Below are 72,089 nucleotides of genomic sequence, written 5' to 3' on the forward strand. Positions count from 1 at the left end.
CAATGGAGTTTACGGCCGTAAACTCCACATGGGCCATAAACTCCACCTTATATGATGAAAGGTTGGCCATTTGTTCATTCCTTTCTTTCCCTTGGCTGATTTCCTCCCAAATCCTCTCAGCTATCATCCCGATCTTCATTCTTGATCTTCAAAACTCATAAGTTGCTTGTCCTAACTAGTTGATATCTTACTTGATCTAGGTATCATACATGATTTCATCCGTGAAATCATTCCATTTATGTAGATCTTCAAGTTTCACCAAGAACACCAAGAACACATACTAGTGTTCTTGGCCAAAACCAACCATTCAAGCTCCTAGATTGTAAGTACTCTTGTTCTAACTTGTTATGTACTAGGTTTAACATGTTTAGGCCTAAGAAACATCAAGAATCAAAGGATGAATGAGAGTTTACGGCCAAGGATCTCCCAAGGCCGTAAACTCCCTATAAGGGTGTAATGATGCCCTCTCTTCCTCCCTTATGCCCAGAACTTAGTCTAGAACCAACCACCATTGAACTAGGGACTTCAAACATCGAAATGGTACTTCGTACCATGAGTTTACGGCCGTAAAATCATGGGGAAGTGGTCCCCAGGCCGTAAACTCAAGTTGAGGTCAATTCTTGGACTTCAAACTCACCTAGCCTCTTGTTTATCCTTGGAACACTTAACCACTTAAGACATCATAGCTTTAAGCCTCAAATGGAGACCCTTTAGAGAGTTTACGGCCAGGAGTAAACTCCCCTGCGCCGTAAACTCCATTAAGTACGGTCCATGGGCCATAAACTCAATAACAATGCCTTGCACTCCTTTATTGCAACCCAATGGCCTCCTAACACTTTGACCAAAGTGTTTTCCACACATTAGGGTGTTTATACTTGTCTAATTAGTGTTATAATCACTAATTGTATACATACATATGTCTTTAGATGTTATTAGGATCATTGTGTGTGTTCAAGTCTTCACTTGACACCTAGCACTTGTCCGACACTTCCATACGATCCACTCACTACAGGTGAGTTCATACCCCTTAATTAACCTTTTAAATGTTTATAAATGCTTTTATAAGGGGGATACAAGTTGAATCATGCTAGTTGTTATATCAATCACATGTGATTAATAACTAGCATACAAATGGATTTACTACACTTTTAGCTATTTTACCAAACATATTACTTCAAATGACTTTCTCAAACGTTTTTACATGTTAAAACTCTTTATCAAACTGTCTTACATACTGTATGTTTCCTTTCAAACTCTGTTACAATTGTATTTCGAACAAAGGTTTTCTTATACTTAAAATTGTTCTTATCAAACAAACTGCTTTTAAATCATTTTATAAACTGACAAAACTTCTTTTATACTTTTATATTGTCAAATGCATGCCTATATATGTATAGTTATATAAGTAATGTTTAAAGGACTTAGGACTGCTAGCTCGCTTTAATTCCTTTTCCTTATTTGGATGTGGCCTTAGGGTATCGGTTATTTGTCCAAATGTCGTCTAAATATTAGTTATATATTATGTATACATATATAGACATAAAAGTTCCATCAGTCAGTTTAGTACCTTTGGGTAGCAAAGGTATACCTTCGATTATACGCATACATTACTAGTAACTATAATAGGTATAGTTAGGAGATACTACTTACTATTCCAAGTTCAAGGAATCACACAAGAGTCAGTTCATTCATGAGTCTATACTAATACATTACATACTATATGAAGAGATACAATTACAGAAATACTAATACATTACATACTATATGAAGAGATACTATTACATACAATTACAAGACATACAATTACAAAAGAGATAATTACAGAGATACGATTACATAGATACTATTACATAGATACTATTTCATAGATACTATTACATAGATACGTCTACATGCTCATGGACTGACCATCCTACACTTGGTAGCTCGCAACAGAAGGTGTGTTCATCTACAGATGTTTCTCGGTTGTACTTTTCGGCGAGTTCCACGTCGTTTTTATCCTAGTGCAAAAGGATACGATTTTAAATAATTATAATATTTTCCTTATTACCTTTACTTTGTGGCACATTCACATAAACGATGAGGTAGATTATATTTGATATAAATATATTATTTTCCTTATTACCTTTATTTTGTGACTCATTCACATAAACGATGAGGTAGATTATATATGATATAAATATACTATTTTCCTTATTACCTTTACTTTGTGACACATTCACATAAATGATGAGGTAAAATATATTTGATATAGATATACTATTTTCCTTATTACCTTTATTTTGTGACACATGCACATAAACGATGAGGTAGACTATACTTTTATAATAATAGTTATACAGGGAAAAATCGTCACATTTACAGTGATGCATACTTTCAAAACAGTTGGGTCTTGGTAGAAGACTACTTTTTATACTAGTAGAAAATATGAGATTTTCTAGGGTTTTCAAATGTTTACAATTACTTACAAACATTTTCAATTGATACAAACTTTTCTTCAAACATTTACAAGTCCTTTCTTTACAATTTTACAAATCAAAGACACCTAAATACTTGTGAATTCACCGGCTTTATTGCTGATACTCGCTTTCAAAATAACTTGTATTCTCAGGTCACAAATAGACAGGTATGACGACCAAATTTTGTGAAGACGGAGCAGTCAAGACTCGTCTTTTATTTTGATTATTCATTATGTTGTTTTATACTATGAAAGAAGACACTTGTATTTAAAATTATACTATTAATGCAATGGATGATGTTGTTGCTTGTTTACTACTTTGCATTGTTGTGATACTTTACATGACGTCCTCATCCCCAGAACGTTTCCACCGTCTTCGGTTTTGGGGTGTGACAGATAGCTTTTACAGCTAGTGGTAGAGATAGCCTCCAAGGCTAATGGTAGAGATAACCTTCAGGGCTAGTGGTAGAGATAGATTTCAAGGCTAATGGTAGAGATAGTATGTATGGATAAAGGTATAGATAGCCTTTGTGTCTAACGGTAGAGATAACTTTATAGCTAATTGATATGTGCCATGTAGTTGAGGTAACTTTATAGCTAATTGATATGCATTATGTGGTGGAGGTAGCTTTACAGCTATTTGGTATGTGTTATGTGATAGAGTTAGCTTTTATAGATAACATGTTATGCGGATTGTGTATGGGGTATGCTCTGGGGAAACTCACTAAGTTTCGTGCTTACAGGTTTGTTTATTGGTTTTAGGTACTTCAGATCCCAGGGAAAGGGCAAGGCATGATGGCGCGGCGTGCACTCTCTCGCAGACATTTTCGGGACACTTTGATGTTTGGAATAAAAGTTGTATTTGACTTATGTTTTGAAAACAATTATAACTGGGTTTCTTAATGTATGACATTATGTGTGCTTATCTAAAAATGAAAATTTTACTTTGAAAATTGGGTCATTACGAGTTGGTATCAGAGCCTTGGTTTGAGGAATCTGGGCATACCATCGGGTGTGTTAGGACTCAAACTAAGGAAATGGTAAAATTGTTTTAAAAAATAACATAAAAAACTTTTGAAAGAAAGGAAAAGATGAGAGTGCAACGCACATGATCAGACGAGCCAAGTAAGTAATTCCCTAATGTGCTAGCCATGTTATTCTGATATTTGAGCTTTGATGATCATATGGAACTTGCTATGTGTATGCTTTTAAATTTATATACGGTTAGGAGCTTATAGCCTTAGAAGGATTGATTTGGCCTTATTTCATGTTCCTTGTATGGTTGTGGTCTTAGGGTAGAATCTTTTATTTGAAAGTCTATTTGATCCTTTTTTGTGTATAATCTGCATGCATAAAGGCAACCTGTTATGATTGGTCTGATTGATATGAGTAGACAAATCTTAGGACAACCTGAGATTGACGTATGTGGTAGTTTGTGGAATATGGTTTGATTTTGGGACGAATTGGGGTTATCAGATAGAGCATTAGGGAAAGGTACATGTAGGTGTGGAAGGTAGTATTAGGCCCGTATTACTGAAAGCACAGGACCTGTACCTGAACCAATGTTAGATCTGACGACTTCAAGGAGGACCGGTGTGGGGAGATCCCTTTTATGGAAATACTGATAGTTATAATTCATGACGTTTTAGTTCAGCATGGTGATAACACGATTTGGAGCAAGGGATCATGATTGGGATCTGGATCTAGGGCAGGATCAGGCGACACTATCGATGTGATTGGTGAGAGGCTGCGTGAACTTATTGCAGCAGAGGTTACCATAGGCATCCTTGACGCTACCCCAGTCATTTTTGGGACGGTCAAGGAGGGCATACTGGAGATCATGGAATAGAGATTAAGGGCATTCAGGGATGAGATTGTTGCGGGTCAGGTTGGGGATCGAACTCCCTCGTTCCGGGAGTTCAAGGCATGTGGGGCGCCAGAGTTTTTCGGGGCCAGGGACCCCATTGTTAGCCGATGCTGGGTAGCAGATATCGAGAACGCCCAACGTATGAGTTCTTGCATGGATGCGGCAAAGGTGGGATTTGCTTCTTGTATGTTGAGAGACAGGCTCGAGATTGGTGGGGCGAGGTTACGAGTCAGGTGGGAGCAGCCGATGTGGCTGAGATAACCTGGGTTGAGTTTGTTCGGCGATTCGACTTGGAGTTTGCACCAGCCATTGAGGTGCAACGACTTGTGAGGGAGTTTCATGACTTACAGCGGACCATCGAGACTGTGGCGGAGATCACCACTAAGTTTCGAGAGCGAGCGTTGTTGATTCCACAGTATGCCACCGATGAGGAGATACGGAGGACGAGGTATCATTCCATGCCGAGGGATGATATCCGGGAATTTGTGAGCTTTACAGGGTGCAAAACCCTGAATGAGACAGTAGAGAAGGCCAGGGAACGGGAGATGGAGTTGGACTTCCACACCAAGCGGAAACCGGAGCAGATGCAGGCAACAGGGGGTCATGCTAAGAAGCCTAAGACCTCAGATACTTCCAGCAAGGGTCAGCAAGGTCAGGGTCGGTATGCCAGGTGCAGTAGGGTGCATGGTGGAGCTTGTCGTATCACATGCACGAGATGCTATGCATGTGGCCAGCAGGGACTGCCCCACGAAGGGCTTGATTTGTTTCCACTGCAACCAGACCGGCTATAAGCGGTTCAATTGTCCAGGGTTGCAAGGAGGAAGGGGAGTGGTGGCGATGCCTGCACCCACCACGATGAGGATTACTGATGGCTACCCTACAAAGGCGGATACTCCAACGGTGAAGAGTCATGCATTTCAGTTGACCACTGAGGAGGCTAAGGCAGTGCCATACGTTGTGGCTGGTACGTGTCTATTATTCCCTGCTCTTTATTATTCATATGTATGATGTGCACGTTATGCTGGTATAAGGACCTTTTGGTCGAGGGTATGTCGGTGCATGTTTTGTTTGATTCGAGTGCTACCCAAATGTTCGTGTCTCTTGCGCTAAGCAAGAAGTTCTGGGATGCGTCGGGAACCTTGGTTTCCCACTCGAGGTAGAGATTGTAGATGACCGCACGATGAGTACCGCTAGAGTGGTTTCAGGTCGAGCAGCTAGAGTCATTGGCATTGTTGGGAGACGAGGATGAGTTTCACATCCCCATTAGGGGAGGGAAGGTGGTCTGAGGGGCTGAATGAATATATGATAGCGAGGGATGGGAGTTCGGGAAACTCCCCAACTTTTGGGCCGCATCTTCTTAACACCATATAGCAGGATTTGGATGAGGGGACCAGGTAGGGTCCAGTCAGTAATTGAGTTCAGCTGGGAGTGTTGTAAGTCTACGGGTGCATCTGTAGTATTCACGGATTTGTTCAGATGACTTAGACCAGGGTAGACTAGTTCGGAAGGGCATGAGGAATCTACAGCTTAGGCGGAATCAGGGTAAGTAATGATTATTCAATCGGATATCTGTGGGCGAGCTCGGATGTTTATGGGAATTCGGAGTGGAATTGGTAGAGATTGTTGAGGCAACGGTTTGAACCTTGAGTTGCAGGATCTTGTGGATAAGCGGTGCAGGACGCAAAAAGGCTACAGTTGGGTGGCCCTGATATTTGACCTCTTAGGAACCTGGTGGTTGGACCGGGTGCGAGGCTGGTATTCTCGGAATTCGGCTAAGGATGTCTAATTACCGGTCGGGTAAGGGTAATCGGATGTCATGACGCATAATGGATCTTGAGGGAGTGACAGAGTATCGAACCATTTTGGAGAGGAATCCAAATCGGGGTTCATGCGGATTCAGTTCAGGATTTTGTTTTTGTGAGATGGGATACAGGAGTGTAAGGATGCCAAGGGCATCACATGTAGTATACCATGGTAATGAATAGGTTTGGTTAGATGGTGGCGTAAGCCATAACAATGTACCTTGGGTGGTTCCATCAGTAATGGGACCACGACATGTTGAACCCAGGAAAACATGGATCAAAGGAGGACGGGTATGATGTAAGACTATAGTTGCTTTAGTAGCATTCATTATTGCGTCAGATTTAGTGGCGACGGATTGTCAGCTTGTCATGTTCGGATGGATCAAGGATTGAAGGAGTCAAGAGAGGAGGTATCGTCAAGATAGTTATTGTCAGACGGGGTGTCTTTCGGAGGTCATGAGGGACTGCTGAACGTGTGTCTTTGGCTTAGCAATCAGGAAGGTATATGATGTTTCAGATAGTTGGCAGGCAAGTTGGGGCCAAGAAGTTCACGACCATTCTTCAAGAAAGTAGCCCTATGACAGCAAGGGGAGTGGGAGTGGCTTCAGGGATGATTCGAGGTGGGCAGTCTGTTAGGGACACATACCACCTAGAGGCTTTGGGTTTCAAATGGAATAGACATGATCATGTAGCAAGGAAATCGGTCATCATAGGATTCTAGAACCTATGAGGGTTGGTTTTGATTTCCTAGGGAAGATTAGGGTATTTTCGGGTTTGTGGCAGTGGTGCTCAGACAGTCTGGTATGTCGGGGATGGTGATGCATGACTTCAAGGACGAAGTCTAGTTTAAGTGGGGGAGAGTTGTAACGCCATGTTTGAAATTACTCGGTTGGGGCCTCAGAAACCAAAGGGTAGGGACGATTCGGTCTTTTATGGGTCCCGGGTTTTATTCGAAAGGTTTTAGGCTTGGAGGTGTCGAGGGGAGCGTAGGGCTTCCTGCCACCTTTTTGTGGATATAAAGTTCGTCGGAAACGAACTTAGAATGAAGGAGTTATGGCACTTTGTATTTATTGTCGGTTTTAGCCCTTAATGGAAATTAGTGACAAGATGATCCCATGCATGCAAGGTGGCCAGCACAAGAGTACGCCCAATGTAGATGAAATAAATGGTCGCGGGTGATTGCAGACGTACGCCCAACGTACGAGGAGTACTCTCAGCGTACGCCCATAGTCACTAAACCTTAATTTTTAGGGTGTGACACTATATAAAGAACAATACACCCTCTAGGATCAGCCTCCTTCTCATCCATAAACCCCTATTCGAAACCCTAACCCAAATAGTGAGAGTGTGAGCTTGTAAGGCCATCTTGGTGTTCTTGAAGAGGAGTGATCATCTTGGAGTCTCATTGACCAGGGAAGTGCTTTAGGAACCAGGTTCTCCAGCTCATTTGCAATTCTCAGAAGGTATAAAGTTTCTACCTTGTTGTCTTATAGCTTGAGATCTAGATTAGGGCTTGTTTGTTTTTTCTTATAGGCTTTTGGACAATCTCTTGGGAGTTGAGCAACTCTAGAGCTTAGGAAGAGTAGATCCGAGGTCCTTCAGTCCATCTACTTCATAAAGATGCAATCTTGATGAGTATTCTAACCTCATGCATGGATCAAGACCCTTGGAAAAGTCTTAATGGGTTGTTGGGAGCATATGGAGCATGCAAAGGCATAAAGTTGCCAACTTTATGCCTTAAGACGTCTTAATGGACCTAGATCTGAAGTTTGATGTTGAAATCCCGAGTATTAAGCATTTGATGGAAAAGTAGCTTAACAGAGGAGTACGTTGGGCGTACATATAGGTACGCGCAACGTACACCACTTTCTGTCAGTACGCTTAGCGTACATAGGAGTACGCCTCGCGTACTCATCAGTTTTGGGGCTTGAAGTGTTTTGGGCCTTGGGTTGGGCCAAGCAATGGACTATGGGTCTTTGGGCTTCAGTGGGCCATCATGAGTCAGATGTTTTAGGCCAATAAGATGTTTAGGCTTAGGGTAAGGCCCATTAGAGGGATTGGGCCCAATTGAGCAAGTTGGGCCATTAGTGGACCACTAGTAGGCTTGGAAAGCCTACCTAGTGTTGGGTTTTTTTTTTTGAGGATTGGGCCTTAGTTTTGAATCATACTTGGCTAGGGGTAAAATGGTCATTTTACCCCCATGCATGGATTAATGATTATGGTATGGGACCCAGTTGCTATTTGGGTATATTGATCGGTGTTGATGGTTCAGGAAGTGGATGGGGCGGCAACTAAGGACTTCTTCAGGAAGCTTCTGCATTCGAGGTGAGTCTTCTCACCATACCAATGAGTCTAAGGCACCAAGGCCGGCCCATTTTATGATAATTGGTATACTTGATGTGTAGAGGCGTGTGACATTGTTATACATTGATATATGGTAGAGATAGCTTTTACAGCTAGTGGTAGAGATAGCCTCCAGGGCTAATGGTAGAGATAACCTTCAGGGCTAGTGGTAGAGATAGATTTCAAGGCTAATGGTAGAGATAGTCTCTATGGATAAGGGTAGAGATAGCCTTTGTGGCTAACGGTAGGGATAAATTTATAGCTAATTGATATGCGCCATGTAGTAGAGGTGGCTTTATAGCTAATTGATATGCATTATGTGGTGGAGGTAGCTTTACAACTATTTGGTATGTGTTATGTGGTAGAGGTAGCTTTTATAGTTAACATATTATGTGGATTGTGTGTAGGGTATGCTCTAGGGAAACTCACTTGTCACACCCCCGAACCAGACGGCGGAAACGTCCGAGGGCTCTTGTGACTTAATTGAATACCATCACAATGATTATACATGAATCATAACATCATTCATTACCATGCATTGAAATATTACAACTGATATTGTTTACATTCAATACATTGTTTTAAACGTTACAATTCCATAACATAAACCGTTTGATAATTAATCTAAGCAAAACACCATGAGATAACTTGATACATATTCTTCTGTTTACCTGTTACCTGAGAATACAAGTTATTTTGAAAATGGTCAACATATGAAATGTTGGTGAGTTCATAAGTAATGTTATGGAAAAATGATTTTTGTGAAGATTGCAAACCCAGAAAATCCGATATTTTCTGAAAAGAGTATTTGTAAAAAAAAAGTGTGAAGATCCGTAAATATGCTTGTCGATTTTGAAAACATGTATAACTGTTGGACTTTGTATACATCACATAAGTTAAAATGTTGAACTCCCCGGGAAAACCCGATGTTTTCCCAATACGTAAATTACATGACTTGTTTATTGTTATACCGATACGACGATTGTTTTTTATTACCCAGGTGACATTGGATTAGTTAAGGGTTGTGAGTTGTTACAATCATGCATTATTGAAAATGACTAGTTTATAACTACAAATTATGAACGATCCTTGAGGCGTCGTCCATACTACTCACATAATCCAACCACCCTGACTTCTCTTGTTTAACGTCACGAATCTGTTTATTCGGTTTCTCATAGCCCCACAACCGAGGAGAAAGGAAGGTACGAAGCCCCCTTTATTTCCATAAGTTATTCAAGGCTATCGGGAATGCGAAAGGCACTTGGCCCGACTCGCATTTGACTTCTCGACTTTGCTAGCAGTACTAATGGACCCTTGGGGCCCAACAGCACAATAGAGCTATTGAAAGTCCTTTTACGTGAAATTAGGTCATAGAAGGCCCATTAACATGTAAGCCCGTCCCCTTCGGGCCCAAAGATCATGCTATTGGGCTAGCAAGGCCCAACAAGCACGATTTGAAACTTTCAAGCCCAAAGATTGAATATTGACTCCTCGTAGTTATCGCGTGTTTATTGAAGTACTATAGTTTATCGATTTTTGTTTTGTTATTGATTCAAGACCGAATCAGTTCGTTTGGTAACAATATTGGTTGTTGAAAGTGTATTTGTTTTTACGTTTCGCCGGTAGTCGTGGATCTTGTATTTTGTCTTAAGGGATTTGTTTGTTTAAAAGTAAGATTTTTACCTTTTCACAACCCTTCTTTTATAAAGTTAACACTTTTAGTCCTTTATATAAAAGAATTTCCATTTTAGTCCTTAAACCATTTTTCTTGACACTTTAGTATCATAACTTGTTGAAAAGACATTTTTAGCCCAAATTTGCTTTGTAAACAACTTAAGTCCTTCCAGAATGAAGTTTTCTCGGTTACATGTTTGTTTATTGGTTTCAGGTACTTCAGATCCCAAGGGAAAGGGCAAGGCGGGATGACACGATGTGCACTCTCTCGCAGACATTTTCGGGACTCTATGATGTTTGGAATTAAAGTTGTATTTGACTTATGTTTTGAAAACGATTATAACTGGATTTCTTAATGTATGGCATTATGTGTGCTTATCTAAAAATGAAAATTTTACTTTGAAAATTAGGTCGTTACAGTTTGGGCACCACGTCGTGGTGTTTTATACCATGTCGTGGTAAATAAAATAATTTATTATGGGCAAAGTTTTCATAACAACTTCCACCCCACACCCATTCTATGCTTGTCCTCTTAACGAAATCCATAAAGAAATTTAGAGGAGTGAAAATCCAACAAGATAAAGCAAAATAAGCAAATAAACGAAAATAAAGCAAATAAAAGAAAAGGAAAGAAAAACACAAACTCTAAACCAAAGGTTGCCTACTACAAGTGCTTCTTTTTGGGGAGTCGTGAGCCGGACTCCTTCCCACTCTACTTTGATGCGTATACTGCAAATTTCATGGTTTCTCCTTCAATTTCCTCCATTAGCATCCCTTCCTCATAAGGCTTTACCCGATGTCCATTAACCTTGAAAGGGGTTCCATCCCTTGCGATTCACTTTATAGCCCCGTGTGGAAATACTTGTTTCACAATAAACGACCCGTCCCAACGTGTCTGTAATTTCCTAGGAAAAAGCTGCATTCTTGAGTTGAAAAGGAGAACTTTTTGCCCTTCTTGAAAATCTTTACATCTTCTCAACCTTGCATCATGCCATTTTTTTCTCTTTGTAGATCAAATAGCTTGTATATGCTTCATTTCTCAATTCCTCTAGGGCATTCAATTGCATTAGATGATTGGTTCGTAATTCGGCCAACTCAAAATTGTAAGTCTTTAAAGCCCAAAACGCCTTATGTTCAATTTCTACCGGTAAATGATAATTCTTTCCAAATACCAACCTATATGGTGTAGTACCAATAGGTGTTTTAAAGGCAGTTTGAAATGCCCATAATGCATCATCTAGCTTTTCTGACCACTCCTTTTTGTTGCTACCAGCCGACCATTCAAGGATTTAACGCTCGATTTATGACTTCGGTTTGCCTACTTTTTTGTGGATGGTAGAGTGTTGAAAATCTTTGTTATACACCTTATTTTTTGTAGCACTTTGGCTAGTTGTTCATTTGCAAAGTGAGTTCCTTGATTGCTTATTAAAGCCCTTGGTACACCAAAACAAGAAAACAACCTCTTAGAAATCTTACTACCACCCGAGCATCATTTTTGGTAAGGCTTGTGCTTCCCCCATTTTGAGACATAATCAACCGCCACTAGTATGTACTTATTCCCTTGAGAAACCGGAAATGGTCCCAAAAAATCATACCCCAAACATCAAATATTTCACAAACTTGGATGCTATTTTGGGGCATCTCGTTTCGGGAAGAAATGTTGCCCGATCGTTGGCATAAATCACATTCTTTGATAACTAATCCACCAATGTCCCCTCCCCCTCTTTCTATACCAACACTACATTCACCGATCTCACCGAAATTGTCTCCATCTACCGTAACTTGAGCCATATTTATTTATCGTTGCCTTTCTCCGAAATCCTCTTTCGTCATCTCCATAATAGTCGCTACCACCACAATTCGTCTCTCCTTCTATAACAAAAACTCCTCGGGTTGCCACTTCTCTCTTCTTCTACAACAGAACCGACTCTGGCTACCACTTCTTTTCTCTTCTTCTTCGACGAACAATCATTGTTAGCCGCCATTTCCAGAGCTCTCCACCGCTATTACTTTTGTCTTCATATATGATTTTATGTTTTGTTCCTTTTTTTTTTACAATTTAATCGTCTCTTTCCGATCAAACTGCATGAAGATGTTAATGACTAGGGTTAAGCTAATATCCATTAGGGTTTAGGCTAAGTCAATAACTTATTTTGTATTCTTATTTGTGAGGTTAAATCCTTATTATGATGGGGCAATATCAAATCATTTTATAATATAAAAATATCATTATCTTTCCTTTTAAGACTTATTTTTTGTTAGTATTTGTACCAAGTTTATTGTTTTGACGTATAACATCATGTTCTTTTTGTTATTTTTACAGTGCCTTTAATGGTTTTCAACATTAGACTCCGAATAAAATATTTTAATTGCTCGAAATAAAGAGGAAGACTAACGTATCCAATCTTTATTGTCAAAATGCGTATAAAAATTTATTTGCAGAATGCCCAAATATTATTATATCAGGTAAAAAACTATGGTCAAAATTAACTTGGTATCGTATATTGTTTTAAGAACCAAACATAAAAACAATTTCCAAACACTAATTTATGTTTACAATACTAGCCGTTTACCCGCGTAAAGCGGCGGGCGACAAATAGTTTGTTTCGACAATTAATTTTTTTTCGATGGAGAATGATTATTTTCAATTCAATCATTAGTTTGTTTTAGGAAACATGTCATATTAAAAATATGGAGAAATTCATGAAATAACCAAATTATAGGGTGTTGTGTATTTATTTGGATGAAAAAAGATCTGGTCAAAACCTTGGAAGAGAAGATTTATAGGAGTTTGTTTAAATTTTAATATTATTTTATTAGTGATTAGTTGTACAATTAGCTTAATGATTTGGACGTCTTAAAAAAATATTATTATTTTATTCAATCTATTTTTAGAAATAGTGTGATTTGTTTTATAAAATAGCAAAGATAAGTTTTCATGGTTTCCTTGTTAGAAATACCGTAAAAGTAGAGTAGACACATGATTTTTACTTGCTACAACCTTTGAACATTATGCAAATAGATTTTTATAATTTTGCTGATAATAATTAGAAACAACATCTGTCTCTTTGTTTTGAAAAGAAAATCAAATGTTTCCTTTAGAGTTTAACATTAAAAACTATGAAAAACATCATCTATTGAAGAAAATTTGGTTCAAAGGAAAAAAAATATGAGTGTTCTTTCGGGGCAAAAGATGTTGGAAGTTTTTGTTTTAAAAAAAGTTTGATGGTTATATATATATATATATATATATATATATATATATATATATATATATATATATATATATATATATATATATATATATATATATAAATTTTGAAAATTACCGGTTAATTTGATAGCCAAATAAAAAAAAGTACAATATGTTTTTAGGATAAAAATAAGGGAAATTGACTTATCAGGGTAATTATTTTTTTGTTTTGTTCATATTTAAGTAACTTTTTTCTAAACATCTAGGTAACGAACTTGTTGACAGTGTGCTCACATATATCCATTATGATCGACTGTAGCGAGTTACAACTGGTCATATGTAAATACTTCCAACAAGTTTGTAATCTAAATGTGTACGATAAATGTGAACAAAACAAATATGTAATTATCCTGATAAGTCAATTTCCCTTGTTTTTTTATTTTACTTTCTAATTTTGATTTGGTATAAAATTTAACCTAAATAGTAAATATTTTTAAACTACACCATTTTGATAAATATCTTTTTTAAAATACACTACTTTGGTAAAAAAAAAAAAAAAAAAAAAAAAAAAAAAAAAAAAACTTAAAATTTGACAGTGAAAAACATATCGTCATTTTATAGAATGTTATAGTTTAAAATATTAAACATAAAAATTAAAATTTACTATGTACACGTGCAAAAATTGAGAATACATGCTGACATATTAACTCGACAATAAATATGACAATCAACATCCATGTAACACTAACTGTTTAAATCGACAAACGTGTTAGTTGAAACAATTGAAACGTGAATGATAATTGTCATATTTATTGTCGAATTGGTATGCCAGCGTGTATTTTTGCCAACATGTATTCTTAATTTTTGCATGTGTATGTAGTAAATTTTAATTTTTATATTTAATATCTTACACAATAAAATTCTATAAGATGACAATATGTTTTTTTCTCTATCAAATTTGAAATGTTTTTTTTTAATACTAAAGTAGTGTATTTAAAAAAGATATTTACCAAAATGGTGTGACTTTAAAAATATTTATAATTTAGGTTAAATTTTATATCAAATCAAAATTAGAAGTTAAAATAAAAACAAGGGAAATTGACTTATCATGTTAATTGCTTTTTCGTTTCGTTTATATTTGAGTACTTTTTTTTTGTACACATGTAGGTGAAAACAGTGGCGAAAGTAGAAAAAAAGTTTAGGGGTAGCACAATGGTTTTCCGCAAAAGACCTAAAGGGCAAAATGGTATTTACATCATAAGGTTTATAAGGCAAGGCTGATTTGGAGCTTTGATGCAAAAAGGTTGGCAGAAGTGATTGGGAGGCAGTGAAATATATATATATATATATATATATATATATATATATATATATATATATATAAAGAGAGAGAGAGAGAGAGAGAGAGAGAAAGCAACTAAGTTTAAAAATTAATCCTTATATGTAGAATGAAATTGGTGTAATATTTACATGTAGAATGTTTCCATTGATGAATATGTTGATGCATGAATGGCCCATTGCCTATGATTATGTAGTTCAAGACCTTAAAATCTCTCTCGACTAGTTCTTTAATAGGGGTGTTCAAAAATATCCGTATCCGAAATTCCGATCCGAAATTCCGAAATTCCGAATCCAAATTATCCGAAATTTCGGATATCCAATTTTTCGGAATCGGAATTGGATAATGCTTTTCAGATTTTTCAGATAATTCGGATATCCGATATCCGAAAATTTTGGTTTTATTTTATACATTATTTGTTATTTTAGTCGCATATGTCTTATGATATGAATTTTAGTAACTAAAACATATTGATAACACCCTTAATTAAATACCTATATTACTTCATATGCCTTTCTAATTTAAAAATATGTATTTTTAACTTAAAAACTTCATATGTTTTTCAAATTTTAACAAAATTTCAATTTTTCGGATATCCGATTTGGTATCCGATTCCGTATCCGAAATTTCGGATATCCGAAATTCGGATATCCGAAATTTCGGATACGGAATCGGATACCAAAAATCAACTATCCGAAATTCGGATATCCGAATTTTCGGATATCCGGTTATGAACACCCCTATTCTTTAAGGCTTAAAGTGATACCAATGTATGTTTCTTCCTAAAATTACCTGATGCGCATGCATATTGTGATAAAAGCTTAAGGTGTTGTTATTAGTATCCATTCAAATGTTGTAAAGAAAACAATGTTTTCAATCTCAAGTGTTGTGGTTTTATTTCTTAGAAGAGCCTCTTGAGGCCGGATGAGTCTTCACTGAAGTTTCTTAACTCTACTGGGTTTAGAGCCACATCTCTTCCTTCTGTTTTGTCAAATTTCTTATAGATTTCTTGATCGTACGACACCCAACATGTCACTATACTAACCAAATTCCCTGTAGGATTTGCAGATGACATTATGTTTAGGGCCACAAACGTAATCACCAAATTTAGCTAAAGAACCATAACTAATACATTCACATCGATTTACCAAAATGGATTCAAAACATCGAACATGTCTAATTTAGTGTGACGACATCTCTCAATAATCTAATTTTGTAGCATGAATGAGTTAAACATGACCCAAATAACTTAAAAGACTTTAGAGATAAAAAAATATATGTAGAAAATGCACAAAGCTTATCAAAATAGAACTGGAATTAGTATATATAAGTTGGCTCATGTAAATGTATTCCATAAAATTAAACATGATTTAGTAGCATACCTGGATTATGGAAAACACAAATACATCTAGCATGACTCGATCCAAAAGAACAACCACAAATTGAGGATTTTGGAATGCGCTGCCTTAGAAATTTAAACTGATGTAAACCTCAGCATTAAAGTCGTAAGAAGCTATAAACCCCACCATTTGTCAATCAAATGGTTAAATGAGCTCTTTATATGAATTCTAGAGAAAAGGAAACCGAAAATTGGAGATGATGAATTGAGGAAGAACATGGCAGGACGAATCAATTGAACCCTAAACCAGGGGTTGCACATTTGTTTCTTCAAAGACTACACATGTACATAAAATAATCGGGATTTTACACTACTACACAAAAGTTGAGGGGTAGCCTGTTGTCACGGACCAAGTTTCTGGAAAATTCTACAATCGTCTAGAGAACTCCGGAACGATCAAGTATACTCGAGAAGTCTCCGAAAAGATCAGGAATGCTCTACGAGACCTTGGAAGATGCTAGAATATTGTAGATGTCCGTGGAACAAAGGAGAACAATCCGAAATAATCAAGAGGAAGCTAGACGAAGCTAGAACGACCCAGAAGACTTTGGAAGGATCTAGAACATGCTAGATCATACAAGAACGATTTGAACAATGTTGGGACGACTTAGAGATTTCTAGAGCATCGTATACAAGTCTATCATATTCTAGAGTCTTGTAAAATCTATGTATATAATAAGAAGAGTCTAGATTAGTCATGAATGATCGAGACCTAGAAACTTCTATTTGAGGAGGTGTAAGGTTCCTATAAATAGGGGATGACTCATTTGTCAAAACCATCAAGAAGTTGCCTTGTAAAGAAGTTGAGTTATATAATAGAAGCTTTCTTGAAGTGTCCCTTGTCGTAACTCTTGCTTCCTAAGTTTGTTAGGACATCTAGATCGTCGAAGTTAGCCTGACTTAGTCGGAGAAGCACTAAGTGACACACGGTGATTGTGTTGACCCGTGACACTGTGCTACCCCTGACTATTAGCTGAATCCGCCTTTAGATAGCAAACTTGTTAGAAACGTTTACATATAATCATTATGATCAGTTATAATAAGTTACAGCTGGTCATAATGATCATATGTAAACACTTCTAAAAAATTCGTTACTTAAATGTGTATACAAAAATTAACAAAATACATACAAAACAAAATTGCAATTACCTTGATAACTCAATTTTCCTAAAAATAAATTGAAGTTAAGTAAAGAAGAAAAAAACTCATAAAGAAGGTATTTTATGTATCAAGTATCAACCCTTTTTCAAAAGATATATTTTAGGTATTTTATGTATCAAGTATGGACCCTTTTTCAAAAGATATATTTTTGTGTGAAATGGGGTATATTTGTTGCTAAAAGAAACATAAAAAAAAACTAAATCACAATCACGTGTCGCCAAGTATCAGAGAGAATCCACAAAACCACAAGAGCCGCGTTCAACGCCCTCTCTTTCGTGCAGCACTGTCGTGTTGCCGAAAGCTAAAGCTAAAACTCCACCCAACACTACCCGGATCATCCCCTTTCTCTACCTATAGAAACGACGACGTACCGGTCAAACAACACGCACTTCTCACCTGCATTTCTGTCTCTGTGAAATGATACCCTGTAGGTCTGTACGATACAACAGCTACTCAAATTGGGAAACCTAGGGTTTGTTAATTTGTTTCCATAATTGGTCATCATGAACTGACTTATAAGTTTTGAGCTTAATTCGGTTGATTCGTTAACTCGATGGAAGTTCGAAATTCGGAAGCTGAGAGTCATAGCTCTGACCAGAGTCAACCGATTCAGGAAACGGAAGGCGATGATGGGTCGAAGATGGATGGAGGTCCGGTGGATGTTGTTGGTGCTGTCGAATGTGCCGATGAAGGTGGGGGAGTGGAGGTTGAGTTAGGTAATGGAAGCGGGGGAGCTGAATTGGTGAAGAAGAAGCGAGGCCGACCACCTAGGGCTCAGGCGAAATCGCCGCCTACTAAGATGAATAAAGAAGTGGACGAAGATGTTTGCTTTATCTGCTTCGATGGTGGGAGTCTCGTGCTCTGCGATCGCCGGTTTGTGTTAATTTTTTCTTCTTCTTAATTGTTGGATTTTGGTAATTGATGTGTGTTTGTTTGGATTTCAATTGAACTTCATGCGAATGTTACTTCCATTAAGTTCTTAATGCTAGATGTCGGATATAGTAAGAGCTATATTTCTGCACATCGATGAATTGGTGAATAACATGATTTCTTCTTTTTGTTTTTTGTTGTAGAGGATGCCCGAAGGCATACCATCCGGCTTGTGTCAAGCGTGATGAGGCATTTTTTCAATCCAAAGCTAGATGGAATTGTGGTATGTCTCTTTTCCTGATATACCTTTTTTTCCCCTTCTGAATTCATTTCTTGATTTGTAATTGTGGATGTTGTGCCTATAAATAAAATATATATTTTTATGTATCTTGCTGTAACCCCATAGAATTCTGATTATCTGATTGCTTAGTCATGTGAAACAAGGGTTTTTCTTTCAAAACAGATGTGTTAGAACTTAGCATATGGGGTTCTACTGAATAAAATCACTCACTATGGTCTGTATATTGTCTATTCAACTATATAATTGTGAAAAGAAGTTGAGTAAGTTGCAATGATGTTGAAATGAATTTCAGGTTGGCATATATGTAGTATATGCCAGAAGGCAGCCCATCATATGTGCTATACTTGTACATATTCATTGTGCAAAGGATGCATTAAAAGAGCTGATTATGTATGTGTCAGAGGTGATAAAGGCTTTTGCACAGTGTGCATGAAAACAATCATGCTGATTGAAAACAATGGACAAGAAAAGGATGAGAAGGTATGCACTATGCAGCATCATATCTCCATAATACTTGCTAAAATGGGTTAAATTCAAGAATTACAATTTTTTTTTTCAGGCTCAGGTGGATTTTGATGACAAAACTAGTTGGGAGTATCTTTTTAAGGTGTATTGGATATATTTAAAAGGGAAATTATCTTTGACTCTTGATGAGCTTACTCAAGCTACAAATCCATGGAAACGAGCTAATACAACAACCCCTTTAGTTAGCCAATCAACATGTGTACACAATGGGGACAATGATCTTAAAAGCCTTACACCTGAGATTTCCCCTCAAAATCTCGAGACAAGTGAATCTAAAAGACAAAAGACAGATGAACACATCCAAAAGGAAACTGTAATTACGAAAAAACCGGGTGCTAACGAAAGCAAAGAATGGGCAACTAAAGAGCTTTTAGATTTTGTTGCACATATGAAGAATGGTGATACATCATTGTTATCTCAGTTTGATGTTCAAGAACTCATGTTAGAGTACATAAAAAGAAATAATCTGCGGGACCCACGAAAGAAAAGTCAAATACTATGCGATTCAAGGCTAAAGATTCTTTTCGGGAAACCACGTGTTGGTCATTTTGAAATGTTAAAGCTTTTGGAGTTTCATTTTTTCATAAATGAAGATCTCCCAAAGAACACAATCAAGAATATTGGAAAACAAGTTGACCCTGATTGGAATCTTGAAAATATGGTGACATTGGGTAAAGATAAGAAAAGGAGAAATCACAAGAAGAGTGAAGACCGGGTCCCACAAAATAAATTGGATGACTATGCTGCCATTGATGTCCATAATATGAACTTAATATACCTTCGCCGGAAATTGATGGAGAATCTTATTGACAATAGTGAAGAGTTTCGTGTAAAAGTGATTGGATCAATTGTGAGAATAAGAATATCTGGTTGTGATCAGAAGTATGATATGTACAGACTTGTCCAAGTTGTAGGTATTGCATTTTACCACAATTTATTACAACTTTTAGGCCCATCATAAAGCTGTACTGTGTTTGGCATTCATCAATACTCTGGTATAGATACTATTTACAATAGTACCGGTATTCCTGATATTGTACCAGAATATCAGATAGATAGTAGATAGATAATACCGTTACTATTGTAAATAGTACCGGTACAATAGTACTTACCACAGTACTTGTAATATTGTACCAGATAGATAGTATTTACAATAGCACTACTGCTATTGTAAATAGTACCGGTACAGTAGTACTTACCACAGTACTTGTACCGGGTACAATAGCACTAGTGCTATTGCTATTGTACCAGATAGATAGATAGATAGTATTTACAATAGCACTACTGCTATTGTAAATAGTACCGGTACAATAGTACTTACCACAGTACTAGTATTTGCTACAATAACACTAGTGCTGTTATACCAGATAGATAGATAGTACCGGTATTATTGTAAATACAATAATACTAGTATTTGGTACAATAGCACTAGTAGTGTACACCGTTACTATACGGCATGGCGTAGTATTGGTACTATATTGTTCAAGTTTTTATGTTCTACCTGAAAAGGTGGGACGTAGACTGACATTTAATTAATTGTTTGTACAAAAGACGTAAATGCCCCTGTCATTTTCATCATTGAAAATAACCTTAGAAAGCTTGTCGAGTCTGGTGTAACAAGCACAAGCATAGGCTTATGTCAGATGTAGCGCCTAAAAGTTATGGTTGATGTTTTCAGGTACAAGTAAGGCAGATGCACCATATAAGATTGGCAATAAATCTGTAGATATTTTGCTTGAAGTACTAAATTTAGACAAGAAGGAGACTGTATCAATTGATACAATTTCAAATCAAGATCTGTCTGAGGTAACCAATGTTTTTATTTTTTTATTTTAACTAGCGATCATACCACATGAATAATATTTTTTAGGTTACACTGCTTTTTTTTTTTTTTTTTTTTTGATGAGAATGATGAGGGCATTCATGTTTTTTGCACGATAGAGAGATCAAAAGCAAGTCTGTCCTTCCTACCTTTTCAGGTGGGACAAAAAGCTGCAATTTTTGTCTCATTGACATCAGTCTTAGTACAATGCACAACAAATGCAGTACAACCTGTTATGTCTTATGGACTTTTTTTTTTATTTGTTATTTTTTATTTTTAGGATGAATGTAGACGTTTGCGGCAAAGTGTAAGATGTGGGCTTGTAAAGCGGTTTACTGTAGTAAGTCTGCATTTCCATTTTTACCCTCGATCTTGATCCAAAGTTGTGTGTTTTTTTTACTACTTGGTTTCTTTGCTCTTTTTAAATGCTAATTTTGTTCTTGCTTTAGGGTGACATACAGGACAAGGCAGTGTCCCTCCAATCTGCAAGGCTCAATGACGTGAGTAGTTTTGGCTTTAAATGCATTAAATAGCAATCTACTTTCCTTGATTTATTTCTTATAGCATCACACTTCCATTTTTTTCCCTATTTCATCATTGTACTCTGAAAAATCTACCAAATTATAACAATGTCACTAAAATACACAACAATTTTTATTGTTGTAATCGGGTAGATTATTCAAAGTCCAATTCCAAAAAAAAAAAAAAAACTGAAAGTACAATGCTATAATTTGGGTAGGGTTTTTCATAAGACAACACCTTGACCATTTTACCCTTGTTTCTGTAATTAAGTTGATGGAAGCAGAGACATTGCGGCTCAATAATCTTCGTGATCGTGCAAGTGAGAAAGGGCATAAAAAGGAATATCCTTTAATAAAAGATATTGCTTAATTGTTATGTATATTTTTCTTTCATGTAATTAATTTCCTGATAATTTTAAATTTTGAATATTCCTTGACAAATTTCACTCTTAGAGAATATGTGGAAAAACTCCAACTTCTAAAGACACCTGAAGAACGTGAACGCAGATTGAGGGAAATTCCTGAGGTTCATTCTGATCCAAAAATGAATCCTGATTATGAAACCGATGACACCGAGGAACATGGTTTGTTTTGTCCTTTTCCAAATAGCTTAAATGCAAGAAATAGCAACCTACTTTCATTTTTTCTTATTAATACATTCCATTGCTAAAAGTACATTGCTATTTCTTCCATTTAGCATTTTACTTCGTTCCTAACTATTGGTGTGCATCTCTACAGTACAACAGATGAAGCCGAAGCATTCCAGAATTAATCACAAGAACACAAACTCTCCTAAAAAACAACCCGAGTTTATAAATAATGTCACTAGTAGCCCATTGAAAAACAAGCCACTAAGGCACCTAACCATTAAACCCGAAGAGGGTTCGACCCATGGGTCAAGTGGTTCGGTTAGACCACAAACCAAGGTCACGTCCAACGGTTCAACCGTCACCAACCGGACCCACGCCACGTCATCATCACTCAACACACCGACTTCCATTGATAGTGATATGGAAAAACTATGGCATTATCGTGACCCAAGTGGAAAAATTCAAGGACCATTTTGTAAAATACAATTACAGAAGTGGAGTACGACTGGTTACTTTCCGGTTGATATGAGGATATGGATGAAAAACGAGGATGAGTCTTTACTCTTGAATGATGTATTATTAAAAGAGGAATCGCCAATTCCGACGGAGAAAGTCGGAATCGGAATCGAGGGTCTCACCGTCCGTATTCCAATTCCATCATCCACCACTGTTCAGATTCCGAAGTCAATACAACCCGATCTCGCTAGCCCTACACCAATCGAAAACAATTCCACGGATAAAGTCGGAATTGGAATCGAGAGTCTCACGGTTCGTATTCCGATTCCATCGGCCGCCGTAAAGTCAACAGCACCCGTTCTCGCTAGTCCTACACCAGTGGAAAAGGAAAACAATTCCGATGTCAAACATGTTTCTACGGTTTACGATAGTTCAAATGTCGGCATGGTGGATTTACCGAGTCCGACTCCAAAGACGAGAAACGAAGACGAAAACGTGTCCGGAATCGGAATCGGAATTGGAATCCCGGTTCAAGATGCTGGGAACCGGAATCCTGCTAATTGGAGTAATGGTGGTGGGGCGGAGGTTTCGAAAACGGGCGGCGAATGGAGTGGGTATTCGCCTACTTCCGGCGGTGGATCGGTGGCGGAAGTGGGCGCTGGCGGTGATCATGGTGGTTTACCTTTGTCACTGCCACCATGGCAAGGTGTCCGTGAGACGATTGAGTTTAGTACATTGGCAGAGGAATCAGTTTCCGATTTGTTAGCGGAAGTTGATGCAATGGAATCACAAAATGGTTTCCCTTCACCTACTTCAAGAAGGAACAATTTTGTTGAGGATTTGTTCAATGGGTCCTTTGAAGATTTCAGTCCCACCCCTAGAACAGATACACATCTACCTTTCCAGTCCACCACCACCACCACCACAACCACCGCCGCCGCCGCCACCACCGCCAGTTTACAACCTCTGCCTTTCAAGTGGCCCGATATACCGGAACAAACCGTATCCAAAAACACAATAGACTTAAATAATTCCACGAAAGTTGAAGCTAACGAGAGCCGGAAACCATCACCATCACCACCGCCGCCACCACAACCATCACCACCACCGCCACAACCACGACCGGGTCAAGAAATGGCGACCCGGGTCAACCCGTATTTGAACGTGGGGTGGGACCCACAACAACGAATGTATAGTCCGAGGGAAAGAAGTTATAAGGTTGAGGATATGGGGTATAATAGGAATGGGAAGCCAGCTTGGGGGCGGCAGGGGTCGTTTGGTGGTGGCAGTGGTGGTGGTTATCAGAGACCGCCGCCAAAAGGGAAGCGGGTTTGTAAGTTTTATGAAAGCGGGCGGTGTAATAAGGGAGCTTCGTGCAACTATTGGCACCCGTGAGGTGGTTTTTGGAGGCATTTTATTTATATTGTTGATCATTAATTATGTATAACCCATATATATTAAATATTAAATATAAATGTATAAAGGATGTGTCTACTACGATATGTAGTTATAGTAGGTCATATGATTTAATTGACTGAAAATACATCAGTCGTCATTCTAATACAAATTTTCCTCTTAGAATATAATATACTCGTTAGTATGTTACTCGTATTGTTTGGGTTCCGATTGGGACACAAATCATAGAAGATTTTTTTTTCAGTTCACTGTTAACATGATAGCTTAACTTATGGTAATTTGGATTTTTTTTTTTGAAATGTTTTTAATATTTGTATTGGAATTGTCTAATCATGTTGTTTTGATTTCAAACAACAATACTAAAGTTCCATAAGAATGTGGTAAAAAAAGGTAATGATGTAGGCAACCACTTGAGATTATGGATAAACAATGAATACAAAAGGAATTCTAGTGCAAATTACAAAGTACAAACCACTAGGAAATTGAACGTGTTTAGACTTTAGAGAGGGTAATGATCCACTACAAAGTACAAACCACTTGAGATTCGAATAATCTATTGGTTACTAGGCATCAAAATTTGGATATTTATAGATTGAGATTATGAAAAGGGATAATGACTTAGGAGGATAATAACGTTTCTTGTTTGTCTATTTTAGGTTCTTAACGTATTTTTTGTGCGTATTACACAATTAAGGTTATTATAACCGTTTACAAATAGTCATTTTAACAGGAAGAAAGCGGTAAAATGGATTATTTCTAAACGGTTATAACAACCTTAATGGTATAATACACACAAAAAATACGTTAGAGACCTAATATGGACAAATGGAAAACGTTATTACCCTCCTAAGTCATTATCCCCTTATGAAACTATAAACCCCTATAGTAAATTTTTACTTTTTAAATAAGAAACTTGTAGGTCTTGGGTTTGGTAGTTTGGATGTTTTTAACCTCGACTTTCTTTATAAATGAAAGTGGCGGTTTTTTGATGACAAGGGAGCTCTTTGAGTTAAAATTGTCAAATTTTGTCGTGGGGAAGGTGGTGGTTTTTCGGACGATTCGAGAATAGGAACTGGAGGGGGTGTTTGACAAAAGATTGTAGGATCCATTAATCACCTGCATGAGAATGGTTGTATTCCTTCTAATTCCATGTATAGAGTGGTGGGGGATGAGACTCAAACGAGGTTCTAGAAGGATGTTTGATGCTTGGATATTCCTCTTAGGGAGTGGTTCGGGAGACTCTTTGTTTTGGACTTTAATCAAGATACTCGAGTAAGTGAATAGTGGGATTCGGGGGGATGTAATTTTCATTGGCGTCGGGGGATTAGAGGAGGGGCTGAATTGACCCAATTTGATTATCTTGTGGAGATATTAAATCTTATTCGCATAGGGGAGATGCCAGATAAGTGGTCTTGGGAGCTTGAATCGTCGGGTATCTTTACTGTTAAATCAACACGGAATTGGGTGTGCTTTTGGATCTAATTCCGGTAAGAGCTAAACTGGTGGAAGGAAGGGGGGGGGGGTGATAGATTCCTTATTGTGTTATGCGTTTCACAATTCTCAAGTAAGTGTGAAGCATTTGTTGATGCAGTTTTCGGTTGCTGATCAGGTTTGAAGTTGGGTTGGGCATTGCCTTCATTTGGACCTTCTTGTGTTTTCATCTATCCGTGATGTGGTGGATTGGGTGGATTCTAGACCGACGGTTCATATGGAACGCCCGATTGTTGAGTCGGTGTTCATGGTGGTCATATGAGTGCTTTGGACGTTTCGTAATTCTTTACTTTTTGGTAGCAATAAACCTAGAAAAAATAGGCTCTTGATTTTGTTGTGGATCTTTCTTTTCGTTGTTTCAGAATTCTAAGGCTCGGGTTAACTGGATGATGTGGTTACAAAATCCAATCCGGTCTTAATTTGTTCTTCTCTCTAGCTCCTTGCTAGATGTTTTGTTTTGCTAGAGGTTAACTGGATGATGTGGTTACAAAATCCAATCCAATGCAATCAAAACATTTCTACTTTTTATTCTTTTTAATTTCAACAACTTTATATGAAATACACATATAAAAATAAATACTAAAAATCTTAAAAACATATATTCAAAATAATAAATACTAAAAAACTTAGAAGGGTAATAACGTTTCTTGTTTGTCAATTTTAGGTCCCTATATATTTTTTGTGCGTATTACACCATTAATGTTATTCTAACCGTTTACAAATAGTCCTTTTAACAGAAAGAAACTAGTAAAAGAGATTATTTCTAAACGGTTATAACAACCTTAATGGTGTAATACTAAAAAAAACATTAGAGGCCTAATATGGACAAACGGGAAACGTTATTACCCTCCTAAGTCATTATCCCTTATGAGAATAACAAACTTTTATTCTCATTTGCATTGAGTGACAGACCAAAAAAATTCGGAAAAAAATTTGTAATTTGTTTCTTCTTTTTCTTGCCTGTTTAATAAAAAAAGACATAATTATATAATGCATGTCTTGTTGGGTTTTTAAGGGTTAGACCATCTCCAACCCATTCTCATTTTTTTCCTAAAAATGGAGTAAAAAATGGGATAAATAGTGTTTCATCTCCAACTCTACTCTATTTTTTACCCCAAAAAATATATTCCATTCTTCCAACTTATGTAGGTTGTCAAACACATCTCTTTTACTAATTTGGTTTTATCAAAAATATAATCTATATTTTTTTTCATTACAATAATACTAAATAAATAAGATTATACTTATAACACATTTATAAGTGTAGTACCTGGTTCCTGGTATGTATTTTATTCTAGTACTTTGCATTTTGGCCTTGGACTAGGCGAGTTGAGGTCCAACTTGTCGAGTCAGAGCGTATTGGACGCAGAAGTTTAATGACCTACTTGACGAGCCCGCATCCGGACTCGGCGAGTAGGCGCTGTCCGAACAAACCCTAGATGGGGGTTTGCACCCTATTTAAACCACTTATTCAGCCTCCCTTTTGTCCCTAATGCTTCCAGAACTCCCCATCGCAAACCCTAGCCGTTTTTGAGAAGAACTAAGGCATTTTTGGTGGATCTTACTAGTTGTGACCATAAGGAGGAAGGTGAAAGACTTGAGGAAACAAGTGGAGACCAGGGGAACCCAAGTTTGTGCATCTTCCACAGTCCATTGGAGGTATAAAGCTGTTACCTTGCTCTTTTATTTGATAGATCCCTTTTTGGGGAGATTTAGGGCTTTTATAAGCCATTTTTGGTGACCAACCATGATTGCAAACATGGTTGGGGGTTAAGGCTTCAGAATCAGGTCATTAAGGGAGTCACAAGGCAGTTGGGGGCTGCTTTTGCACCCATGTAAGGTCCCATGCATCATAAGAGCTTATTTTATGTCCTTTTGAGCTCAAAGTCCCATGCATGCACGTAAAGTTTATAACTTTACGTGCGAGAACGATTGAAGGAGCTTAGATCTATCTTTTGGTCAAGAGTTGTACGCTGGAAATCGAGAAATGAGACTTGGACATGATCGACTTGACGAGTCGTTCTTGGGACTTAGCGAGTCCGATGCAAAACTCCCCTTTGCTGTTAGGGTTTGCAGGAACCCAGTTGAGTGCTAGAAGGGCTTTTAGAGGGTCCAAGGGAGTGACCCAACGTATTGGACTTAGCCTTAAACCTGGAGTTCATGGGACTCGACGAGTGCAAGAACAGACTCGACGCGTCCAAGGCAATCTCCTTATAGTTGAAAATGAACTCGACGAGTTGTTCATACAACTCGGTGAGTCAAGGACAAGACTTGTTTATCAGATGAAGGTAAACTCGACGAGTTGTTCATACAACTCGGCGAGTCGGATGAAGGTTTATTCGATGTTCATATAGAAGGGGAACTCGTCGAGTCATTGCTAAACTTGACGAGTAGAGTCGTGGATAAGGACGGGTAATGAGTTAGGAACTCGACGAGTTGGCGGTCCAACTCGGCGAGTCGAGTCAACTGGAAGTTGACTTTGACTTGGACTTGACTATTTTACCCTAAGAGTAGATATCAGATTCTAACTGAGTGTTTTGTGGGGATTATAGCCGGAGGATTCTGCAGCAACATCAGACAAAGATTTCCCGCACAGATTATCAGCAACTACTCGTACGAGGTGAGTTACCTTCCAGTAGTGGTGGGTCTATGGCCACAATGCCGGCCCATTAGTAGGAGTTGTATGTTAGATGATTGTCTTTGTGATATTCATCTAGGTTTGCTGCTACCTGTTATGTTTTATGTGCTAACATATTATGATATTATGTGATAGTAGTAGTAGGGGGTGAAATAGTCCCCGGTTATCGGTCGATAGGACAGAAGGGGAGGCCACCACCCATATATGCTAGGTAGTATCCAGTCGACAGGACCAAAGGGGAGGCCAGCACCGAGATATGTTAGACATTATCCGGTCGACAGGACCGAAGGGGTAGGTCGGACACCCAGATATGCCTGACAGCATATATATGTTATGTGATTGTATGGTATGTGGTATGATGGGGGAACTCACTAAGCTTCATGCTTACAGTTTTCAGTTTTGTTTCAGGTACTTCTTCAACGAAGGGGAATGAGCCGGCGCGGTAGCTTCACATCATACACACACCTCAGATTCCACACTATGAGATTCCTTGGGATTGTACTCTGACATTATCACTATTTTATGATTTGGATTTTCAGACATTATGCATAGTTTCATGAGATGTAATGGGTCGACAATGTTTTCCTATGAATGTTTTAATTAAAGTAATTTATAAAAATGAAATTTTTGGTCGTGAAAATTGGGTCGTTACAATAAGCTTTTGTAAAATACGTTATCGTTTTTTAAAATTTCAATATGTGTTTAACTTTTTATAAGAATTTGATGAACAAAACATAAACTTTAAATTTATAATTAGTTAATATAATTTAATATATAAAAAAATATTATAAGTATTAAATATTACATTTAAATTATAATTAGTAGGGTAAAAATAAATTAGATATATATAAATATATGAACAGAAAGACTAAAACCGATAATACAAAGTTCATCTCAATTTTGAGAGAAATAAATATTATAACACCATATTTGGTGTAATGCTATTCATATCCCCCAAAATGGGGGAATAAATGGGGGTGAGTTGGAAAAAAATGGAGAAAAAATAGAGGAAATAATGAAAATGTAAGTGGGTTGGAGATGCTCTTAGTACAAAAAACATTCATATAAACAAATAACTATGAAAGTAATAACTATATTTATCGCTTCGTATTGTCTAAAGATTAAAAAAGCCGTTAAAATATGATATATTAGTCATATATTGTCGTAACAACTAGAATATTTTCTAGTAAAAAAATGTTTCTAAATTGAGTATAGATAAATGGAAGGATGAGAGAAAGAAAGAAAAAAAAAATTGCTTACATTGATGAATATCGACTAAAGAAAAAAAAAAGTATGTATGACATGTTAACCCATAATGAAAAACAAACTATTGTGTGTGAATAAATAGAAAAAAACAGATAACAGCACATAAATACTGTACATATGCTTAAACAATGAAAACAATTATCCTTTGGTTTTGGTGAGGTCATAACAATTATAAACAAAGTAGAAGTTGAACTTAACTGAATCTAATTCAAGGGATAGTCCATTGAACCACATAAGCGAATTAATCAACCATATGGAGTTGTAATCACATATTTAGGGTTGGATGCCACAAAAAAAATTAAAAAAAAAAAAAAAAGCCAAAACCGTATTCCTTTAATGTTTCACACAAATACACACGACCAAGATATGAGTGTTAGGGCAAAATTTAGTTCAATGACCTATCTAGCTCACAACATATGTGTTTAGTGCCTCATATATTTACACTTCTATCTGAGAGTTAGAAGAAAATTACAAAGGTGATTTCAACCATTAGTCCATATTACATTTTTTTAAATCTATGCTTAAACCAAGAAAAATAAATTAAAAAATGTTATAAAAAATTGTTCTTTCGCATTGTGCAAGAATCAAACACAACATTATTTATAAACCTCCAGAACATCCACCACGTAATAAGCATAGAACATCCACCACGTAGTAATCCTCACCACCTCATGTCGTTTCATGTTCTCACATGTCATCTGAACATCATCTATCTAAGAAAGTCATTCATGAATGTTGAACAAAGTGAAAAATTGAATATCACACCACTTTTGCACTATTCCCCAAATCGCAAAAGCTACCCACATGTAAATATATATATGATTTTATAGAAAAATCATAACTAACCATGCAAGATTTTCCTTACGAAACATGTTCATTAAAAAGTCAAAAAACAAGGATCGGTGTGCTCAAATGTATATTCCAAACCGATCATATAAGTTGTCATCAATTCATTATAGGTGTTGAAACAGTCGTTTTTGACATATATCCAAAAAGTTTCCGTGGGGTTGTCAACTGGAGTACTTTTTTGGCCCGCTCAATTTTTATCAAAGTCTTTATGTTCAACATATTAAAATTAAAAATAGGTTTTTTTAAATCAAAAAATATATATCCTTACTATATTACTCATAAACTACATATATCATATTTTATATATTTAAGGAGACTTTAACCCTTAACCAATGTTTGAGTGGCATTTCCATTAATACTTTGATACTTAAATAATTAATATACATTTTCTAAACAATAAACAATTTTAAACTATATTTAGCAATATGATTATTATAACCTTGAAGAAATAATACACTCGTCCATATATACAATCATTTTGTATATTAATACAACACCAAATATACTTTCAACAAGCCCGTCTAGCTCAGTTGGTAGAGCGCAAGGCTCTTAACCTTGTGGTCGTGGGTTCGAGCCCCACGGTGGGCGATTTCTTAGTTCTCAGCGCCAGAAACGTGTACGGAAATGGATTGATTTCCAGATCTTTTTCATTTTAACTTTTCAATCACTTTTTTCAGATTGATTTCCAGTTCTAGTTCATCCACAACCACGATCTTCAACAAATTATCAGAGAGAAAGTTACAAATTTAGTTCCCAAATTCGATACTAATGGCCGCTTATGCGGCTTTCCTTCGTGCCGGAATCAAATCGAGATCGGTTCAGGCAACCAACACATCGCTGTTGCAAGGCGGTTTCATCTCCACAAATACACTTTCATCTTCATCTCATTTCAATCCGAGTTTTAGCAGATTTGATTGCAGACAAGTTTCTCAACAACCTCAATCTAATGGAAAGCGCCTGTTTCTCGTCGATACCCTAGCCCTAGTAAGCCATATTCTCGTCTCGACACCTTCAATTAATTCAAACCGCTATTAATTAGATGAAAAAGCTTGCTTCTTTATCCGTTCTAATTTGAAATTTCGGTAGACGTGAAAATGTGATTGCTTGAGATGAATTATCAGGTGAGGAGATTAGAGGGTGAAGGTGTGCCTTCAAAGCAAGCTGAAGCAATTACGTCTGCCATTATCGAGGTTTTGAATGACAGTTTGGAAAATGTTGCTCAATCCTTCGTCTCCAAGGGTGAAATGGAAAGGGTTTGTTTCTAATCTCAATGAAATTAATCATATCTTTCAACTTTTTTTTTTTTTGGTTAAACTCTAAATGGCTTTCGCCTTCATGTTGTATCTGCATTTTGCTGTAGATTGAGATGATTCAAGATGGTAATTTGGGGAAATTCAAGTCTCGAGTCCAAAACTCTCAGGTAATCACATTCCTAGATCAATATCATCCTTTTCATAATTTGTTTATTTTGATAATGTAATTCTTACTAATTACCTCAATTATTGTTGTCACTGTTATAGGAAAACCATTTTTCATTATTGCAACGTGAAACAGAAAAACTTCAGAGTGATATAGAGAAGATGCGCAGTGAGTTAAAGTAAAGCTAACAACCATTCGTTAATTTAATCTGATTTATAAAAATTAAATGAAAAAATTGTAGGAAATAGCAACACATTTTATTCTTTTTACCAATATACACAATGCACTTTATAACTTTTACGAATATACAATATGTTTTGTAGTTCGTATGAATCAAGTGTATAGAATGAAATCAGAGTATGAATTGAATCAAGAACACAAAACGTAAATATAATCTGTTTGGTTCTTTATTGCTTCTGAAAGAGTACACGAGATGAAAGAATAAAGTGTTTCAAGGTTCACAAAAAAAAATTTATTTTAACTCCTATACCTACCACTATTTATAGGAGTTATCAGAAGCACACAAAAAATACATAAAAGCTAAGACACTTAAGCTTCGACTCTAAAACGCCCTTATGAAATACATACATTCGAATACATGAATACATATTTCGAAACTAAACATGACAAAAGATGCTTCGACATCTCACAATACATTTCGAACTCTACATGTTTTACCCATAATAGAAATGTATTATATTTCTTTACTCATAATAGCATCTTGCGTTCACTTTTTTCAAGATAATAACAACATGTAACCCAAAAACTTGTAAATATAATTAAACTTTTTACTGATAATAGCAATTCACATAATACTATAAAAGCAACTCACTTAATATTTTTTTTTTTACTGATAATAGCAATTCATTTGTGATATAGGTATGAAATTGACAAAGTAACTGCAGGCCAGCGTCTGGATTTGAATCTTGAAAGGGGGTAATAATGACAAATCTGTTATTTTTAATTTTTAATTTTTAATTTTTTATAATATCAAGAGAACTTATTACCCTTAATGTGATATTACTAATACTCGATGAACACAGGAGAATTAGAGATGAACTATCGAATCAAAATCAAGAAACATCCAACCTCACAAACAAACTTGATAATGTGAGTACGCATGCATCACTTTCATATATCAACGTAATAATAATAATAATAATAATAATAATAATAATAATAATAATAATAATAATAATAATAATAATAATAATAATAATTTGTCCCACAATGATTAAAAAAATGTGAGAATTATGAGTTGTGGGCTATGTTTTTAAAATTGTTATTTGGATCAGGAAATCCATTCATTAAGAGCGCATTTGGAAGCTGCAAAATACGATGTGATAAAGTACTGTATAGGTACTCTTGTCTCCATTTCTGCTGTTGGTTTAGCTGTTCTCCGAATACTTATGTGAACACTAATGTTGCCAATAACTTTTTGTTCCAGAAAACATGTTACATTTTTTTTATCATTTATCTGTAAAATAAAGTATTTTAGAAACATTTGTTTTACGTGTTTTTATGTTTATATTGGTTGCTAAACATTAATTTGCCGACTATATATAAAAAAGTAAAAAAGTTGATGAGTATATTAGTTTATTAGATGTTAACTTATCAAACATTTTAGATTCACAAAAATCTATACTTCGAATCACTTTAAATCATAATCATATAAAATGTACATCAACTATGCCATGGTCAAAAACTCAGTCCCTGTTATACTTGAAACGACTAAATTATCCTCATGAAACGACTATTATCCTCATGAAACGAAAAGTAATTTTGTGATCAGGACAATTTACATAACTTTTGAAAACCATAGGGACTATGCTTGTCAAAGAAAAACAGCAAGGGTTTAGTTTGTGACGTTTGATAAAACCACAGGGACCAGTTATGTAATTTTGTCTTTTTTTAGTATTAATTTAAAGCGTAAGTTATGGGGTTCTGTGGGCACCCCTACCCAAACTCGAACCCGGAACTTAGATGGGGTTAATGAAAGTTGAAGATTTCTAAATATCATGAAATCTATTAAAGTGTGGCGTACTAAACACACATAGATGTGATGTAGTCGCTAATTTGTTGTAGACTTGTTGTTCTTAAGTTTGAGATGCAGTCGCTAATTTGTTGTAGTTCTTGTTTTTCTTTTCTAGCAAACAATTTACCTCTTAACTAGTAAAAAGGTAGTCACTACCGAGGAGCCTTGCACAATAAAAAGTAATGGGAGGAGAAGAGTAAGAAGAGCCGGTCCAAACGTATATGGACTCGGGACGAAAAGATAAAAATAGTCCCTTAAAGACAAATATTATAAAAATTCAAAAAAAAAAAAAATCATTTGTTCTTCATTATAAACGCATACAATTAGCAATAACAAGCAAGCCAAATTGTTTATCTTTTGAGTTAGTTTGAGTTTGAACCAACTTTAGGCCTTAAAAATTATATATATATATATAATTTCTAAAGCTTATTCTTTATCGAGAAAAAAATCTAAAAGTATCTATATTCATATATTAACATTGTGAATGTGAAAAATATTTTTCGGATTCACCGTGTGAATCCGGATTCACGTTGTGAATTTTCGAAGCTTCACATTGTGAATTTGACGTAAAAAAAAATCGAATTTTATATCATTGGAAAAAGGATAAAAAGTTATGAATTTCTGTATTTTTAGTTTTTTTTTTTTTTTGATAAAAAATAAGTTGTAAAAGTTGAAAAAAGATCGGTTCGTTGGTTCCTTGGTTAATTATGGTTCTCTAATAAACCTCATCCTATATATATATATATATATATATATATATATATATATATATATATATATATATATATATATATATATATATATATATATATATATATATATATCTCAAAAATTTTGGGCCCACTGGAAACGTGGGCCCTAGGAGGTCGCCCGGATTGCCAATCATTTGGACGGTCCCTAAAAGTAAGACAAACATGATCTTTTTCTCTCCTTATCCTTATGTCTTATCTGGCTCCACTCTTTTTGCGACACTGAACCTCGATGGAATTGAATGAGATGGATCCACCAACCCTGTTGGCTACTTTGGAAACTGTGTCATACGTTGTATAAGTGTAGCGAAAAAGATATTGCTAATGGGGAAGAAAGGATTCCTGACTGCTGTTAAATTTCTTGGGGAGAATCTACATAAGATCCTGAAGGATAAGAATTGAATGATGAAATATATTTTGAGGTACGACAATGCATACCTGGATGGAACCACGATATTGGCGTTGCCAGAACACCAAAGATCTACCCAAAAATTATGAAACCATTTCCATAGATTATAATTATTCAATATCCATGAATTCTAGCAAAGAATTAAACGAAGATATTGAGATCGGTGTGTGCCTTGAGGGTACCGAGATGGTGGCTTTTGTTCGTCTCTTTAATCATGGATTGGAAGCCTATAATTAGATTAAGGAATTTATCTTAGTTGTTTCTATTTTTTTTGTTAAATTTTGGTTAATTTTGTTTGCATCTATACCATGGTTCACCGGCTACCGGTTTCAAGCAAAGAATGGTCATGAGATGTTGTGTGGCACAATTTTGAAATGAGCTGCTTTATATCATTGTCAAAGAAGAGCCTTTTTATCATTGGGCCATAGTAGAATGTTAGAAACCATTATATTTATTTATTTATTTATTTATTTATTTATTTATTATTATTATTATTATTATTATTATTATTGTGTTTGGATCTTGAAGAATAACATGAGTTTACTTTATGAATTTATAATTTGATAGGCATGAACTATATCTATTCAAATATTAATGTAAATTATATACATTGAATTATACCATATTAATATTTTGTTGTAATAATAAAGTGAATTTTTGTTCATGTTTATTGTAAAGGGCAAGCCACATTGTAACGCCCTGTTTCTAGTATGTTATTTAATATTATTATTTATTCAAGTTTCAAGAGGAACTTGACGAGTCAGTAGCCCGACTCGTCGAGTAGAGACGGGATTTCGAGCACGTTCAAGTTGGCGACTCGGCGAGTCTATATCCTGGACTCGACGAGTCCATCGGTCTGAATGAAACCCTAAATCCCCGGGTTTTGCACCCTATTTATACCATGTTCTGAGCCCCAAACTCGTCCCCTTCACCCTCAGAGCATCATTTAGCAAACCCTAACCTTTCCTTGAGCATTTTGAGCACTTATTGTGTGAATCTTGAAGTTTTGGAAGAGAAGAAGGAAGCTAGACCCAAGGGAGTAGAAGGAGATCCAAGATCTTGCATCTATTACAGAGTTATTGAGGTAAAAATCGGATTCTCTCTGTTTCTATGTTTGATTCTCCATTTTTGAATCACATTTAGACCATTTAATCCATTCCTTAGCTTATTTATGGTAGAGAGATCACATTGGGGTGATTGGCCTTTGGGTCTAGCCATGTTTCAGTCCCTAAGTCATGGATCTAACACCTTTATGGAGCCATTTTGCATGAAAGCCCTAGATCTACTCTTCTAAGTGTGTTTTGAGCCTTTAAATCCCTTTTCATGCATGTGTACACGTAAAGTTGGAAACTTTACATGGTAAACAAGCCTTAGGAACCCAGATCTATAAATTGTATGCAGTGGTTTTGAGCAGAATCAATTTTATAGAAGTTGCATGCAACCGACTCGGCGAGTCGGGTCGCGAGTCCCTGGTTTTTTCCCCTTTCGAGTATGCTGAGTAGGAACAGTGAGCCATAGGTGGACTCGGTGAGTCGGAAGCCAGACTCATTAAGAGAGGGACTCGGCGAGTCAATGCCCTGACTCGGCGAGTCCAAGGCAATCTTCATACCTCAAGAACAGACTCGACGAGTTGTTCATACAACTCGGCGAGTCACAACCAAAGTGTTCATGTTTTGAAGGAGGACTCGACGAGTTGTTCATACAACTCGGCGAGTCGGATGCAGATTGAGTGAGTGTTAGGATCGAAGAGGAACTCGTCGAGTCTATGCTAAACTCGACGAGTAGTAGTGAGCAGAATTGAGAAATGAGAGTAAGGACTCGACGAGTTGGTGACCCAACTCGATGAGTCAGGTCAACTGTAGGTTGACTTTGATCAGGGGTAAAATAGTCATTTTACCCTCAGTGTAGTTATCAGTGATTGATTGAGTATACTTATGGAAATTATAGCCGGGGTGAAATCGGAGCAGCAACAGACAGATTCCAGAGCAGTTCATTTAGCAGGTAGACTACGAGGTGAGTTTCCTTCCAGTAGGAACGGGTCTAAGGCCACAATGCCGACCCGTTTAGCTAGCAGTAGTTTCCGAACTTCGGTCTGATGCAGTAGTTAGTATGTTTGATGCCTTCGTGGCTCAGACAGGATTTATGTGTTATGTGTTTCGGGCTACGGCCCAATGCAGTATGCAGTTTATGTGTTCATGCTAGTTGATATGTTTATGCTATGCTATGTTATGCTCAGTCAGTTCTCGGACTTCGGTCCGATGTAGGGGACAAGGTCCCAGTCAGTTTTGGATTTCGGTCCGATGCAGTTAGTTCCGGACTTCGGTCCGATGCAGGGGACAAGGTTCCAGTCAGTTCCGAACTTCGGTCCAATGCAGTTTCCGGACTCCGGTCCGATGCAGAGGGCAAGGCCCTGGTTAGTTCCGGACTTCGGTCTGATGCAGTGGGCAAGGCCCAGTATGTGTTTACATGTTATTGTATGGTATGTGGTAGTTTGGGGTAGCTCACTAAGCTTCGTGCTTACAGTTTCAGTTTTGGTTTCAGGTATTTCCGCAAGTAAAGGGAAGAGCTCGGGATGATGGCATCGCACACACCATAACTTCAATCTTTGTCCTGGGAGTTTGTTTGGATTCTTAGTTTGATTTGATACAGTTGTTTCACGACATTTTATTATGATTTGAGATATTGGACGTATGGTTTTGTGATATGTTGTTCAGTATATGATTTTTATTATTATTAAAACAAAAAATTTTGGTTCGTATTTTTGGGACGTTACAAATTGGTATCAGAGCCTTGGTTTGAGGGATTCAGATACACTCTTGGGTGCGTCTGAACTCAAACTAAGGAAATGGTAAAAAAATTTTAAAAGATTTTTTTTTGAAAAGAACTTAGAAAGAAAAGAGTTTTGATAAAGAGAAAAGGGTGTGGTGCATGCGATCAGCCGAGCTCAAGTAAGTACTCCCAAATTACCCATACAAGTTTATATTATGATTATTTGTTTCAGTTTCAGTAGAACAACATGCTAGTATAGGACTAAGGATCTAGGAGGATGCCTTATGTGCCTGCTTTATGTATTTCAGCTTTATGAGAATTGCATGCTAGTATCGAGTAGACAGCAGTAGGATGGCTTGTTTAGGTTATGCCTGATAGCATGAGTTTAGCGTTGTATGGTAGTACAATTTCTCATTATGAGGATAGAATTGCTTGAGTAGTTTTCCATGTCCGAATGCTGTTTGCTTCGTGCTTGTGGGACTCTGAGTGATGGGAGTTAGCCATTAGGTGAATACGCCACATCACATGTGAACATGATTGAATAATCTCTGAGTGTTGGATTTGTCCCTGCTGCGCAGCTCTTGTTTGAGTCTAACCGTTGTGGGGACGAGTCTTTTACTCGAAGGATTATCTGAGCCTCGCCACATGTGATGGTATTCAGGTAATGGTTAATTGGCATTACAAGGAGGCCTTCAGCAGCTGAGGACTGGTTGGGTTGAATCAGAGATTTCCCTAGGACAAGCCTAGGATGAGAGCAGTAGAGATCAGCAGCAGTAGTAGTGGCTAGGTGGAGTCGAGACAATTCTTGAGGAAAGTACGGATAAATGTGGAAGGTAGTAGGGGCCCATACTACTGGAAGCAGAGGATCCGTACTTGAATCGAGGAAGGCTGAGATGAGACCGAAAAGCCGGTAGTAGTAATGATCCCTCGAGTCATATCAGTGTTCTGACGTTTATTGTGATGTATTTTGAGAATGGTGGTTTTATGCCCTAGACCAGCAGGCGGTAGTTCAGGTGCCGGAGAGGGATTGGGATCAGGCTCGGGAGCCGAGCAGTTGGATGAGCAGACTAGAGAGTTCTTCACTTCAGAGGTGACCCGTATCATTCTTGAGCAGACTCCAGTGATCTTCGGTTCGATCAAGGAGGGTATACTAGAGTTGATGGAGGAGAGACTAGGCACATTTAGTGCTGAGGTGGCGGCCATGATTGGGTCACACACGCTTACATTCAGGGAGTTCTGGGCATGTGGAGTTCCAGATTACCACGGGGCGCGGGACCCCATAGCGAGTACTAGATGGTTGGCGGATGTGGCCAACGCTTTCCGCACGAGCAGATGTCCCGAGGGGCACAAGGTCAGATTGGCGTCCTGTCTTTTGAAGGACAGGGCACATGATTGGTGGGAGGAGGTCGGACATGTCATTGGAGATGACGCGACTTTGGATGCTATGACCTGGGCGGACTTTACCACCAGGTTCAGAGCTGAGTTCGCACCCGTTATTGAGGTGCTGTAGTTAGCACGTGAGTTCCAGGATTTGACCCAGACTACAGAGACAGTGGCGGAGATTACCGCCAAGTTCAGGGAGAGGGCACTTCTCGTTCCTCAGTACGCAGCAGATGAGGAAATGAAGAAGGCCTGTTATCATGAGATGCTGCGGAGTGATATCCAGCAGTTTGTGAGCCGGTCCAGCTGTAAAACACTGGATGACATGATTTCTAGGGCGAGAGAGAGAGAGAGAGAGAGATTGACCTAGAGATGGAGAGAAAAAGGAAGCCGGAGGCGGATTCGGGTTCAGGGAGTGCGGGCAAAAAGCCCAAGGTTTTAGATCATAGATCCAGGAGTTAGCAGAGCCACGATCGGTGTGGCAAGTGTGGTAGACTGCACGACGGTGCGTGTAAGGCAGGGAGTTTCGGCTGCTACAAGTGCGGTCGGACTGGGCATTGTTGGATTAATGTCTAAGTCCATAACTATAATTGGTAAGACTTGACCCGACCCGGCATGGTCCATTTGGGTTGCATGACATCATGCACTTGGATAGACTATAATGAGAGAAATAAGACACTTATGGTTATTAATATATTATAAGTTCTAGTATATTAATAATAAGAATAATAAGATTATTTAATTAGTATTGATCAAGAATTAATCTAGGATTAATTAAGTGATCAAAAGAAGACTAATTAAATATATGGGTTGATTGTGTAAATCATCCATACTTGTATAGTGGGCTAATGCTCCATGGATAATCAAGTTGGGCTAAAACCCATAGGATGGTCCATGGATGCTCCATGGTGTATTTGAACCCATGGATCCAAGGAAATGGAAAGTCATGACAATTAGGGTTTACCCTAATTGTAACACTATATAAAGATCTTATTCTTGACCAAAATCGGCCGCTAGAGTGTGTAAAAATAAGGGCTAGCCGATTTCATGAGTTGTGGATTTCTCTCAAGTTATTCCAAGTGTATTTGGTGTTGTGTGAACCATTTGAGGTGTCACACTTGGGGCACTAGGCACTCAAGCTTCATGAAGGCTTCCTACATTAAAGAGGTATGTATTCTATCTTGTTATATTCATTATTTTATATGCTAGATTAGGATAATACCTTGGAAAGTTCTTATTTGCATGTATAATAGAGAAAACATAGATCCAAGGTATTTAGGGTTGCATGTACACTTAGGAGTGTTAGAATGCTCTAAACCCAACAGTGGTATCAGAGCCTAGGCTTGTTTTCTTGTTATACTTGCAAAAGAAGCTGGAAAATCGAGTTTTGATGCTGTCTGCCCAGCAGACTCACCGAGTCCATGAATGGACTCGCCGAGTCCAAGTCAAAAAGCATCCAACTCGCTGAGTTGGTTCGTGCACTCGACGAGTTGGACCCCCAGACAGCATACATTCAACTTTTTTGGCTGGAATTGGACTAGGAACATTACCCTAAGATGTTTTTGAACTTATAAACTTGTTTTTGATGTGGTAATGTTCATGCTAATCCAATTTCAAAGATAATTGTCAATAGATTCATGTTTTGTATTAGTTTAAGGTTTAGACTAATTACATGATAAAGTTTGATTTGAATTATCTTGTTCTTATGAGTTGCTTAGATTAATAGAAAGTTGAGTGAAATAGTTGTTTTCAGTCCAAATTAATCTAAGAGTTGATTCTAAAATGTGTTTTTGTAACTTCTCCTCAAGTTATATGAAAAGTCACATTTAAGTTTCATAAAACTCATAAAAGTTGGCAAAGGTTACAAAATGAAGAGTCTAGTTCTAATTAAATGGTTTTATGACTCCATAACTTGTCCTCAAGTTATGGAGGACCAAGAGTCTCTTCATTAAATAATAAATAAATAAATAAATAAAGTGTAACCTTAATTAATTCCATAAGTTATAAAATAAAGAAAAGTTAATTCTTTTATTAGTTTAAAGTCTTCCATAACTTGTCCTCAAGTTATGGAACTTGAAGAGTTTTTGGATTAAAACTACTTTAAACACATAAGTTATGGAATTAATTAGTTTTGAATAGTTTCAAAACTTGCCCTCAAGTTTTGGAATTTGTAAAGTTTTCTCTTATGAATACTTTAATTCCAAGTTAGCCCTTAGAATTTTAAAAGTTAAAATTCAACCCTTATACTTTATAATATTATAAGTTAATAATATATATATATATATATATATATATATATATATATATATATATATATATATATATGTATAAGAGTAAAGTCAGTCTTACCGCTAGTACGCCTCATTCACGAAGTCGGTCTATAAGGTGGGTATAAGGTTGTTGCCTACAAAATGGCAACTTAATGGGTGTCCACTCTCACCCACCGCTTGCTTGACTGGTGGAGGGTCGTTAGCCGAACGGGTTTGACAGGACTATAATTCTCCATTCATTAAAAGTATTAATGATAAATACTAAGTAACTAAACTCTTAATAATACCCAATCTCAGTTACTTAGGAAAATGTGAATAAGGTGCTAATCCATAAAATTACACTTTGCACTTTGTTTAAGTCGGTTAGTGGAGCGTGTGTGGTTAACCGGCACACTAACTCATATTTAACAAGGTAGGCAAAGGGTAACTTAATGTTTATCATAGTATCGATGGAGCGTGTGTGGTTAACCGGCACATCGATTGAGGGGTAAACACTTAAGGGTACCAAGTAATTTGCATGGTTACTTCACACCTTGTTTTGTGATCCTCGGCATCCCAGTCACAAAACCTGAAGGGCACACTCGAGATTGAAAAATGCCATTGAACAGTTCAATGAATCTCAAAGATCTAGGAGTTTCAAAAACCAATTAAAACCTAATAATATATTTCGTTTATCTTGGTGGAAATTGGTGAATCGTCATTCACCTACCTTCAAATATTTTATAGCTTAGATTACAACATACCTCTTCTAAGTTATAAAATAGTTTGTTGGGTCCTAGCTTTAATATTTCATATTAGGTGTCATATTAAGGACTTAAGATCAACTATCTTGAATATCTCCCAAAAGATGTCTGGTTTAGACATTTATGATCTTCCCAAATCTCTTGAAACAAGCTTTCTTAAATGAAGATGATGTCCCTTGGAAATCATACTTCATTCACCTCCTCCAATTATTCTCCCTAACCCACAAGTTCTTGAAAAGTTTAAGGTCACTCAAGCCCTATTGGCAAGGCAAGGTCTAGGTGTGATCACATCTTGGAGATGTAGTCACATATTGACAAGCCAGGAGAGTTGGGTGTCAAAGTCTTGAGAAAGTTGGTGGTTCAATCACTTTCTAAGTCACATAGTGAGTTCCTTTGGGACACTTATGAAACAGACTATGACAAGACCCTTAATGATCTTATCTATTTGATAAGATCAACTTCCTAAAACTTTATGGACATTGAAAATGATGACATTGGATATCTAGTAAAGCTCTCTCTTCCCAGTGGAAAGGGATCGACCATAGTCAACTCGGTTGACCAAATGGTAAAGAGAAAAGCTAAGTCTGTGATAGTCCCGTGTACCATTATCAAAGGGTCCATATGTTTATATTGCCAAAGAAAGGGGCATTGGTTGCAAAGCTGCCAAATTTACCTAAGGATGTTAAAGTCAATAAGTTTGACTCTACTTCAGGTAAAGTCCACTATCTAACTCTGTTAAGTTTCTATTCTGAGATTCTTGATACATGATGTGACTGGGTCACATGGTGATGTTTTAAGAATCAAAGAAAAGTGAAGGAACTTAAAGAAAGAATATGATGAATCTGATCCCATAGATGGATTTCTATCGTGTAGTTTGAAGATCGGATTCTTGAGCTACTTCTTAGGAGTTATGAGATATTGCTTAGGAATAGATAACAACAATTTTTCATATGGATTGTAAGGATAAGTTTTCCGCAAAGTAGTTTTAAAATAAAGGAAAATTTTGTTTTTATTTGTTTTAAAATATCCTTACAATCGCATTTGAGGAAGAATTGTTGCTTATATGATTCCATTAATAGCAAGAGTAGAAATATGAAATGGATTCTTTCATTTTTGGTAATGTCTACATTTACCAAATAAGGAAAGATTCTCATCACCCAAGTTTCAATTGGACCGGGACTTGAAATCATGCAAGTTGTATAACATGATGAATGAGAACTTTCATGTATTGGAAAATTAAGACTAATTACTTTTTCACATGGATGTGTGAGTCAAGTGAAGGACTAAGGGATCGAGTACACAGTCTTGTGCACTGATTAAGTCCACCACAAAAGATCGATAAGATTATTCGTCATAATTTACTACAGCTTAGTAAATATGGTTATACTTACAAGCTTAAGTGTAATTCTGAGACATTGGAAAAAGGTTTCAATGTATGACAGAGCGAATAAGAAGAATCAAATTAGGTAGAAGGATAGAAGTTTCTCAAATCTGAAAAGATGGGAGAGTACTTTCGTATTAGTTTTTATGATCCTCTTAATAATTTAGATACCTTATCACAATTCATCCTCTAAGTGCTTTCTTATAGCTAAGAAGAGGAACTATGAATTGTTGAAGTGGTTAAATCAAGAAGATGATTCATACTTCGTTCCAAAAACAATTCTTAGAGTCACACTCCAAGATTGTAACTTGAGTGACATGTCTTAAAGAAGGTTTAAAACACTTGTCAAATGTGAGAGTAAAAGATTTCTACTCTTGTACATTTGAAATTGGTAAGTTGTGATGTTTTGGATAAAACAAAGACCAACTTAGGCCAATTTTGTGAAGTGTGTGTCTTGATTAGAATCCACACTATCTCTTGAATAATTGACAAGAAAGTCTCATATGTCAAGAGGACAGTGGGAGTCTTAAAGGTCTTGAAAGTCTCAAGAACTAATCAAGAATAAAACCTGAAGTTCTTCACTAGCACATGACTTGAGGTTTATAACCTATCATTTTGACATTTTCTGGGCCATTCCAGTAAAAGTTGGCTTTGCATATGAGCTCTTAGAGTTCTTAATTGGTTTCACAACAACTTGGAAGCAATGGAAGGCCCTTGAGCTGCCAGGTGGCAAGAAATTAAGATTGAGTTCAGTCCATATGAGTTTGGATTTGTCATTATCCCTGTCTTGTGACTATGGTTTTGAAAATTCACACGGATAAGAACACATACACCAGTAAATCTAAGTTTCATAAGGTTTCTCTCCGATTCATGAAAATGATGGTGAGGAAACACTTTCACTAAGTAGATTTTAGCTAGATAGCAATTGTGATATTTGCATTCTCAAAGTCGTTAGTGGAGCGTGTGTGGTTTACCGGCACACTAACCTGGACTTATGAGAAGTGGCAAAAGGGTCTAACAATTACGATTACGACATCCCTTTTCATAATTGTTTAGACACACAAGTGTGCTATCTAAGGGAAGGTGTATGATTTTGATAAAGTCTTATCAAAACAATCTAGTATCAGAAATTTGATCTTTGGTAAGAAAGTCAGCTGATTTCTGAGTACATGTCAAAGCTAGTGGGAGCATAAGTGTTATGCTAATAATCATCATGTTAGTGGGAGCATGATAATTATGATAAGTATTGCAAGCTAGCAATGTTAATTATAGAAAACAAAAGGTTTCAATTGGGAAAAGTTGTTTTGCTATAATTAAGGGAGAGGAAACTATACTTCATCTCAAATCTATAAGCTTAGATTGAGGTTTTAATCATTTAGTCAAGGATATATATATATATATATATATATATATATATATATATATATATATATATATATATATATATATATATATATATGAATTTCATGTTGGAATGGCTCAACATAAGAAAATTCTGTATATGGGTCCATTATTTGCGTTCTAAAATTCGATTATGATTACGACATCCCTTTTCATAATCTGAATTATGAGAACTTGGCAAATTGAAATGGACATATTATAGCAAAAGACTGGTTTAGTCTTTATGTGAGACATCATGAATCGTGTCCCATATGCTTTGGATATAGGATCGATTACATGTGCTATATTCATCCATTCTAAAATTTTCAAAAATGCCTGGGGCATTAATAAGGGAAAAGGTTTAGAACTGGATATGACTAAAAGGATTAAACAACTGTCGAGGACAATCTAAGGTTTACCAAAGATTGGTTACTCAAGGATAGTTGGAAGTATAGTGATAATTCTGGAAGGACCATATTGACATAATCTGTAAGGAGGCAACTCTTGTTCAGAAGTGATAGTCAAAATGGAATCTGGAAATGTTTCAAAGTTAGAAATTATTTAATCTGTGTAAGATTAGGAAACTTAATGCAAGAAGGATGTTTCCAAGGATCTGATCTCCTTTGGAATGCTCTGTAATGGTTGTTGTCAAGTCTTTCTGACTTCGTGCATAATCATTACAAGAGGATCAATGCAGATAAGTTTAGAATCTAACAGATTTCAGTAAATCGCATGAATTTGGAATTCTTGCATTTGCAGTAAGGATTTGGGTCTGTGAAAAGAGAATCATTGAAGTTATGTTCAATGGATCTAGTTCACAAAGTAAAGATCATAGACAAACATAGTATGCATACTTGGAGTATGGCATGACTAGTGTTTAGAAAACATAGTGTACATGCTTGGAGCATGGGGCAACTATTGTTTTAAATTCAAGAATAAAGTTGATAGCTGAAACAGTATACAATGAATAATGTGTAATCATATGGTGATAAATAAAAGGTGTTTTATTTATGTTCATAGGTTTTGATACCATATTGGATTCAATTATTATTGTGTTTCACTTTGCATGTTTTGACTTCCCGAATAAACTAGGTTATTCTTCCGGAATGACTAAGTTATTCAAACCATCCACAGTCGGTCATATGTTGGAAGTAGATATGAATTAAGACTGTCATGGGTTGGCTTGTATAGGTCTAAGGTGTTGGACAAAGGGCTACAACACTCATGAGTGATCATAAGTTCTGAGTATTGGATTCAACCCGCGCTCATTGGAATCACTTCATGGATTTTATCACGAGTGATCATGAGACGATAATATCTTATATTCTTCAAACCTAGAGATATGAGTTGTTACTATGAGTTGGTTGTACATTGATTGCACGAAAACGCATTTGGTAACTCGGTGCTATAAAACGTGCCTTTGTGTATGATTCAACAAGTAGTAGAACAAGCCATATGAGTCGAAGTTTATCCATTCCTTTTACCTTCGGGATAAAAGCGATATCTGTGGGCCCTCGATGATTTGATGATGACAAATGGAAGTGCTCGGCCGGTCCAAGACTGATTTGATTTGTTCAATTAGTCAGTCGTCATAAATCGGAAATCGGGAAACAACAAATGGACAGAGAGAATGATTATAATCCATGTCTCAGTCCATATGATATCTAGAATGGAGGAATATATGATCCCTTATCAAATGGACAAGTCACTGACAAAGGTCAGAGTTCATCTACAAGGTCAGAGTTCGACAGAAGCTTTTGAGAGCTACGATTGCCAGTCGGTTCCTTAAGTCATACGCAATATTAGTTTTAGACTTATCCAAGTGGGAGACTGTTGGATTAATGTCTAAGTCCATAACTATAATTGGTAAGACTTTACCCGACCCGGCATGGTCCATTTGGGTTGCATGGCATCATGCACTTGGATAGACTATAATGAGAGAAATAAGACACTTATGGTTATTAATATATTATAAGTTCTAGTATATTAATAATAAGAATAATAAGATTATTTAATTAGTATTGATCAAGAATTAATCTAGGATTAATTAAGTGATCAAAAGAAGACTAATTAAATATATTGGTTGATTGTGTAAATTGTTGGATTAATGTCTAAGTCCATAACTATAATTGGTAAGACTTGACCCGACCCGGCATGGTCCATTTGGGTTGCATGACATCATGCACTTGGATAGACTAAAATGAGAGAAATAACACTTAAGGTTTATTAATATATTATAAGTTCTAATATATTAATAAGATTATTTAATTAGTATTGATCAATAATTAATTTAGAATTAATTATGTGATAAAAATAAGACTAATTAAATATATGGGTTGATTGTGTAAATCATCCATACTTATATAGTGGGCTAATGCTCCATGGATTATCAAGTTGGGCTAAAACCCATTGGATGCTCCATGGATGCTCCATGGTGTATTTGAACCCATGGATCCAAGGAAATGGAAAGCCATGACAATTAGGGTTTACTCTAATTGTAACAACTACATAAGCATCTTATTGATGTGAGAAATCGGGGGCTATGATATGCATGGAGGGCAAGCCGATTCTTGAAGTGTTATAATTTCTCTCTAAGTTATTCCAAGTGCTTATGGTGTTGTGTGAACCATTTGAGGTGTCACACTTGGGGCACTAGGCACTCAAGCTTCATGAAGACAAGCACCAACAAAAGGTATGTTATTCTAACTTGTGTTATTCAAAGTTTTGTATGCTAGAATAGAACAATACCTTGGAAAGTTGATATTTGCATGTATAATAGAGAAAACATAGATCCAAGGTATTTAGGGTTGCATGTACACTTAGGAGTGTTAGATTGCTCAAAACCCAACAGTGGTATCAGAGACTAGGCTTGTTTTCTTGTTGTACTTGCTTAAACTGCTTAAAAATCGACTTTTGGTGCTGTCTGCCCAGCAGACTCGCCGAGTCAATGAAGGGACTCGACGAGTCCAAGGCAAAATGCATCCAAGTCGCCGAGTTTGTTCATGCACTCGACGAGTTGGACCCTCAGACATCATATTTTCGAGTTATGGTGCTGAAATTGGTCTAGAATCATTACCTTTGACTGTTTTGGGCTTATAAAACTTGTTTTGAATGTGGTAATGATTATGTTAAACCAATTTCAATGCTATAATAAAAGTTTCAAGTTTATATGTGTTCATGTTATTCTTGAAAATTGTTGATTATGAATGATCATGCTTATGAGTTTTGCTAGATCATAGGAATTGTGTGCAAATTGTTTGTTGATATAATTCATGATCTTGTTGAAAATTGTACGGAGTTCATAACTTGTCCTCATGTTATGAATTTTCAAGAATTTTATGTTTCCTTGATTTATGAGTTAGTTTGGATTGATAATGAAAAAATTATGTTTTAGTTGTTTTTAATCCATATTAGTCTAAAAGAAGTTCATAAAATATGTTTTTGTAACTTGTCTTCAAGTTATGTGAAAAGTCATATTTATGAATCTTAAAAAAACCATAAAAGTTTTGTAGGTTACATAAAATGTAAGAGTTTTTTCCATTAAATAGTTTAATGACTCCATAACTTGTCCTCAAGTTATGGATGTTGAAGAGACACTTCTTTAAAGTGTTTTTAAAGAATAAGGGGTTACATTAAAATGAAGAGCCTTCATTTTAATGAACCATTAAACTCATAAGTTATGATTTAAAGAGTCTTGAAATAGTTTCAAAACTTGCCCTCAAGTTTTGGAATTTGAAAAGTTACTCCTCATGTATACTTTAATTCCAAATTGAACATTGAAATTTTAAAAAAGGTTTAAAATTCAACCCTTATACTATTATTATAATTTTAATTATATAGATATGTATAAGAGGAAGTCAATCTTACCGTTAGTAGGCCTCATTCACAAAGCCGGTCTATAAGGGGGTATAAGGTTACTGCCTATAAAATGGCAGTTTAATGGGTGTCCACTCTCACCCACCGCTTCCTTGACTGGTGGAGGGTTGTTAGCCGAACGGGTAGGAATGGACTATAATTCTCCTTTCATTAAAAGTATAATGAAAAATAATAAGTAACTAAACACTTATAAATTCCCAATCTTAGTTACTTAGGAAAATGTGAAAAGGTGCTAGCCCATAAAATTACACTTTGTACCTTACCAAGTCGTTAGTGGAGCGTGTGTGGTTAACCGACACACTAACATGGACTAGTAAGAGTGGCAAAGGGTGACTTGACTTTATTATAGATCGGTGGAGCGTGTGTGGCTAACCGGCACATCGATTAGGTAATATTGTTAAGGGTACCAAGTCAATTTGTATGGTTATTCACACCTTGTTTGTGATCCTCGGCATCCCAGTCACAAATTTGAGAGGGCACAATCGAGATTCAAACATGCCATTGAAAAGTTCAATGTATCTCAAAAGATCTAGGAGTTTCAAAACCAATAAAACCTAATAATAAAATATTTCGTTTTCATGGTGGAAATTGGTAAATCATCATTTACCTACCTTCAACTATTTTATAATTTGGATTACGGCATCCCTCTTCCAGTTATAAATAAGTTGTTGGGTCCTAGCCTTAATATTTCATATTGGGTGTTATATTAAGGACTTTAAATCAACTAACTTGAATTTCTCCCATCATATATGTCTAGTTTAGACAACTATGGTCTTCCCAAATCTTTAGGAACAAGCTTCCTAATGAAGATGATATCCCAAATGGCAATAAAGGTGAAAGATCAATCCCTTTGTTTGGCATTTGTGGGACTAGAAATCATACTTCACTTCATCCATCTCCTCCAATAAATCTCCCTATCCCAAAAGTTTTAAGACTTGATAAGTTCTAAGTCACTCAATCCCTATTGGCAAGCAAAGTCTATATGTGCTTAGATATTGGGGATTCAGCCACATATTGACAAGTCGGGAGAGTCGGGTGTCGAAGTCTCGAGGTAGCTGGCTGCTGACTTGGTTCTTCAGTCACTCCCTGATGACAGGTCATGACAAGACCCTTAATGATCTTACCTATTTGCTTGATGATGCTAAATCAGCAGTGATTCGGAGCATTAGTAAAGCAAATTGGATTGGAAGATCTACTTTCCAAACCTATTTGGACATTAAAAATGGTGACATTGGAGGTCCAGGAACAACTTTCTCTTCCCAATGGAAAGGGATTGGCCATAGTCAACTCGGTTGACCAAATGGTAAAGAGAAAGGTTAAGTCTGTGATAGTCCCATGTATCGTTTCCAAAGAGTCCATATGATTCTGTTGCCAAAGGAAAGACATTGGTTGCGAAGCTGCTAAATTTACCTGAAACATCTTAAGGATGGTAAAGTCAATAGGTTTGACTCTACTTCAGGTAAAGTCCATTGTCTGACTCTGTTAAGTTTCTATTATGAGATTCTTATTGCATAATGTGGTGAGGTCACATGTTGATGTTTTAAGAATCAAAGGAAAAGTGAAGAAACTTAAAGGAAGTATATGCTGATTCTGATCGCGAAGATTGATTTCAATCGCATGGTTTGGTGATTAGAATTTTGAGCTGTTACTTAAGAGTTATGATATATTGCTTAGGAATAGATAACAACAAGTTTTCCATATGGATTGTAAGGATAAATTTTTCCGCAAAGTTTTAAAATAAAAAAAATGTTTTGATTTTATTTATTTGAAGTATCCTTACAATGGCATTTGTGAAAAATTGTTGGTTATATGTTTCCATTGATAAGCAATATGGGTAAATGGATTTGATTCTTTCATTAGTGGAAGTGACATAATTTACCAAATAAGGAAAGATTCTCATCACCCAAGTTTCAGTTGGATAGAAACCTGGAATCATACAACTTGTATTGTATGATCATGAGAATTTTTATATATCTGGGAAATTAAGTCTAATTCCTTGTTTACATGTATATGTGAATCAAGTGAAGGACAAAGGGATCGGATACACTTGGGTGTGCGCTGATCAGGTCCATCACAAAGTTGATAAGATTATTCATTATGATTTACTAAAGTTTAGTAAATATGGTTATACTTACAAGTTTAAATATAGTTCTGGATCATTGGAGAAGTTTCAATGATAGACATAATGAGTAAGAAGAATCAAATAAAGAAGAAAGATAAAAGTTTCTCTAATCTAAAGAGATGGGAGAGTACTTGAGTATCTTGTTTTATGATTATCTTAGTGATTATGAAACCATGTCACAATTGATCCTCTAAGGACACCTTAGTTCATTTGTTTGGCTAAGGAGAGGAAACGTGAATTGTTGAAATGGTTAGATCAAAAGATAAATTATACTTCGTTCCAAAATTAAATCTTAGAGTATACTCCAAGATTAAGCCTTGAGTGACATAATCTTAAGAAAGGTTTAAAACACTTGTTAAATGTAGAGTAAAATGTGTTCTTACTCTTGTACATTTGAAATTGGCAAGTTGTGATGTTTTGGATAAAACAAAGACCAACTAAGACCAATTGTGAGAAGTGTTTAACTTGATAAGAATCTGCACTAACTCTTGAATATTCGTTTTTGTCAAGGAATGGTTCTTGACAAAGAGAATCTTATATGTCAAGAGGTCAGTGGGAGTCTTAAAAGGATCTTAAGATAGATTCAAGAACTAATCAAGAGTTTTGTTAATCACTAGACCACGACTTGAGGTTTGTAACCTATCGTGTTGACATATTCTGTGCCCATTCCAGTTAAAGTTGGTTTTGCATTGGAGTTCTGAGAGTTCTCAACTGGTTGCATAACAACTTGGAAGCAATGGCAGGCCCTTGTGCTACCAGGTGGCAAGAAATTAAGACTGCACAAGTTCAGTCCATATGAATTTGGATTTGTCATTAACCTTGTCGTGTGATTATGGTTATGTCAAATTCACATGGATAGGAACACATACACCATCTTAATCTAAGTATCATAAGGTTTCTCTCCGATTCATGAACATGATGGTGAGGAAACTCTTTCACTAAGTAGATTTAAGTGGATAGCAAGTGTGAAGTTTGCATTCTCATGTCGTTAGTGGAGCGTGTGTGGTTAACCGGCACACTAACTAATGAGAATGGCAAAGGTTTAGACTCACATGTGAGCTATCTAAGGAAAGGGTTAGACTCCAGGTGTATGATTTGATAAAGTCTTATCAAGGCAATCTAGTATCAGAAATCTGATTGATTTCTAGGTACATGTCAAAGCTAGTGGGAGCATAAAGTGTTATGCTAGTTAGATAATAATCATTATGCTAGTGGGAGCATGATGATTATGTTGCAAGTTAGCAATGTTAATTATAGAAAACAAAAGTTTCAACTCGCTTTTAAAAAGTTGTTTTACTATAATTAAGGGAGAGAAATTTATACTTCATTTCAATTCTACAAGCTTAGATTGAGATTTTAATCAACTTTAGTCAAGAATATATATGAATGTTATGTTGGAGTGGTTCCACATAAGGAATTTCTATATATGTTACTTTCTCAAGATTCGATTATGATTACGGCATCCCTCTTCATAGTTCGAATTATGAGAACATGGAAAATAAAAATTTTATAGCATGAATCGTATCCCATATGCTTCGGATATAGGATCTATTGCATGTGTTATAATATTCATCCATTCTAAATTTTCCTAATGCTTAGGGCGTTAAGAAGGGAAAAGGGATTAGAACTGGATATGACTAAGATGATTAAGCAATTGTCGAGAACAATTTGGGGTTTTCCAAAGTTTGGTTACTCATGGACAATTGGAAGTATAGAGTAAGGATCGTATTGACATATTTTGGAAAGAGGCAACTCTTGTTCAAAAGTGATGGTCAAGATGGGAATATGGAATTTTTTCCATAGGTGGAAGTTATTCTTTGAATCTGTGTAAGATTAAAGAACTTAATGCAAAGAAGGAAGTTCAAAGGAATGTACTTTGAATTTGAGACTTCATCTCCATGGAATTGCTTTCCATTGGAATACTTTGTAATGTTTGTTGCCAAGTCTTTGTGACTTGTGTGAATATCATTACAAGAGGATCATTGCATAGATTACGGTAAATGACAAGAACTTGGTATTCTTACATTTACAATAAGGATTGGGATTGTGAAATGAGAATCACTGAAAGAGATGACCACATGTAAATATAGTGTGCATACTTGGAGTATGGCATAGCTATTGTTTAGAGAAACATAGTATGCATGCTTGGAGCATGGCATCACTACTGTTTCAATTCAAGTATTAAGTTGATTAATCGAAACATGAATAATGAGTGATCAATATGGTGCTTAGATAAAAGGTGTTTTATTTACGCTCAACGTGTTGAGGCCATATAGGACTAGTATTATTTTGTGTTAAATTTTGCATGTTTTGACTTCCAGAATAACTAGATCATTCTCCCGAATGACCAAGTTATTTAAACCATCCACAGTCGGTCATATGTTGGAAGTAGATATGAATCAAGACTGTCGTGAATTTGGCTTGTATGATTTGTCTAAAGTGCTTTAGACAATGCAATAGTTGCTACAACATTCATGAGTACTCATAAGGGCTGAGTATTGGATTCAACCCACGCTCATTTGGATTCACTTCATGGATTTGATCACGAGTGAATCATGAGACGATAATATCTTATATTCTTCAAACCTAGAGATATGAGTTGTTGACTATGAGTTGGTTATACATTGATTGCACGTAAACGCATTGGTAACTCGATGTTATAAAACGTGCCTTTGTGTATGATTCAACGAATAGTTAGTACAAGCATATGAGTCGAAGTTTATCCATTCCTTTTACCTTCGGGATAAAAACGATATCTGTGGGCCCCTCGATGATTTAGTGATGACAAAAGTAAGTGCTCGGCCGGGCCTGGACTGATTTGAATTGTTCAATTAGTCAGTCGTCATAAATCAGAAATCGGGAAACAACAAATGGACAGAGAGAATGATTATAATCCATGTCTCAGTCCATATGATATCTAGAATGGAGGAATATATGATCACTTATCTAGTGGACAAGTCATTGACAAAGGTAAGAGTTTATCTACAAGGTCAGAGTTCGACAGAAGCTTTTGAGAGCTACGATTTCTAGTCGGGTTATGAAGTCATACTTGCAATAATAGTTTTAGACTTATCCAAGTGGGAGACTGTTGGATTAATGTCTAAGTCCATAACTATAATTGGTAAGACTAATTACATGATAAAGTTTGATTTGAATTATCTTGTTCTTATGAGTTGCTTAGATTAATAGAAAGTTGAGTGAAATAGTTGTTTTCAATCCAAATTAATCTAAGAGTTGATTCTAAAATGTGTTTTTGTAACTTCTCCTCAAGTTATATGAAAAGTCACATTTAAGTTTCATAAAACTCATAAAAGTTGGCAAAGGTTACAAAATGAAGAGTCTAGTTCTAATTAAATGGTTTTATGACTCCATAACTTGTCCTCAAGTTATGGAGGACCAAGAGTCTCTTCATTAAATAATAAATAAATAAATAAATAAAGTGTAACCTTAATTAATTCCATAAGTTATAAAATAAAGAAAAGTTAATTCTTTTATTAGTTTAAAGTCTTCCATAACTTGTCCTCAAGTTATGGAACTTGAAGAGTTTTTGGATTAAAACTACTTTAAACACATAAGTTATGGAATTAATTAGTTTTGAATAGTTTCAAAACTTGCCCTCAAGTTTTGGAATTTGTAAAGTTTTCTCTTATGAATACTTTAATTCCAAGTTAGCCCTTAGAATTTTAAAAGTTAAAATTCAACCCTTATACTTTATAATATTATAAGTTAATAATATATATATATATATATATATATATATATATATATATATATATATATATATATATATATATGTATGTATAAGAGTAAAGTCAGTCTTACCGCTAGTACGCCTCATTCACGAAGCCGGTCTATAAGGTGGGTATAAGGTTGTTGCCTATAAAATGGCAACTTAATGGGTGTCCACTCTCACCCACCGCTTGCTTGACTGGTGGAGGGTCGTTAGCCGAACGGGTTTGATAGGGCTACCCGATCATTCGTCTCTCTTGCCCTTAGCAAGAGGTTTAGCAGAGCTCCAGGGGAGCTAGATTGTCCACTTGAGGTTGAGATAGCAGCTGATAGAACCGTTAGGGTTGCAAGGGTACACAGAGGATGTTCTCTACAGTTATTCGATGAGCAGTTTTAGGTGGACTTGGTACCAATTCCCCTGTGAGGGAATAAGGTTATAGTAGGCATGGATTGGCTGAGCCCCAATGGCCGGTGACAGATTGTGAGCTGCAGTTAGTGAGGGTTCGCACTCCCAGTGGAGGAGAGTTAGTGATTCAGAGCGAGAGGCCACAATATGGACCAGTTCTATGTTCAGCGGCGAGAGAGAGGCGCTATTTTTAGCAGGGTTGCGTCGGTTATCTTGCCTATGTTTTAGATGCCCGGGAGAAGGGCAAGACGAAAGTTGATGATGTTCCGGTAGTGCGAGACTACCCGGATGTATTTCCAGAGGACTTGCCTGGAATACCTCCCGAGAGGCAGGTCGAGTTCGGGATTGACCTAATCCCTGGTGCGGCTCCGATAGCCAAGGCACCATATCGGTTGGCTCTCCCAGAGATGCATGAGTTATCTATGCAGCTGCAAGAGCTGCTAGACAAGGGTTTTATCAGGCCGAGTAGTTCGCCCTGGGGTGCACCGATTTTGTTTATGAAGAAAAAGGACGGGTCGCACCGTATGTGTATAGATTACCGGGAGCTGAATAAGGTAATGATGAAGAACCGTTACCCACTTCCGAGGATAGATGATTTCTTTGATCAGCTGTAGGGAGCGTCTTGGTTTTCCAAGCTCGATTTACGCTCCGGGTATCATCAGATGCGAGTCAGAGACGAGGATGTGCAGAAGACTGCTTTCAGGACCAGGTATGGACATTATGAGTTCGTGGTGTTGCCATTTGGGCTCACCAACGCCCCAGCCGCGTTCATGGATCTCATGAACCGCGTGTGCAGGCTGATGCTGGATCGGTCTGTGATAGTATTCATAGATGTTATCTTGGTGTATTCTAAGAATCAGGAGCAGCACGAGGAGCACCTGAGGGAGGTGTTGGAGATTTTGAGGAGGGAGAAACTTTTCGCAAAGTTCTCCAAGTGCGAGTTCTGGTTGCACGAGGTGCAATTCCTTGGAAACCTCGTCAACCAGAAGGGTATTTTGGTAGATCTGGCCAAGATAGAGGTCGTGATGCAGTGGGAGGTCCCGAGGTCTCCATCTGAGATTCGGAGCTTCCTAGGTTTGGCAGGGTACTACAGGAGGTTCATTAAGGATTTCTCCAAGATAGCAGTACTGCTCACCCGACTGACTAAGAAGTCAGTGGCATTTCGTTGGGGGCCTGAGCAACAGGCAGCATTTGAGACCCTCAGACAGAGGTTATGCGAGGCACCGATTCTTACCCTGCCGGAGGGAATAGAAGATTTTGTAGTCTACTGTGATGCCTCAATCACAGGTATGGGAGCAGTACTGATGCAGCGAGTGTTGGGTTTTGAGCAATCTAACACTTCCTAAGTGTGCATGCAACCCTAATAAACCTTGGATCTATGTTTGTCTAAATACATGCAAAATAATAATTTTCCAAGGTTTATAACCTATCTAACATGGCATGGGGAACATTTCAACATAAAAAGTTAGAAGAGATTACATACCTTTTTGATGAGTTTGGTTCTAGAGGAGTTTGAGGGCCAAGCACCAATAGTGTGAATGCCTCAAATGGAATCACAAAACACCACAAACTCTTGGAAAACTTTGAGAGAGTATACACACTTGCAATTTTCGGCCACACACAAGCACACACACACACACACACTAGTTCACTAGTTTCCATTTCATGCACCATAAGCATGCTTATATAGTGTACATGGTTAGGGTGAAACCCTAATAACCCATGACCTTTCCTTTTCCAAGGATCCATGGATTAAAAGCTCCATGGATCATCCATGGACTTCCATCAAAGCCTAGCCCATTAACAAATGAGTGTTAGCCCACACCATATAAAACTAATAGCCCATAATCTAATTAGTCTTCCTTTTAATCTCTAAATTAATTCATAATTAATTTAAGACTAATACTAATTAAATAACATAACTTCATATTAATATATTATAACTTATAATATATTAATAAACATATGTGTATAACTCTCATAAAATTATCCATAAATAGTTTGGATGAGATGCAACCCAAATGGACCATGCCGGTCGGGTCAAGTATATACCAAATAAGTTATGGACTTAGACACCTTATCCAACAGACTCCCACTTGGATAAGTCTAATAACTGTATTTGCCTATATAACTTCAGGAACCAACCAGCAATCGTAGCTCTCGAAAACTCCGTTGAACTATGAAGCGCCATTTTAAGAAAAGTGATCATATAATCCTCTGTTCTCATGATATCAGCCGGACAAACACATGGAACTATGTCTTGCTTATTGTCTGGCAGTTGCTTCTCGATTTCCGATTTGTTTGACTAAGAACTTCACTGAACACATCAGTTTAGTTCTGACCGGGCCCGACACATGGGTCAACACAAAATCATCGCGGGGCCCAGATATCGCTTCTATTTCTAGAAGGAACAGATAAACTTTGACTCATATGCTTGTTCTACTACTTGTTGAATTATACACAAAGGCACGTTTTATAACATCAAGTTACTGATGCGTTTTTCGTGCAATCAATGCACAACCAACTCATAGGTAACAACTCATATCTCTAGGTTTGAAGACTTATATGATATTATCGTCTCACGATCACTCGAGATAAATTCCATGAAGTGATACAAGTGAGCATGGGTTTATACCAATACTCATAACTTATGAGTACTCATAAATGTTGCAGCAACCATTGCCATGTCTAAACATCTTTAGCCATCTACAAACCCAATTCATGACAATCTTGACTCATACCTACTTCCGACGTATGACCGATTGTGGAGGTTTGAATAAATTAATTATTCTGGAAGTCAAAACGTGCAAAACTGAAACAATAGTAAATAATTGACAATGATAGTAACACTTTACTCATAAATAAATCACAAATTTTATTCATCATCAAACGTCGATTACATTTTACAAGTTTCAGGAAATCTATCTAATCTGTAAAACTAATATCGTCCCTCAACCCAATGCGCCTCGCATGCTGAAAATGCTTAACCCTCGTCAGTCCCTTCGTAAGGGGATCTGCAGGATTGTCATCCGACGATATCCTCCTTGCCACGAGGAGTCCTTCTTCAATCTTGTGTCTTATGAAGTGATATTTTCTGTCAATGTGTCGGGATCTGCCATGATCTGTTGGTTCCTTGGCTAAGGCAACCGCACTATTGTTGTCACAGAAAATCTCCATAGGTTCTTTAATAGCTGGTACAACTCCAAGGTCTCCGATGAAGTTCTTTAGCCATATCGCCTCCTTTGCTGCTTCACTCGTTGCTATATACTCTGATTCACAAGTCGAATCAGCCACCGTCTCTTGCTTGGAACTCTTCCAAGAAATTGCCCCTCCATTTAAGGTAAAGATCCAGCCCGACTAAGAGCGGAAGTTATCCCTATCAGTCTGAAAACCAGCATCACTATACCCTAATACTCTCAAGTCATCACTCCCACCAAGGGTAAGGATCCAATCCTTAGTCCTCCGCAGATACTTGAGAATGTTCTTTACCGCGGTCCAATGAGCCTTGCCAGGGTTCCCCTGATACCTGCTGACCATGCTCAAAGCAAATGCCACATCAGGGCGGGTACAAGTCATAGCATACATGATCGAGCCAACAGCGGAAGCATACAGTAATTGGCTCATCCCAGCTATCTCTGCCTCTGTACTCGGATTCTGAGTCTTACTTAGTTTGGCATTGCTTTGGATCGGTAAATCTCCTTTCTTGGAATTCTGCATGTTGAACCTTTTCAACACCTTATCCAAGTAGGTACTCTGACTAAGTCCAATTAGTCTTTTACTTCTTTCTCTTAATATCCTTATCCCTAGGATATAGGTAGCCTCCCCTAGGTCCTTCATAGCAAAGCACTTCCCAAGCCAGGACTTAACCTCCTGCAAGGTTGGGATGTCATTTCCTATAAGTATTATGTCATCCACATACAATACCAAGAAGCTAACTATACTCCCACTAGCTCTGACATACACGCAAGACTCATCTTCACTTCTCGAGAAGCCAAACTCTTTTACCTTCTCATCAAAACAAAGATTCCAGCTACGAGATGCTTGTTTTAATCCATAAATGGATTTCTCAAGCTTGCATACTCTATTAGGGTACTCTGCACTGACAAAACCCTATGGTTGATTCATATACACATCCTCAGCCAACTTTCCATTAAGGAAAGCGGTTTTGACATCCATTTGCCATATTTCATAATCATGAAATGCTGCAATGGCTAGCATAACCCTAATAGACTTAATCTTTGCTACCAGCGAGAAGGTTTCATCATAATCAATACCCTGAGTCTGAGTAAAACCCTTCGCAACCAGTCGAGCCTTATAAGTATGTACTTTTCCTTCCATGTCGGTCTTCTTCTTGAAGATCCATTTGCACCCGACTGTTTTACGGCCTGGTACATTGTCAACCAAGTTCCAAACTTGATTGTCATACATGGACTGTATCTCGCTGTCCATAGCCTCCTTCCATTTAGCAGACTCCGGGCCTGCCATGGCTTCCTTAACACTGCTAGGTTCATCCAAATTTACCAGTGTACTATCGCTGATAAACGTGTCACCTTCCGTAGTAATATGAAAGCCATAATAAAACGAAGGTGTGTTCCTAACCCGTGTGGAACGCCTCGGAGGTATAGACATGTCAGCTTGCTCAACAGGAGTTTCCTCCTCAGGTTGACTGCTAGTGTATGAAGTTCCTGCACCAATTGCTTCTTTAATTTCTTCAAGATCAATTTGCCTCCCACTGTCTCCTTGGCTTATAAATTCTCTCTCACGAAAGACCCCTCTTCTTGCTACAAAGACCACATTCTCACTGGGTCTGTAGAAGAGGTAACCGAAGGATTTCTGTGGGTAGCCGATGAAAATGCACCTTTCACTCCGGGGTTCGAGCTTATCATGAGTTTCACGCCTCATGAAAGCCTCGCAACCCCAAATCTTGATGTGGTTCAAATTGGGAACCTTCCCAGTCCACATCTCATGAGGTGTTTTGGTAACCTTCTTTGTAGGGACTAGATTAAGGATATGGGCGGCAGTCTCTAAGGCATACCCCCAAAAAGAGATTGGTAGCGAAACTCGACTCATCATAGAGCGAACCATGTCCAACAGGGTTCGATTACGCCTCTCAGCAACACCATTCAGCTGTGGTGTCCTGGGAGGAGTCAATTGTGAGACAATCCCACACTCCTTAAGATAGTCAAGGAACTCGGTACTAAGATACTCACCACCTCGATCGGATCGAAGCATCTTAATGTTCCTGCCCAATTGATTTTCTACTTCCTGTTTGAATTCCTTAAACTTCTCAAAGGTTTCTGACTTATGTTTGATTAAGTAGACATACCCATATCTACTAAAATCATCAATAAAAGTCACATAATACCGATTAGCATCCCTTGTGGCGGTTTTGAAAGGCCCACATACATCAGTATGTATTAGGTCCAACAAACCCTCACCCCTTTCACAAGTTCCAGTGAAGGGTGATTTTGTCATTTTCCAAGTAGACAAGATTCACAACTATCATCCGATTTAAGGTCGAATGACTCCAAGACTCCACTCTTTTGGAGTTGGCCTATGCGTTTCTTGTTTACATGTCCAAGACGACAATGCCACAATGATGCTTTATCTAGGCTAGTAGAAGAATCAATATACAACACATTATTTCCTAAGTTGTCTACAATCGACACAGTTTCATACACACCATCACAAGGTAACGCTTTAAAATAAAACACATTTTTAAAGAAAGCATTAATACCACCACATTCATTATCAAACGAAAAGGTAAAACCTTGTTTGTACAAAGTATGAAAAGAAATAATATTTCTCGCCATTTCAGACGAGTACACACATTTATTCAAATCTAATTTTAACCCATTATTAAGCAACAAAGTATAAACTCCAATCTTGGAAATAGGCGAAGCCTTCCTATTCCCCATGATCAAGTTTATCTTCCCGTGCTCCACATCCTCACTTCTTCTTAGGCCCTGCATATCAGAACATATGTGAATACCACATCCTGTATCAAGCACCCAAGAGTTAGAATATAATGAGTAATTAGACAATATAGTGTAAATACCTGCATGGGTGGGTTTCACTTTCCTATCCTTTAGATCCTGCAAGTACTTAGGGCAGTTTCGCTTCCAGTGTGCCTTTTCATGGCAATAGAAACATTCAGCATCCTTGGGAATGGCAGAAGGAGTGACATAACTGCTCTTGGTCTTCGATGAGGAGCCTTCAAGAGACTTTCCCTTGGTACCCTTCGAAGGGTGCTTCCTCTTTTTCCTTTTGCCTTGCCCGATAGCCAAAACAGGGGTAAATGTTGGAGTAGGAGTAGTAGAGGTAACAACCGCTTTGCCCTTAAGACCGGTTTCCGCGGTCTTCAAGAGTCCTTGAAGCTTGCTAAGGGTAACTTCCTCCTTGTTTATATGATATGTCATACGAAAATGGTCATAACAAGAAGGTAAGGAGTGCAAAATGATGTCAATTGCCAACTCCTCAGGGATGTTCACATTCAACTTCAGCAAACGGTCCACATACCTTTGCATCTTTTACATGTGAGCCGTGACAGAATCACCGTCCTTCATGCGGGTAGTTATTATGGAGGAGATTATATCATATCGCTCCTGACGAGCACTCTGATGGTACCTTTCCATCAGGTCTTGGTGCATCTCAAAAGGGTAGTAATCTTCATATGACTTTTGGAGCTCGGCTGTCATCGTGGCCATCATGATACATGCCACCTTAGTAGCATCTCTCTCATGTGTGCTGAATTCAGCGATCTCCTCAGGAGTAGCAGTAGACTCATCAAGCTCTTTTAACTCCTTATCGAGGACATATTCCTTGTCCTCATAACGAGTAACCATCCTGATGTTCCTAATCCAATCCATGAAGTTGGAACCATCATGTAACAACGTAAATTTTCAAACAAATTTTTCATTTTTAAATTATAATTATTTCCATTTAAAACAAGGCATAAATAGTTTAAGTATTCTGTCAAATACAAATATTCAAAATCCCAAGATCATAAAAGCCTTCTTCAGTGTGTATTGATCACGCCGGCGCCTTCCCACGGTTCTCGCTAGTACCTGAAACACATACATAACAACTGTAAGCATAAATGCTTAGTGAGTTCCCCAATATACAACTTACGCACATACGCCTTTCCAGGCCCTGACCTTCCGGTCATCAATACCACGCCTTCCGGCCCATAACATATTCGCCTTCCGGCCCATAACATATTGCCTTCCGGCCCACATAACATACATAGCACATATAACAAATATCTTACCCCATATAGCATACATATCACATATCATATCTGACCTTCCGGTCATACAGTCAAACCCTTCCGGGTACAGTATAGTGAGAAGACTCACCTCGTGAATGCTGAAAGCTAGCAAATCCTGAAATCACTCGTGCACAATCCGACGAGCTACAACCTCCCTATAACATCACATATCTCATTAACACATATATCTCCCAAGTGTGACTATCCCTAAGAAGTCAGACTTAGGTCAACTCTGGTCAACGGTCAACGGTCAACTTGACCGGACTCGGCGAGTACCATGGCGACTCGGCGAGTCTAGACGTCCTCCAACTCTCTGGGATTCCCTATCTACTCGTCGAGTATCCTCCTTGACTCGACGAGTTACTCCTGGAAGAATCGCGGGGCCACCCCGACTCAACTCGCCGAGTCTGAAGAACAACTCGACGAGTCCCAGTTAATCTTCAAGCTACTCGCCGAGTTTGCTCATCGAACTCGGCGAGTCCCTGCCATGCAACCGCTCAAACTGCATCCTAAGGTCAGAACTGCTTCGACCATTCCTAGGTCTGGCCTTCCTAGGATGATCTACCACGTGAAGTCCTCATTCCAGTGCTCATGATACACCATGTGATTCATATTTTACATTTTGACCTAAGGCATAAGGATTCCAATCCAAAACCTTCATCAATTCCCGAAATGCATAGACATGGGACATTCTAGACCTCCATAGGTCTCAATACAGGGTCACACTCGTTTAGGGGACTAGGGTATCAGTCAATCTAATCATACAAGGGTTCCATAAACCCTAAATCCATAAATACATCAATATAGCAGAGCATACACGAATTCTTACCTGGATGATGTATTCTCTGTATTCCCAATCCTCAGAATGTGACCCCTTGCTGCTCCTTTAGCCAATCCCTTCTCTTCCTTGCACAACCACTCTTCTATAACCAACAATGGCCTAAGATCCTTGCTCCAGATGCACACAATCGATTTAGGGTTCTTCTCAGAAGGCTAAAACGAACAATGACGGCCAATGAGTCCTTTTTATACGTCCCAAACCTGAACGGTTAGGGTTTCCGCTAAACAGCGTCGACTCGCCGAGTCCATACCTGGACTCGTCGAGTCCAGTCGCGATCCCGCGACCAAGTCTGCGATCCTACTCGGCGAGTCTAGGCTCCAACTCGCCGAGTCCCCTCTTAAACCACCCAAAAACATAATTTAATAATACCTGAGATTTCGGGCTGTTACAACTCTCCCCCACTAGGATTAGACTTCGCCCTCGAAGTCTCACTCTGCAAATAGTTCCGGATGTTGCTCTCGCATCTCACGTTCCGGCTCCCAAGTCATTTCCGATCCCTTACGGTGTTGCCACTGAACCAACACCAGAGGTACCTCCTTGTTCCTCAGAACCTTGATCTTCCGATCCCTGATGGCCACTGGCCTCTCGGCATAATTCAGGCTCGCATCCACCTGAATGTCCTCTAATGGAACCACTGCCGACTCAACTCGCCGAGTCTGAAGAACAACTCGACGAGTCCCAGTTAATCTTCAAGCTACTCGCCGAGTTTTCTCATCGAACTCGGCGAGTCCCTGCCATGCAACCGCTCAAACTGCATCCTAAGGTCAGAACTGCTTCGACCATTCCTAGGTCTGGCCTTCCTAGGATGATCTACCACGTGAAGTCCTCATTCCAGTGCTCATGATACACCATGTGATTCATATTTTACATTTTGACCTAAGGCATAAGGATTCCAATCCAAAACCTTCATCAATTCCCGAAATGCATAGACATGGGACATTCTAGACCTCCATAGGTCTCAATACAGGGTCACACTCGTTTAGGGGACTAGGGTATCAGTCAATCTAATCATACAAGGGTTCCATAAACCCTAAATCCATAAATACATCAATATAGCAGAGCATACACGAATTCTTACCTGGATGATGTATTCTCTGTATTCCCAATCCTCAGAATGTGACCCCTTGCTGCTCCTTTAGCCAATCCCTTCTCTTCCTTGCACAACCACTCTTCTATAACCAACAATGGCCTAAGATCCTTGCTCCAGATGCACACAATCGATTTAGGGTTCTTCTCAGAAGGCTAAAACGAACAATGACGGCCAATGAGTCCTTTTTATACGTCCCAAACCTGAACGGTTAGGGTTTCCGCTAAACAGCGTCGACTCGCCGAGTCCATACCTGGACTCGTCGAGTCCAGTCGCGATCCCGCGACCAAGTCTGCGATCCTACTCGGCGAGTCTAGGCTCCAACTCGCCGAGTCCCCTCTTAAACCACCCAAAAACATAATTTAATAATACCTGAGATTTCGGGCTGTTACAACTCTCCCCCACTAGGATTAGACTTCGCCCTCGAAGTCTCACTCTGCAAATAGCTCCGGATGCTGCTCTCGCATCTCACGTTCCGGCTCCCAAGTCATTTCCGATCCCTTACGGTGTTGCCACTGAACCAACACCAGAGGTACCTCCTTGTTCCTCAGAACCTTGATCTTCCGATCCCTGATGGCCACTGGCCTCTCGGCATAATTCAGGCTCGCATCCACCTGAATGTCCTCTAATGGAACCACTGCCGACTCATCGGCTATGCATTTCCTCAATTGCGACACGTGAAACGTGTCGTGGATCTGTCCCAACTCCGATGGCAACTCCAACCGATAGGCTACCTGACCTATCCTTGCAATCACACGAAATGGCCCAATATACCGGGGCCCCAACTTGCCCCTCTTCCTGAATCGAATCACTCCTTTCCAAGGAGAGACCTTCAGGAGAACGAAGTCGCCGACTTGAAACTCAAGCTCGGATCGGCGCCTGTCTGCATAACTCTTCTGCCGGCTCTGGGCGGTCAATAACCTCTGTCTAACTTGCTGAATCTGCTCTGTCGTCTGAAGCACGATCTCCGTGCTGCCCATCACTCTCTGTCCCACCTCTCCCCAGCAAATGGGGGTCCGACACCTCCTACCATACAACAGCTCAAAAGGTGGCATACCAATGCTCGAATGATGGCTGTTGTTGTAGGAAAACTCTGCTAAGGGTAAATATGCATCCCAGCTACCCCCGAAGTCTAACACACACGCTCGAAGCATGTCCTCCAGCGTCTGAATCGTCCGCTCGCTCTGACCGTCTGTCTGGGGATGGTATGCGGTACTAAAATGCAATTTAGTACCCAGCTCCTCATGGAATTTCTTCCAGAACCTGGAAGTGAAGCGCACATCACGGTCTGACACAATCGAGATCGGTACCCCATGCCGAGATACCACCTCTCTCACATATATCTCCGCCAACTTCTCCGCTGAAGAACTCTCACTGATGGCAAGGAAGTGTGCACTCTTCGTCAACCTATCCACAATCACCCAAATTGCATCAACTCCCTTGGCAGTTCTCGGCAATTTGGTGATGAAGTCCATAGTGATTTGCTCCCATTTCCACTCAGGAATCTCCAATGGCTGTAACTTGCCATGCGGTCTCTGGTGCTCGGCCTTAACCCTACGGCAGGTCAAGCACCTCTCAACGAACCATGCCACGTCCCTCTTCATACAGGCCACCAATACTCTTTCCTTAAATCCAAATACATCTTTGTAGCACCGGGATGGATCGAAAATTTCGATCTATGAGCCTCTTCCATCAAGGTAATACGCGTACCGCCCACGAACGGTACCCAAATCCGACCCTGAAACGTCATAAGCCCTCGTCCATCTTTAATGAACTCTGAAATTAGCCCCACAACCCGCTCTTTCTTTTGCATCTCTGGTAGCACAGCCTCAGCATGTGCCCCACGAATAGCATCCAATACTGGAGTCATCACAGTCAGCCTCAAGCATACATCTCGCAATGGAGTGCTCTCCGCCCTACGGCTCAATGCATCGGCTACCACATTAGCCTTGCCTGGGTGGTACAGGATCTCACAATCATAATCCTTGACCACATCCAACCACCTCCTCTGACGCATATTTAGGTTGGGCTGATCCATCAAATACTTCAAACTCTTATGGTCTGTGTATATCGTACATCGAACCCCATACAGGTAGTGACGCCAAATCTTGAGAGCGAACACTACTGCCCCCAACTCTAAATCATGCGTGGGATATCTCGCCTCGTGAGGCTTCAGCTGCCTCGATGCATACGCTATCACATGGCCCCTCTGCATCAACACTGCACCCAGTCCCGAAATCGATGCGTCGCAATATACCACAAAATCTTCCATCTCTTCTGGGAGAGCTAATACCGGGGCTTCGCACAACCTTTGGCGAAGTGTCTCAAAGGAGGTCTGCTGCTCGGGCCCCCATGAGAATGCAACACCCTTCCGGGTCAATCTGGTGAGCGACACTGCGATCTTGGAGAAATCCTTAATGAATCTCCGATAATACCCTGCCAACCCAAGGAAACTCCTGATCTCAGAGGGTGACTTCGGCACCTCCCAACTCATCACCGCCTCAACCTTGGCCGGATCGACCAATATCCCTTTCTGATTGACAACATGTCCTAGAAATTGGACCTCCCGCAGCCAGAAGTCACATTTGGAGAACTTTGCATAAAGCTTCTCCGACCTCAACACCTCGAGGACCTCCCTCAAATGCTCCTCATGCTGCTCTCTAGAGCTAGAATACACCAGAATGTCGTCGATAAACACAATCACTGACCGATCCAACATCGGTCTGCATACCCTATTCATGAGATCCATGAACACAGCCGGGGCATTGGTGAGCCCGAAAGGCATCACCACAAACTCATAATGCCCATATCGCGTTCTAAACGCTGTCTTCTGGACATCCTCGTCCCGCACTCTCACCTGATGGTACCCTGACCTCAGATCGATCTTGGAAAACCAAGATGCTCCCTGCAATTGATCGAATAAATCATCGATCCTTGGCAACGGGTAACGGTTCTTGACTGTCAACTTGTTCAACTCCCGGTAATCAATGCACATCCGGTGTGAACCATCCTTCTTCTTGACGAACAGAATAGGTGCTCCCCATGGCGAACTGCTCGGCCGAATGAATCCCTTCCCCAGCAACTCCTGGAGCTGCGAGGACAACTCTTTCATCTCTGGAGGTGCAAGACGATAAGGCACCTTAGCAATGGGCACGGCCCCCGGAACCAGGTCAATACCAAACTCTACTTGTCTCACAGGAGGTACTCCCGGCAGCTCCTCGGGGAAAACATCTGGAAACTCACGCACCACAGGGACCTCCTCAACTGACTTCGGTCTCTCGGAAACCTCCCGCGTATCCATCACATACGCCACAAAACCCTTACAGCCCTGCTGTAGACACTGTCTCGCCCTTGCGGCCGAACAAAAAGCTGATCCTGAACGGGTACCCTCACCGTACACCGAAAGAACTCCCCCACTATGGTCTCGTATGGTCACCAACTGACGCTCACAGTCGATGACAGCGCCAAATCGGCTCAACCAGTCCATGCCCACGATAACACAGATGTCACCCATCGCAATAGGAATCAGGTCAATCGGGAATTCAACCCCGAAAATCTCTAGCACACATCCTCGAAGAACCTCCGTGGCATAAATCGATTTCTCGTCAGCTATAGAAACTCTCAAAGGTCGACTCAACGACTCACGACTAACGCTGATATGCTGACTAAAGGCTAAGGACACAAAGGACCTACTCGCACCCGAGTCGAATAACACTAAGGCAGGCACAGAGTTCACAAGAAAAGTACCTACGCATATAATAACATAAGCATAACATCTTGACATTAAAATAAATACATGAGTTACAACATACCTGCCACAACATCGGGCGCAGCGCGGACCTCCTCCGCAGTCAGCTGAAAGGCTCTCCCACGAGCCCTCGGGGCCTCGACCTTCACCGGTCGAGTCTCAGTAGTCCTGGCAGCAGGTGCAGATCCATGACGAAGCTGAGGGCACTCGGCCTTCCGATGGCCGGTCTGGTTGCAATGAAAGCAAACCGTAAATCCCTTGGGACACTCCCTAGCAATGTGCCCCTCCTTGCCACACTTGTAGCAAGCACCGGCTCGACACGCCCCATCGTGACCCTTGCCGCACTTTACGCAAGTGCGGTTCTTCGAACCTCCCGTCCTCGAATCGGCGGACTTGATCCGCTTGGCTGCCGGCTGAGACTGAGTCGGCCGCCAGTCTGCCTGCTGAGACTCGGCCTCCTCCCTGGCCTGAGTCTCTAACTCGATCTCATGCTTCCTGGCATTCGCCTGAAGCTCAGTAAAAGTATGGTAAGTGGAGTTTGACACAAACTCCCGGATCTCCCTCCTCAGAACACCCAAGTACCGGCTCATCCGAGCCTGCTCTGTGGCCACCAGCTCGGGGCAAAACATCGCCCTCTCATGGAACTTCCGCGTGATCGCCGCCACCGAGTCAGTACCCTGCTTGAGGGTTAAGAACTCCTGAACCAATCGTTCCCGCTCCACCGGGGGAACGTACTCATCCCTGAACATGGTAGTGAACCCCTCCCATGTCACTGCCGCAGTCTCTGCCAAAGTGAAGTTCGCCGTCACGAACTTCCACCAGTCCTTCGCTCCCAGACGGAGCTGGTTCAAAGCGAACCGTACCCTCAGGTGCTCCGGGCATGAACAAGTGTAGAAGCACCCCTCTATATCTGCGATCCACCTCATCGCAGCAATCGGATCCTGCGTCCCATCGAACTCTGGTGGCTTCGTGTTGCTGAACTCTCGGAACAGCAACGAGTCACCCCCCCTGTGGCCTAGCAGCGGCCACAGCTGCGGTAGCTGCAGCGGTTGCAGCCTTAGTCAATGCGGCGTACCGCTCATCGAACGTCTCCATCAGGGTGGTCTTAATAGACCCAAACATCTCCGGGATCTCAGCCCGGATTGCCGCCGCTACTTCCTCGTGAATCATCTGACGAATCTCCTCGTCACTCACACCGCTCGAACTCGCTCCGTGGCGTGGTCTAACCATGATGTCTCTGAAATACAACATAAACTGTCAGAGACTCCAGCGAGTGTAATCGCACTCGATAACGCAACCCTACTCAGTCTCCGATATCCAGGGATTCTTGCTTGGGCCTCCCACTGACCCGGTGTCCTCGGTAGTACGGGCCCAATACTACCGACCACACCGCATCAGCGTTCATCCCAAGTCTTCCTCCCCAAACTCCGAATAGTGAGTACTCTACTTCTGATATGCACTATCTACCCGCATACTAGCAAAGCATCTCGTATAGGCAAACTTCCCTAGACTAAGGCATCACAAATCAGGCCACTCTAGTCCTATCATGAATACCTAGTCTTCTAGCATGCATAACAATTCATATCATATAATATTGTAAGGTATTTTGGGGATCTTTACCGTTCGGGCGCTGACTGATCGTACACACTGCTTCTTTCTTGCTTACCACAAAAGCATTTACAAAAGTTTATGCCTTTATTTAAAAAGTTTCCTCAAATCCTCGGTTTGAGTTCAGTTACCCCCGAAGGTGCACCCGAATCCCTCAAACCAAGGCTCTGATACCAATTGTAACAACGCAAATTTTCAAACAAAATTTTCATTTTTAAATTATAATTATTTCCATTTAAAACAAGGCATAAATAGTTTAAGTATTCTGTCAAATACAAATATTCAAAATCCCAAGATCATAAAAGCCTTCTTCAGTGTGTATCGATCACGCCGGCGCCTTCCCACGGTTCTCGCTAGTACCTGAAACACATACATAACAACTGTAAGCATAAATGCTTAGTGAGTTCCCCAATATACAACTTACGCACATACGCCTTTCCAGGCCCTGACCTTCCGGTCATCAATACCACGCCTTCCGGCCCATAACATATTCGCCTTCCGGCCCATAACATATTGCCTTCCGGCCCACATAACATACATAGCACATATAACAAATATCTTACCCCATATAGCATACATATCACATATCATATCTGACCTTCCGGTCATACAGTCAAACCCTTCCGGGTACAGTATAGTGAGAAGACTCACCTCGTGAATGCTGAAAGCTAGCAAATCCTGAAATCACTCGTGCACAATCCGACGAGCTACAACCTCCCTATAACATCACATATCTCATTAACACATATATCTCCCAAGTGTGACTATCCCTAAGAAGTCAGACTTAGGTCAACTCTGGTCAACGGTCAACGATCAACTTGACCGGACTCGGCGAGTACCATGGCGACTCGGCGAGTCTAGACGTCCTCCAACTCTCTGGGATTCCCTATCTACTCGTCGAGTATCCTCCTTGACTCGACGAGTTACTCCTGGAAGAATCGCGGGGCCACCCCGACTCAACTCGCCGAGTCTGAAGAACAACTCGACGAGTCCCAGTTAATCTTCAAGCTACTCGCCGAGTTTGCTCATCGAACTCGGCGAGTCCCTGCCATGCAACCGCTCAAACTGCATCCTAAGGTCAGAACTGCTTCGACCATTCCTAGGTCTGGCCTTCCTAGGATGATCTACCATGTGAAGTCCTCATTCCAGTGCTCATGATACACCATGTGATTCATATTTTACATTTTGACCTAAGGCATAAGGATTCCAATCCAAAACCTTCATCAATTCCCGAAATGCATAGACATGGGACATTCTGGACCTCCATAGGTCTCAATACAGGGTCACACTCGTTTAGGGGACTAGGGTATCAGTCAATCTAATCATACAAGGGTTCCATAAACCCTAAATCCATAAATACATCAATATAGCAGAGCATACACGAATTCTTACCTGGATGATGTATTCTCTGTATTCCCAATCCTCAGAATGTGACCCCTTGCTGCTCCTTTAGCCAATCCCTTCTCTTCCTTGCACAACCACTCTTCTATAACCAACAATGGCCTAAGATCCTTGCTCCAGATGCACACAATCGATTTAGGGTTCTTCTCAGAAGGCTAAAACGAACAATGACGGCCAATGAGTCCTTTTTATACGTCCCAAACCTGAACGGTTAGGGTTTCCGCTAAACAGCGTCGACTCGCCGAGTCCATACCTGGACTCGTCGAGTCCAGTCGCGATCCCGCGACCAAGTCTGCGATCCTACTCGGCGAGTCTAGGCTCCAACTCGCCGAGTCCCCTCTTAAACCACCCAAAAACATAATTTAATAATACCTGAGATTTCGGGCTGTTACAACTCTCCCCCACTAGGATTAGACTTCGCCCTCGAAGTCTCACTCTGCAAATAGTTCCGGATGTTGCTCTCGCATCTCACGTTCCGGCTCCCAAGTCATTTCCGATCCCTTACGGTGTTGCCACTGAACCAACACCAGAGGTACCTCCTTGTTCCTCAGAACCTTGATCTTCCGATCCCTGATGGCCACTGGCCTCTCGGCATAATTCAGGCTCGCATCCACCTGAATGTCCTCTAATGGAACCACTGCCGACTCAACTCGCCGAGTCTGAAGAACAACTCGACGAGTCCCAGTTAATCTTCAAGCTACTCGCCGAGTTTTCTCATCGAACTCGGCGAGTCCCTGCCATGCAACCGCTCAAACTGCATCCTAAGGTCAGAACTGCTTCGACCATTCCTAGGTCTGGCCTTCCTAGGATGATCTACCACGTGAAGTCCTCATTCCAGTGCTCATGATACACCATGTGATTCATATTTTACATTTTGACCTAAGGCATAAGGATTCCAATCCAAAAGCTTCATCAATTCCCGAAATGCATAGACATGGGACATTCTGGACCTCCATAGGTCTCAATACAGGGTCACACTCGTTTAGGGGACTAGGGTATCAGTCAATTTAATCATACAAGGGTTCCATAAACCCTAAATCCATAAATACATCAATATAGCAGAGCATACACGAATTCTTACCTGGATGATGTATTCTCTGTATTCCCAATCCTCAGAATGTGACCCCTTGCTGCTCCTTTAGCCAATCCCTTCTCTTCCTTGCACAACCACTCTTCTATAACCAACAATGGCCTAAGATCCTTGCTCCAGATGCACACAATCGATTTAGGGTTCTTCTCAGAAGGCTAAAACGAACAATGACGGCCAATGAGTCCTTTTTATACGTCCCAAACCTGAACGGTTAGGGTTTCCGCTAAACAGCGTCGACTCGCCGAGTCCATAACTGGACTCGTCGAGTCCAGTCGCGATCCCGCGACCAAGTCTGCGATCCTACTCGGCGAGTCTAGGCTCCAACTCGCCGAGTCCCCTCTTAAACCACCCAAAAACATAATTTAATAATACCTGAGATTTCGGGCTGTTACACA

The 72,089-nt window shown here is 38.8% G+C and overlaps 2 protein-coding genes and 1 non-coding gene across 3 annotated transcripts; all 3 read left to right on the top strand.

The window, feature by feature from the left end:
- Positions 1–17,433: 17,433 nt before the first annotated feature.
- Positions 17,434–23,907, top strand: LOC111894854 (zinc finger CCCH domain-containing protein 44-like). The gene is made up of 10 exons (XM_023890946.3): positions 17,434–18,109; positions 18,310–18,389; positions 18,700–18,887; positions 18,967–19,846; positions 20,611–20,738; positions 21,035–21,094; positions 21,204–21,254; positions 21,547–21,617; positions 21,723–21,859; positions 22,014–23,907. Exons 1-10 carry the CDS (start codon positions 17,790–17,792, stop codon positions 23,714–23,716), a joined length of 3,618 nt encoding a protein of 1,205 aa, XP_023746714.3. The 5' UTR covers positions 17,434–17,789; the 3' UTR covers positions 23,717–23,907.
- A 6,589-nt stretch (positions 23,908–30,496) lies between these two features.
- TRNAK-CUU (transfer RNA lysine (anticodon CUU)) lies at positions 30,497–30,569 on the top strand. Its single transcript has one exon. It is a non-coding gene; the product is annotated as a tRNA-Lys (tRNA).
- LOC111894864 (protein FMP32, mitochondrial) lies at positions 30,538–32,942 on the top strand. Its single transcript, XM_023890957.3, has 7 exons — positions 30,538–30,965; positions 31,103–31,234; positions 31,342–31,401; positions 31,502–31,578; positions 32,280–32,336; positions 32,444–32,510; positions 32,696–32,942. The coding sequence occupies exons 1-7, from the start codon at positions 30,750–30,752 to the stop codon at positions 32,813–32,815; spliced, it is 729 nt and encodes a 242-aa protein (XP_023746725.1). The 5' UTR covers positions 30,538–30,749; the 3' UTR covers positions 32,816–32,942.
- The last annotated feature ends 39,147 nt before the right edge of the window (positions 32,943–72,089 follow it).

Source organism: Lactuca sativa, chromosome 4 (assembly GCF_002870075.4).
Source record: "Lactuca sativa cultivar Salinas chromosome 4, Lsat_Salinas_v11, whole genome shotgun sequence".
NCBI classification, from domain to species: domain Eukaryota; kingdom Viridiplantae; phylum Streptophyta; class Magnoliopsida; order Asterales; family Asteraceae; genus Lactuca; species Lactuca sativa.

Coding starts and splice junctions, on each gene's coding strand:
- LOC111894854 (XM_023890946.3), top strand. CDS start 17,790: ATGGAAGTTCGAAATTCGGAAGCTGAGAGTCATAGCTCTGACCAGAGT. Junction 18,110..18,309: donor CTCGTGCTCTGCGATCGCCG/GTTTGTGTTAAT, acceptor TTTTTGTTGTAG/AGGATGCCCGAAGGCATACC. Junction 21,618..21,722: donor GAGAAAGGGCATAAAAAGGA/ATATCCTTTAAT, acceptor GACAAATTTCAC/TCTTAGAGAATATGTGGAAA.
- LOC111894864 (XM_023890957.3), top strand. CDS start 30,750: ATGGCCGCTTATGCGGCTTTCCTTCGTGCCGGAATCAAATCGAGATCG. Junction 32,337..32,443: donor GATTTGAATCTTGAAAGGGG/GTAATAATGACA, acceptor CGATGAACACAG/GAGAATTAGAGATGAACTAT. Junction 32,511..32,695: donor TCACAAACAAACTTGATAAT/GTGAGTACGCAT, acceptor TATTTGGATCAG/GAAATCCATTCATTAAGAGC.